This window comes from Protopterus annectens, chromosome 9.part0, assembly GCF_019279795.1.
Source record: "Protopterus annectens isolate FY-2018-M chromosome 9.part0, PAN1.0, whole genome shotgun sequence".
NCBI classification, from domain to species: Eukaryota; Metazoa; Chordata; order Ceratodontiformes; family Protopteridae; genus Protopterus; species Protopterus annectens.
This window is the reverse complement of record NC_056743.1, coordinates 1,956,087,893-1,956,159,981: the sequence shown is the minus strand read 5'-3', so window position 1 is coordinate 1,956,159,981 and position 72,089 is coordinate 1,956,087,893.

The following is a 72,089-nucleotide window of genomic DNA, read 5'->3' as shown; positions in this document are numbered from 1 at the left end:
ACTGTAAGAAAATCTAACTTTAAAGTTTCTCTCAGCTGTTCTTAAAGTGGATCACAGCTAGTCCTCTTTAATTGTCCTGCATTTAGATTTAACCCCTTACACTCAGCATAAATGGTGAAAAAGAAATAAAGTATCATCTTTCTTTTTTGGGTTTTTGTAATGCTGTCAGGTATGTACAGGTGTGTGCAGAATGTTCAAGAATATGACAGACTAGATCATATCATAGGTTCTACCTTATTTATTCCTCATTCTGTAATTTCACAAGTAAAACAAAATGGTTGATAATCTTTTGTCAACAGGCACTGATAATTACATTTGTGTTTTGTAACCTTCCTATGTTTGACTTTATTAACATGGAACTGTTAAGTAAATTGGAACAGTTTGAAAAACTTTGGTTTAGATTTTATAATTCTTGCATTGCATTTAATTTTTCATGTGTTGCTTTAGCTAAAAGAATGACAGCTGCATTCAGGGTCTGAAGAGTCCCTCTTAGTTCATATGACAACAGCAGGTGAGAAAATATTTCAGAATATAGCATGTGCTGCGTTACATATAAAACCCCACATCACTTTGCTGCACGTCACTAACTTTTTCCTATGTAAGTGAGCTTTAAGTATCTTGCCATAGCATGACTGATAGATCTGTCTTGTGCATCCAGAGTGGTTATGCGTCACCAGTGCATTGCATACTTTGTTTCTTGTTTTAACTCATCCATGCTATCTGTAAGTACATTGTCATATTATACTTGACATCTGTGCCTTTCCCTTCTAGGGTGGTTACAATCACACCACTAGAGCTTACTTAACAAACTTCTCTTATCCATACAAGCTAACTATAAGTATATCTCCACAGCATACCTATTTTATCCATCTAAACTGCCTATATAAGCTCATTGCGATAGCTTACCTTGCACATCTACCTGACATTTCAAAGCTAGCGGTCAGCATGTCACTGTTTACATAACATGTCTGTCTTGTCTGAAGTGCATGCTGAATACAATATGATGGCCATTGTGAGCAGCTTTAGCTTGCTGTAAATTTTACTCCATCAGTTCTTTAAACTGCAACTAGTAATAAGTTTGTGAATATAATTGTAGATAATTGTCTTCTAGCCTCACATTCTGAAGTACCTAGTTTCTACTCACATGAGCTCAAACCTCCTGTTCTTCTGTGCTTTTTTGTCCAATACCCTAAATGGACACTGATAACTTCCAGACCAGCTTCTATAATACAGACTATGTGATTTGCAGTTTATCCTATGATGGTTATGGTAGATTGTGTCCATATTCACCCCTACAAAGGAATCATAGGTAGCTTACAACCACATCTAAAACTGAACATTGTAAGAAAGGAAGTACTAGGAATTTTTTTTTAATGGTGAATGTCGGCAATATTCTTACATTTTTGGCATGAAATACCCTTACATTCAACAACTAAGCCAAACTACACATACTTATCTTTCCCGACTTGTAAGCTTCCTTGGACCAATATACATTATTATTAAGGCACATGGCATTAGTTATTTTAGAGAGCTACCCATCAGAAGTGCATTTTCTATATCATTGGATAAAACCGCACCTCATGTAGCTGTGTAACTAATCAAAGGAGAGGAAACTGCAAATTGTTCATAAGTCCATTCGGGAGGGGGACTCAATCTACTCTAGGTAAGTAAGATTTGGGCTAAGTTAGGAAAATACATTTTTATTTGAAGTCTGGTACAATGGCTAATGTATTCCATGTTTGTAGTTTATAAATTCTTACCTGAATGAGTTGGAAAGGCATTTAAAAAGTGAACACACATGAGATCAAGATCAAAGAAAAGAAACTCAAGAAGATCAAAAGGGATTTGCCAGATAAGCAGCACCCCTACCAGGATTTTCACCAGATCTTTGAGGCACTGGAACCAGACCCCAGCCCCACTACTACCACCTCCACCAGAGCTCAACAGCTAATCCATATGCAAGAACCATTCATTGACCTACAAAATACACCCATGGCACCCAAGGACAATACACACATCTGGCTACCCCGTACCAATGGATCACATTATCAATATCAACACTGATTAGAGAAATCACCACAAGGGAACTAGCACCAAAGGGACAACACATGGCAAGGCAAGAGACAACTCAAACACTTGGGGTAGCCCCCTACAGAATCATTCAACCAACAAGGCAGACAGAATTTGGACCTTTAACCCAATCTACCGAAGTGTGGAACCATTCCATTAAACCCGTAAGTGAAATAGAATACAGGGTCCTGTAAGAAGGACTTACATTTGTCCCACACTGACAAAGTAACATCATAGATACCATCATAGATCTCAAACTACTCACCCAAAAACTCAAACATGAGGTCTCTTTCCATGATAATGAACCATAAAAAATTCCACCCAGTCCAAACTTACCAAAACCCAAAGAAAATTGAAAAACAACTTTTGTCCACCCCCACCCCTGCCCAGTTGTAAGAGCATTTGAAGACAAATATGAAGCACATATAAGAAAAATCCTACATAAACCTTTCAAAAAAATTAACCTCAACAAGTTCAGATCTTAACAAAGGCAAATCCAGGAGGATCATAATGGCAGATAAGGGAGCCGGTATACTGGTAATGGTTGCTACCACCTACAGTAGCAAAATTCTGAACAATGAACAACCCATCTTGCAATGACACCACCACTTGGGGAAAATAAAGACAGCCTATGAAGAGAACCTATTGGAAATCACCTATGTAAACAAAGAAGGGCTTATCAACAAAAAGCTGCATGAATTCCTGACCATCGCATATTCTAAACTCCCAAGATTCGTTGGCATTCAAAAAGCCAATAAAAATATTGACACCCCCTATATAGACCAATCATAGCCAGTGGCAGGTCCATCCCCAAGCCCAATTCAGATATCTGTAAGTTTAAATAAAACCATTCAAGGACGGAAACAGGTCATTTATACTTAACTGAATGAATTGTCTCTAAAAGATGAACATCACCACCAACAAAGATGCCATCCACATTACAGTTAACATGGAGGGCCTATACATGGTACTCCCCCATACCTACTGTATCTTGGCAGTAAACAAGGCCTAAAACAGAGAATAGAAAGCATTATCCAGAGGGATGGACATCATAAGCAGTCAGCTGAACCTACTTCAGAGAAACAATTACTTTCAATCTGAAGGAAACTACTTCAGACAAACCACAGGGATAATAAAGAGCACAGTCATGGCCCCTAGCCAGGCTAGCACAGAATTAGGGAAATGGGAAAAACCCACATGAGCTGCTACCTCAGATTCATAGAAGATATATTAATCATTTGGTAGAGTGACCTCAATAACCTGAAATAGTTTTTTTCTACCACATTGACAACTCCATAATTTTTTTTCATATTTACCACACACCATTGCTATGATCCCATTAATTTCCTGGACCTCAAACTCAACAAAAATCCAAGCAACAGCATCCTCTCCATTGACCTCTACCAGAAACCTACCAGAATCAACCTCATACTACTCAACATCCACACAGAGCAAAGAGAAATGTCATTGAATCACAAAGTCTCAGGATTAACAGAGTTTCCAAGAAACTTGAAGCTTTCACAGGAACAACATCAACTTACAAAAAGACTTTCTGGCAAGTGAATACAACACACACCTGCTCTGACACATCCCTGGCCCGATCATCAACAGGGAGAAAGAAAATGACCTTACCTGGAAAACCAAATGGACAACCCACATAGAGAGATCAGAAACCTTGACAAAACAGAGGAACAATAATAACTGGAACTTCAGCATAACAGTCATATACACCATAAACTACTGAGAGACAAAACTGGCAATCGTGGGCAACAGCTATATCATCACTGAGAACAGGATCCTCAGAAAGATACTCCTGCAATAGCCAATATTCCCCATTAGAAAAAGCAAGAGCATTTATAATTCCATCAAAAACTCCTACCACCCCCACAATAGTACTGCTTGAAAAAGTACATTTCTCTGTGTCTCTCCCCCACTGCGCCTACTGTAATTATATGTGCAGACAATCCAGCTTCCATAGCCAAAATACTGGAAAGTCCTATTATATCCACCTGTACAGTAACTGGGAAACAGACACAGCTGTTTATAGGGCTCAGTTCAAAACAATGCCAGACGTTTTACTTTGGGAAAACCATAAATAAACTCAAAAGCAAGGTAGCCCAGCATTACTCAAACATCAGAAACTATTCTCTTAAGAATCCCATTGCCGAGCATGCATAGGAAAACCAAGATATCATACTTTACGTTTCTTATCCAACTGTGTAAATGGGGACAGCCGAATGGTAACAGAAATGACAAAATGGAGAAGACAAAACTAGAATGACAAATCAGGCTCAAGGTAAACTAACCACCTGGAATGAACAATACATTTTCCATCAACTCTATCCTGAACATAAGGAAACTGGACCATCATTTGTTATACTGAGGGTGACACCAGCTTCCCCCATGAAATCATAAGTTCTTCTGTCATGGAGTGACAAACAAGCTGAAGTTTTACCCATGCAACATTTTTGGGGCATCACTTTACTCTCCCAAAACACTTGAATATTGACGATACCCAATAAGTGATATAAGGACAAGCATAACTGATCAAATTGGAAGGATACATTTAACATTTTTAGGCAAACTCCAGTCAGACTCTTAAGGACAAATTAAATTACACTTTTCAGCACTGTCATGTCATTTTTTTTTCTGGAAAGCAATTCAGATCAAGACAGACTCATTTCAGGTAAGTTACAATGTTTTATGGAAATTCTGTATATTCTAACCACAGTATTTTTCTAACAATATACTACACTGAGAATTTTTTTAGGATACAGTGTTTTATGGAACTTGTATATATTCAAATCACATTTTTTTAACACAGTATACTATGCTCAGATATGTTTTAGTCAAACATAATGTATGGCTAGGGCTTAGCCAAGAAGAATTAGAATATGCTTCCACTCTGCACTTTAACATGCACAATCCACCACTTCTTCATAGATCATTTTGGTAGGCACCCAGTCCTGATGATCCCAGGACCCCAGTGCTGGATTCTACATAGAACCTACACTCTAGAATTCTGACCCATATATTCTTTAGAGTAAGATTTACATTCACACGCCTCCTGATCAAACAGTGGGTTTGAGATTAACTTTTAGTTATGTACTTACCATAACTTTGGATGTATGGGATCCATCTCGCCTACATTCATAACTGATGGTTCGGAGCCGATCTGTCGGCTCCGACTCGGCCACTATACACTAGAACGAAGTCTCTCATTGGCTGGGCTACCCCTTATCCCATAATGCACCACCCCTGCTTCCCCAGATCTTGTTTGTTCGCTTTCATACATACATACAGGTACAGAACACATACCAATAACTGTAACCAACTAGAGCCCTTCCAGAGGAGAGCTCAGCAAGACCAATGTTTCCTCCAAATCCAAAAGGTAGGGGGAAGGAGGGTGGGTATGTATGAATGTAGGTGAGATGGATCCCATACATCCAAAGTTATGGTAAGTACATAACTAAAAGATGTAATGGGATCCTATCTCGCCTACATTCATAACTGATGGGACAGCGTCCCTAGCACCTGAAAACCCCGGGTGGCTCACTGGAACACACTCCTGAGAACTGCGGAACCAAATGAAGCTCTGCCTCGGGAAGCCATATCAAGCTTGTAATGAGAAATGAAGGTGTGCGGAGAAGACCAAGTAGCAGCCGCACAAATATCATCTACTGAAACTTTGGAATGAAAAGCTACAGAGGTGGCCATAGCCCTGGTAGAATGAGCTTTGATTGGGAAAGGCAATTCTCTGCCTGACTGGGAATAAATGAAAGAGATGCAATCCTTAATCCATTTGGCAATTGTGGCTTTGGCAACTGGAAGACCTAACTTATTCTCCGCAAAGGACACAAACAGTTGGTCAGATTTTCGAGTCTGAGTGGTCCTATCCAAGTAAAAACGCAGTTGCCTGTGAACATCCAACTGGTGGAAGGTATATTCTGCTCTATTAGAAAAATTTGGAAAGAACACTGGGAGCTCCAATGATTGCTGAATGCATAAAGGGGATGCTACCTTAGGCAAAAAGGATGGATTCAATCTAGGGGAAACTCTGTCTTTGTGAAAGATCAAATAAGGAGGGGAAGAACAGAGAGCCTGAAGCTCTGAAACATGCTTAGCAGAAGTTATTGCCACTAGAAAAGCAGTTTTCCACGACAGGAATTTTATATCACAAGTGGCAGCTGGCTCAAAGGGATGGGCAGTTAAGGAGGCCAGAACCAAATTTAAGTCCCAAGGGGGCACGGGATGAGCCATAGGAGGCCTGAGGAGCCAGGCTCCCTTAAGAAAGGACTTGCAAAGTCTGTTAGCCATTAAAGAAGGCTCTATAGCAACATGAAAATTAGATATAGCCGCCAGTTGAACTTTAAGTGTGGAGACTGAAGAGCCAGAATGAAACAATGAAGCTAGAAATTCCAAGACCTGCGGAACTGGGGCCGTAAGAGGATCAATGCCTCGCTGCTGGGCCCAACAAAAAAAACTTTTCCATTTGCTGGAATACAGCTTAATGTTAGACGGCTTGTGGGAAGAAGACAAGATGTGCATCACTTCCGAAGAAAGAGAAAGATCTCTAACTAAGGATGGAAGTGGAGTAACCAAGCAGCCAGTCACAGCGACTGGAGGGACGGATGAGAGAGTCCTGATGGATTGGATAACAGATCCGGCACTGGGTCCAGAATCCAAGGGCCCTGTACCGTGTACTTCTGAAGAAATGGGAACCAAACCTGATGGGGCCAATGTGGGGCGACCAAAATCATGTGGCACCCGACATGAAGAGCCTTCTGAATCACCCTCGGGAGAAGGGGAATCGGGGGGAAGGCATACAGCAGACCCAGGGGCCAATTGTGGGCTAGAGTGTCCCTGGAAGACTGTCCCTGAGAGGGTGTCAGAGTGAAGAACTCTCTGCACTTCGCATTGTTGGGGCTGGCGAACAAGTCACAACAAGGGAGGCCCCATTCGGCGAAGATCTGTGCAGCCACTCTGTTGTTGAGGGACCACTCATGGGGCAACAGGAGAGTCCTGCTGAGCCTGTCTGCAATCACATTGGCTTTTCCCAGAATGTGCGTGGCTACTAAGAAACGTCGAGAGGCTATGGCCCAGCGCCATACTCTCATGGCCTCCCTGCAAAGGAGGTAGGACCTGGTTCCGCCCTGCTTGTTTATGTGCCAAACTACCGACATGTTGTCAGATAGAATCGCAATAGTACCTTGGGGGAGAGCATGATGAAGTGCTTGTAAAACCAGAAGCACCGCTCTCATTTCCAGGATATTGATGTGAAGGTGTGCTTCGCAATCCTGCCAAGTGCCTTGGACAGACCTGTCCAGATAATGACCCCCCCACCCTATCTGGGAGGCATCCATGGTCACTGTGGCAACAGGGGGCTGAAGGGCGAAAGGACGCCCCCGGTCCAGGTTGGACCGACATAGCCACCAACGGAGGTCCCGACGACAACTGTCCGTAATCAGAACTAGGTGGTTCAGGGGGAGTTCTTGGTATGACCATTGAACCAATAATAGCCATTGCAGCACCTGCATGTGCAGCCTGGCTAATGGTACTAGGAGGATAGTTGCAGCCATCAAACCCAATAACTGAAGAATCTGTCTGGCAGGAACTCGAGATTTGGGTAACAAATTTAGAATCTGTGATTGTAGAACCCGAATTCTTACTGATGGCAAAAATGCCCGCATCCTTTTTGTGTCTAACTCTGCGCCTATAAAGGTGATACACTGAGATGGCCGCAGCACAGATTTTTTCCAATTGAAAGTGATTCCTAGCGAGAGACCCAAGGTTACTGTGGCCGTCAGCGCTCGAATCAGTAGATGCTTGGAGGTGGCAGTGAGGAGCCAGTCGTCGAGATAGGGAAACACCTGGAATCTGAGACTTCTCAAGTGAGCTGTCACCACTGCCAGACACTTGGTAAACACCCTGGGGGCTGTGGTGAGACCAAAGGGCAGTGCACGAAACTGGAAATGACTGGTTCCTAGGCGGAAGCGTAAATTACTCCTGGACTCCTGACGTATCAATATGTGATAGTAAGCATCCTTGAGGTCTATGGAGCACATCCAGACATCCTTCTCCAATAACGGGAGAATGGACTGAAGGGTGACCATCTGGAACTTGGACTTCTTCACAAAACGATTCAAAAGGCTGAGGTCCAAAATGGGCCTTACGTCCCCTGTCTTTTTTGGCACCAAAAATAATCTTGAGTAAGTTCCTGATCCGATCTGGTCGGCGGGGACGGGCTGGATGACCCCTTTGCTTAGCAGCTTTGAAACTTCTATGGCTGCCAGATCCCGTTGACTGGGTGGCATGTCCGGGATTCTCCTTGTAGTAGGAGGGGGTTTGAAAAAGGGGATGAGGTAACCTCCGGTTACAATGCAAAGCATCCACTGATCCTTGGTTATCGATTCCCAAGCCTGTGGGTGTTTTGCAAAATGATCCCTGACCGGCTCTGGAGAAGCACAGCCGGGCCACATCCTAGGGACATTGAGGGTAGGAGGAACCACGAAAGGAGTCACGGTCTCCAGAGTTACAGGGGCCTCTGCCACCTCTAGGGCGGCGTCTTCCTGAATCCCCCCCCCCTGCCTCTGGAGGGGGGATCACTCGGTGGAGTAGAGAAAACCTTTTGGGCTTTTTTGAACCACATTTTCCCTCCTCTCTGGCCCTTGGGATAAGGTCTAGAAGGAGCGGAAAAACAGGCCCCAACGGCAGTCAAGGTCTTTCCCTCCTGCTCGCACCGAGTAAGCGTGTCCTTCACCTTGGGTCCAAACAAGGAAGACCCATCAAAGGGGGCATCGGCGAAGGAAGACTTAAAGGCCTCCGCGAATGGACACAAGCGTAGCCAGGCTTGTCTCCTAAGAGCCACTCCTGTGCCCGCTGCTCTACTCGCCCCCTTGGCTGCATAGGAAATGAGCCTCATGGACGAGTTAACAATGGAAGTTAGGGTAGTCATCTGGGCGCCTACAGTCTGTGCTAACACCTCAGGAAGGTTACCCGCAAGCGACTCTCCTAACTCCTTGAGGAGGTCCCTTTGGAGCCTTGTAAAGTGACAAAGATAGTTCAGCGACCACATGGTAAAGGTCGCTGAAGAAAGGGTACGCTTCCCGTACCTATCCATGCTCCTAGAATCCGAGGAAGGTGATTGGCCTCTCGATGCACTCACCTGCGGCTCCGAAACCAATGGAGCCGAGGGGAGAAGCACCGAGGCCGACCTTTCAGCCATCGGCTCCGAAGTCATTGGAGCTGAGGAAGAAGACGTCGAGCCTTGTTTCTTAGTTGTCGGGTCCGACGGACTGGTCGGAGCTGACGATCTATGCTTCTTAGGAGTCGGGTCCGACGGACTGGTCGGAGCCGACGATCTCTTCTTTTTGGAAGCTGGTGAAGAAGCTAAAGCTTCTTCAAAGGAAGGCTTAATCAGACCCCTTAGAATCAATTTGTTTTTTTCTCTCCTGGAGAACCCTGGAAGAGAAAGCATGACACACACTACAGGTATCTTGTAAATGTTTGGGCCCTAAACAGTACACGCAGACAGCATGGCTGTCCGTAATAGACATATTATAATTACATTTTGCACATTTTTTAAAACCTGACTTTTGTTCCTTGGACATACTGACAAGAAAAATACAGGTAACTTACAATAAGGCCAAAAGGAGTAACTGGTAAATGGGCTAAAGCCCTCTAACTTAAACGGGCTTAGCCCGACACAACAGGTGAAAACAATACAGAGAGAACTACGCGGGCTACTAATTCAGTCACACCACAACAAGAAAAACAAAAGATAAGCATACAATAAGGGCAAGAGCCCTTTAACTTAAACGGGCCTTGCCCGGTACACAAGTAGCGTGAACTAGAAAGACTAAAAATTAAATTTTCATGAAACTAAACACAAACGCTCACAAAGCTGTTAAAACAGCTGTTTGTTGAAATACTGACAGCACCCCTAGTCAAAAATGACCCAAAGATCAAGAAAAAATCACTTAGCTCCAGCCAAGTCGAGACCACGTCCGGCTTGAAAAGCGGCAAATGAGATCTGGAGAAGCAGGGGTGGTGCATTATGGGATAAGGGGTTGCCCAGCCAATGAGAGACTTCGTTCTAGTGTATAGTGGCCGAGTCAGAGCCGACGGATCGGCTCCGAACCATCAGTTATGAATGTAGGCGAGATAGGATCCCATTACATCTACATTTAGAACCCTAAGTTCAGTTCCTCCCTCACTTATAAGGAAATAGGTTGATAATTCCCACTCAGGAACATTGTACTCACATGGTATAAAGTAACCATACAACTCTGCATAGTCGTTAATTTAATGGGATCACTGTACTCTAATTTTAGGGACTTTACAACCTTGAATAACAAGTTTCCTAGTCCTGACTAAAATTGCAATGTGGCTCTGAGCCTATGCATTTTTAATTTTTGGCACACTGCATACGAGAAACCTAGACCTCTCAGTTATTTTTCTTAACATTTCCACACAAGAGGTTAATCCCAAGAATACTTAACAGTTCCACATGCCCAAGCAATTTTTTTCATATTGATTTATTCTTTTATTTTTATTTTTACTTTTACTTTTTATCATTTTTATTATTTTTTATATATTTATAATTCTTTTGGATGTACTGCATACAACAATAAACTTAGACCCAATGCTCAAGTATTTTATACAAAATTATTTTTTTTCCCACCACATGCCAATCTCAGGTAGTGATAACCACTCCACAATTTTGGAATCTATAAATTTACAGTGCAGTTATGAGCATAACATGCCTGTGAAGGCTGTCAGCTTAGCTAGAATTTTGTAGATAATTCCAATAATTCTATGTCATTTGTAAATATTAATATAATCCACAGGCTTGGTTTACAAATGTAAACATAACTATTTGTTATTATTAAACTATATGTTGTACTGAGCTTCAAAAATGTAACCACAGTGCACTCTGCTGGAAGAAAGCTGATAAGTCAAGCATTGTATGACTGTTTGATCTCAAGCTCAGAGACAGGATGTCTAGACTAAGGAATTCTTTCTATTGTCTTAGGACAAGAGTTAATTACTAGATTTTACATGTAAAATGGCTTTTATTGTTGTGGCTTCTTGCAGGTGCAGATTACTAAAAGAAATGTACATTTTACGTCTCTGTTAGCCTGGGAAACTAAATCAGAACTGTTAAGAATGATGTAATCAGAAATGATTCAGCAGTACTGTGTTATCAATTTAAGACTTTCTCAGAGAGAAAGATAAAGCATTTTGGATTTTGTCTGAAGAACATCCACTCACCAGCACTTGCTTGCTCTGTAAGTAAGATATTTATTTAGAACAGTGATTTATCTTAGAGATAGATAGAACTAGCCAGATTAGCCTAGTTGCTTTCTATGTTTATGTCAGCCTATTCTACAGTATTATTTTAAAGCATTTTTCTTTGATTTCTGAACTCTGTAATGTCATTTTGTTGACGTAATTAAGTATTGTTTTGTATTTTTATTATTTATTATTAATCACACAAAATGGAAATGAACTTTCCCAGCAAACTTTAACAAAATCAAAAATAAAGCCAGGAACTCCAAAGGACTAGGATTCGATGTGTAAAAACTTTAAAAACTTTAATGTCAGCTTCCAACAGCAGAAATCCAGCATTCACGGTATGGTTAAGCGCTTTCATCAAGAAAATGACATCATCAGAACCAAACCTAAACCTACAGCTGAACATAATATACTATTCAAACACCCCCCCCCCCCATATTGAACCAATCTGGTTGAAAAATACCTGTTACACTTAGTTAGAAACTCTCTTAAAGGCAAAATAAAAATGACATAAAACAAATGCATACAGACAAACTTTCATATAAATGCAACCCTAAACAATATGCAATACATGTCAAAACTAAGAGCAATTAAATGTTGATCGCTCACATATTGAGCAGTCTCTTTTTTAGTTCACTGACTATTGATATTGTTTCATTTAAACCAGGGAAAACTGTTGCATTGAATTTTAACTACCAAAACATTTTTGTATATAATAGCTTGTTTTTTCCAGTCCCCACAATACATGCCCTTTTTGATTTTTTCTACAATAAAACATTTAAACTTCTCAAAGCCTGCACACAATAAAGAATGTCTAGCCAAGGTACTTTTGTTGTCCTTCTTTTGAATACTGTAGTTGTACTGATATACTCTTTTATTGAATGCATTATTGGTTTTGCCAATGTAATATGACGGGCACTTTGTACAGAAAGCAAAATATAGCACTCTTTCTGTACAACAGTTGAATCTACCCCCCTGAGCATAGGTCTTAATTTTTTCATACAGCCATCCATCATAATTCCTTTCCATGTAACTGCATTGATTACAATTTCCACAAATACTATTTTTTGGAAAAGTCTCATTCATTCGTTCAAATTTATTCTCAAGAATATTTTTGAAGTTCTTGTTCCTTTTGAAGGTAAAACCAGGATTTGTCCCTCTAAGTTTGTTTAAACTTTCATCCTTCTCAATAATATGCCAATGTTTCTTAATAATCTTTTGAATTGCCTGACAATCTAAAGACTATTCCAAGATCATATTCATACTTAATATTCTCATTGTTATTTTCAATGCTCAATCTATTCTCCTGGTGGCCTTTAATAATAATGGGGGCATACCTATCCTGTCTATCTGCCCAAATTTGCTCCATAATTTCATCCAATAAAGAAATGGGGTAGTCACATTCCAAGAACATGTTCTTGAGAAGAGAAAACTCCTCTCTGCATATTTCATCATTTGAAATTAAATGAGACACCCTGATAAACTGACTTTTCACTATCCCCTTTTTGTGATGATATGGGTGACAACTTGAAAAAAAATAGAAAGGAATTACAATATGTGGGTTTCCTGTATACCCTTGTCTCAATACTATCCACATGAATCCTAGATATTTTAATATCCAGATAATTGATTTAATTCCTATCCATGTGATGTGTAAAATCAAGAAATTCAGTACTTGTTTGCATTTGCCTCAAAAATTCAGCAAAATCATCCTCAGTACCCCTCCATAGGCTCAAGAGGTCATCCAAGTACCTAAAATATGCCCCACATAATCTATACATGGGAAGCTTGAAAAGCATTGTTTGTAGTATTCATCACATCATGTGGGCAGGGAGGTGGGCACACATATTGCCTTTTCTTTGTAGAATTGTTGTTTGTAAGATGATATTTATGCACAAATATTGTTTCTAAGCATTAGCTTCCATTCTGTAAGTCTGAGATATGGCAGTCGTTGAGGTATTTACTTGGAAACTTGCACTTTTCATATTATCAATACAAGGGCATTACAACCTAAAACCTTCACCTACTGAATTCCCAAACCTTGACCAAAAGTACCATATGGCCACAGCTGAAATATGGGCTTGGTATCTTAACACTCAAGAACTCTGTCCCTTCCTGCAGGCAACTTCATCTACACAAGCTATGGTCAAGGTTAAAAAGGAGCCTCACACTCCCACAGCCAAGTCCACCAAACTAGTAATGCCCTCTTGGCTTACCCTGTGATACAGACCAAAATTAGACGGTCAGTTTTCATAGAGTTATTAAAAACTCCTTTGCCCACAACTTGTCAACCAGTGCATCCCACACTAGCTCCCTTTGTTTGCATTTCCCATACTCAGTCAGCTTTTCAGGTATTCATTAAGATTTTGAAAGCAAAATTTTTGTGAATATAGAGAGATCGAATGAAGAATTTCAGAAGCATCAGCAGAATATAATTGCACACCATTACCACCCCCACACTCAAATTAATTTCCATGAAACTTCCAATATTCTGATCTATTATCTTATTTGTTCTTGACAAAGACAAGACGGTTTATTTATATGAGATGCTTTTTTCACATCACACATACACCTCTCTCTCTCTAAATGCGTATATATATATATATATATATATATATATATATATATATATATATATATGTGTGTGTGTGTGTGTGTGTATATATATGGGTCTACTTCAGTCGATCAAACTTGCAGAAGTTCAAAGATGATATGGCCAACACCATATATCTGAATTCCTGCAAGCTCGAACGGACTGAATGGGGAGCGCCGTACAGAGCGGAAAGGGAAGATTTCCCATTTCCGCAATGTAGTACAATCTTGGAGTTGGTATATTTAGTAAGGGGGTGTGGGGGTGCAGGGGGGTGTAGCCAAACTGTAGCTAAACACCTTTAAGTTGTTTTTTCTTTTGTCTCTTCATTTTTTGAAGTTTTACACGTTCGGACATATGGTCTTGACCATATCGTCTTCGAACATGTAAGACTTCGATAAACTGAAGTAGACCTATATATATATACTATATATATATATATATATATATATATATATATATATATATATATATATATTTAGTTGATGGGCATGAATTATAATAAAATAAGTAATATAGTTTTTAGGGTGAGACCTCACCTCTGACCAACCTCCTGGGCAGGCCACACCCCCTGGACATGGCCACACCCAGTAGGTGGGTACCAGACAAAGAGCCACACATTTTTTGTGTTATAAAAAGACCTGTTCTAACCTCCAGCCACTGTAGTGCAAAGCACTGTTCATCTGCCTGCAGTAAAGAATCTGTCTCTAAGAGAATTCTTTCTTTAAAACAATTTCCAAAATTATTTAATAGATTATGAATGAAAATTCTGACCACCAGATTTTCTCTAGAATATCAACAAGAAGGAGAATTTGTTAAGACAAGAGGCAAAACACAGGTCCACCAACATAAGGCAAACACAGCCGGATTATTTTAACACAAATAATTGGTGCCGCCTCAATAGCACAATGAAACAAAAAGAGGTCAACACCTAACAAAGGCTGGGTAAACTCATATTTAACCCCATTAGCCTAGTATAACCTTGATGAACTTCTCTCATGAACCCTGAAAAAGAGTAAAGGTCAAAATGCCATAATCAGAAACAATATTTGTGCATAAATATCATCTTATAAACAACAATTCTACAAAGAAAAGATAATATGTGTGCCCACCTCCCTGCCCACATGTGCTGCTATCGATTCTTACAATGGATGATAATTAAATCTAATGAATCTCCAAAAATGTTGGATTTGGAAGGACATGAATAGCAGGAGGCAATAGTTCAATGAGGGGATTTATGTGTTGAAGTTGAAAAAATGAAAAAAACAAAAGACATAATTGACAAGGAGAGGTGGACAGGGTGGTTGCTCAAAGGAGAAACATGAGATTAAATTAAAGGACCAGAGTAAGAAACCATGAATAAATAGAGTAAAATATATATAGGGCAATGTAATACTAATGACTAGAGGGATAAAAAAATGTTTTGAGATTATTATCTCAGCTTGTCTAAGCAAATGGAAGGCAAAGGTGTGTTTCTAGATTATTGCAAGACAGAGTATCAGACACTAAGGAATGGCAGGAGTTGAACAGAACCTTTGAGAAGAGGGAAGTGGTGGGGGTAATCAGGCATTTGAAATGGGGACATTTAGTACAACTAGCTGATGGCCTGATGAACTTTAAGCACCCATCTCCTCTTGATGACCATCTCTCACACACTGTTACATTTACTGAGAGGTTTTATGCTAATTTAAAGGTATGCATTGAGGCATTGATCCCTCCAGATACAAATACAATGCCAAGTTCAGGAATAAAATCCTGTGGTAAAATCTAGTATAAAAAAACTGTACAATAAGAGGAAGAAAATTGTGTTCAAAAATAAATTTAATACCCCTAGTCTCTAAAGATGAACTCAAAAAGATTAAGAAAGAAATCAGAAACAAACTCAAATCCTCTAAACATAAGAATGAAATGAAAATTACCATGTGTTTTTTAAAACAACCACAAAACTTTTTTTAAATTTTGTCAGAAATCTTAGAAGCAATACCCAGCAATGCACTGAGCCAATACTTAACAATAAGACATACGCATCCCCCGAAGCATAGCCAACATAGCAGTGAAAATATTTCGCTCCAGTTTTACTCCATTATCTTCCCCTAACTTTCCTTCATGTAGTACAGGGATCACACTCACTGTTACTTTGCAACAGGTCCTGAGAGCTCTTTTTAAGGCCCAAAACACTAGGTGCATGGGTCCTGACAGTCTGCCTTCTAGTCAGTACCAAGCACTGTCTTATAAACTTGCCACTGAACCTGTTCTTCTCTACCTGTCCAAACCAGAGGTGTGGAAAATTCCTGTAGTCATCCCACTCCACAAAGGATCCACTAGTCACCTTGGTAACTACAGATCTATAAGCCTCACCAGCCATGTCTGTAAAACAACAAAACACATCATTATGGAGCTCACTAACATGTACATTAATGGTCTGCAGCCCTTTGACTTAAATCATCCATCAGCTAGTACTAAATGCTGTTTTCTTTAACTGAAAATTACAATTGAATGCAGTTGCTTATAAAATGCTTTCCTTTAAATTATTTTTCCTTTCTGGTGTGACAGGTTATTGGTGCTTACTTGCAAAGAATATCTAATTATAACTGTATTCACATGCTGTTCCATATATAAAATGTTTTAGGGAAGAGAGGCTTTGTTAATATTAATGCACAACAATTTTATGGAAGTTGAATTATTTATTTTACATTTGATAACTCAGTAAGTAACCTGGCCCATGATCATTTTCACCTGTAACCCAGGCAAAAGATTACAAGGATAGGTTGCTTCTATGGACAACAAGAGACACATAAAAAGAATAATAACAATAGGGTCTATATCACTACGTCGAAACTTCACTTCTCCAAATACCAAAACATCAACACTTAAAGAGCAAAATACAAAAAGTACGTACAGCCACTTCTGTGAATTTTTTCACAGGGAAAAATTTGCTTGGCCGACCAACAGCAAAACAAACTTTCAAACCATAATCAAGTGGGAGGCTGTGCCCCCCACACCACCCTAATTAAATGTACCAACTCCGAGATCACTCTACATTGGAGAAAAGGACAAATTCCCATAAAAGTGAAGCAAATTTTTCCCTGTGAAAAAATTCGCTGAAGTGGCCATTCATACTTTTCGGATTTTGCTCTTTAAGTGTCGACATTTTGGTATTAAGAGAACTGAAGTTTCAATGTGTTGATATAGACCCTAACAATAAATAGTATTCCAACTTTCTAGCATGTCTTTCACATTTACATTCTTCATATTAATAGAATATGGAGATTTACCCACTACTTCTGAAACCAAAGGACTGGATGTCAAAATACTCCAAAAGGGGAACATAACTTGTGGAAACTAAGCAAAAAAGTTTTTTTTCAACTGTAGGTGGTTCTCTGGTTCAAGGAGAGAATTCTGTCCTTTGTTCAGGATGAGTTATTACCACAGACTGTTCTAACAACAGGTTTTAGGGCTGGCCTGTTGTTTGCTTTTTTGTACTTTAAAGTGCAAGTGTTTTGAATAGCCAAACACTATTCTATTAGGCTGCAACTAGTAACATAAACTGTAATGGACAAGACTTAATTACCATATTTGACCTAAAGCTCAATCCTCACAACACCTGGACAGTAACCTTATTGCATAACTTGGTTTACTTCTGCGTTGTTTGGTCAGGAGAACCTTGCCGTTGCTTCTTAGTGTCTGCATTTTTTAACTTTTGCTTGTTTTCTAGTGAGAGAAGAGAATTTTGCCCCCTGTTCAGGACAACTAAATACTATGGACTGTTGTAATAGCAGCTGTTAAGATTAAATAGTTACTTCATCTTGTGCACTTTTAAATTGTGCGTATTTGAAAGCAATGTGCTGTTTTTTCCCCTGAGCTGCAACTTGAAGAACAACAATCTCTACTGGATAGGGAATAGCAGATTTAACCTAAATTACAGTCCTACAGCATCTGGGAAGTGCCGTGCACTACTGAGGACTATTTTTCAACAACAGCAAATGTGCTCACTCATTTTATAACTATCTATTGAGGTTGTGGTCTATCTTACCACCTCAGGCTGAAACACAATGGCCTCCCAAAACACCTGGGAAGAGCTGAGCACTGCTTAACAATCTTGCTTACCGCTAAGTTCTGTGTTGTTTTGTTTACAGCCCCTGTGCAGTTGTAGTACATCTTCATTCTTAATTGCCAGTTCTGATGATTGCCATAGTTTTGTTTAGCTCTGTGTTACTTTTATAGTTCTCATTCTTGGCATCCTTCAGTATGTTTAACTATGATCCATCAAAGTACACTGTTTTGAACCATGGGGGGCCACCACCCCACCACCTAAATTACATACACCAACTCCACAGTCCCACCACAGTGGAGAAAAGGCCAAAAACCCTCCAAAAGTTCACCACTGGCTTGCACTGTTCAACATATTGTGGAAAAATACCCTGCTAGATTAAATTTTCAAACTACAGAGCAGTGAAGCAACAACAAACAATGAAGTGGAGTTAAGCCCACTCATTGTAACAACTCACTGTGGCACTTGGTGGGTGTCTGTTTTTCTTAGTTCTTAGGTATTTGCTTACAGACTTTTGTAGTATTGCTTTTCAGCAGAATTGCTGTGTGTCCTGAGCTGTTCCTTCTAGTGCGAATTTGTGCAAAACTTACTGCTTTTGCAGGTACTTTGGCATCTGAGCTACACATGCTAATTCTTATTGTTGTGGTCTGAATCATTGATTATCTTGTTTCTGCTTTTGAGTTGCTCCATCTAGTGCAAATTTGTGCTACTTATTGCGTTTGCCGGTTCTATGACTTTTGAACCATACAAACTACTTTGCATCAGTTTGATGTAAATCAGCGATTACCTTAATTTTACTTCTAATTTTAAAGTGCTTAGCTGTTTGTCGTCTTCAGTACAGATTTGAGCATAACTGCTTTTTTTTTGTTCTGGCAAAGTAGCATCCATACCAAACAAAATCATCCATGTTACTTTGGTTGTTGTTGTGTCTTTCGGCTTTTCCCAGTTAGGGGTCGCCACAGCGGAACTCCGGTCCGCTAATGATTGGCAGTAGATTTTTACATGCCGAGTTGCCAACCCTGATGCACAACCTTCAGTGAAGGTATGCCCATTCATGCATGTCTCCACACAGAAGATGCTATAGCTGAGAATTGAACAGGACAAAGTCTTACTGTGAGGCGACAACGCTACCGCAGCACCACCACCGATATCCATGTTACTTTGGTGCAAATCATTAATTATTTAAGCAATAACTGATGAACTGGGTGTGGTATATTGAAGATTTACCCACGGTTGGAGTGGTTTAGTCATGAGGGTGAAGCCCAAGTGATTAAATAAAGTTAACTGTGGGTAAATCTTCAATATACCACACCATGGAGTCGGTTATTGCTATTATACAATGACATTATCTAAGATAAAATACTTAAATAATGTCTTTGTATAATGCCTCCGTGGTGCTCTTACATGTTTTTCCAGTATCCTGGACCTTTGTCTGATGTACTGCGCATGCATATGGGACTTGTGTTCCCATGCTTACGCAGTGCATCAGTGCTGCGCAAAGAAAGCAACAGAGAAAGGAAGATGTCTGTTGCTTTTTTTTTTTTTATTCAAAAGAAACCAGAAGACTTTTAACAATAAGGAGAGCCGGGACAGAGAAATAATCTGGTAAGTTTATTTAGTTTTGCAGAACATACCTGATTATCCTCTTATATTTCTCTGTACCATCTCCCTTGTTCATTTGAGGTCTTCCATTTTCTTTTTTGGTTAAAAAAAGAAAGAAAGAAAAGAAAAGTATAAAACAATTACAAAATATACTAATGGAAAAAAGTCCAGGCAACTGGACCTTTTTCCATTGGTATATTCTCGGATTTACAACAGGCACGCTGGTTAGGCTGACCAATCAGCATGCTCGTTTTTGAAAATTAATTGCCAGTCAGTATATAATTTGTTTTTTTTTGCACACAGTGTTCATAGTAGTTCTAATTATAATCAAAGCTACTAGATGATCAAATCAAAGTTACTAGATGATCTGAACTATCCTCTCTCCTTTTTTGCAAGTTTAAGCTAACTCCTAGTTTTTGCCACTGCTGTGGTGTACAGGCTATAATGACCATTCCATATTGCCCTGCAGTACTAATATTGTGTACTTAGACCACTTGTTTCTATGTATAAGATCTCTGTTGCACTAATTTTGTGTTACTTTCCCCTTGGGTACTAGTATTACTGACTTTCACATGAATTTCTTATAATAGTCCTGATTACTTTGATTGTTTCTACCCATAGAATCCTGTTAAGTTTTGTACAAAATTACCCATTGTTCTGAGCTGTTGTGTCACCTTTAGTGCAATTTTGAACAGACTTCTTATTAGTTTTACCATTACTGTAGCATCTGAGCTATGCAAGCCAGAATGTATTGCCCTGTTGTACTCAAACTGTCTGTTTAAAAAACTTACATGCAACTTCCTGTTGCTTAGAAGTTTATGCAGAAGTACCTGAATCATGTACATCTACTGCTTGCAGAGTTACATAAAGGCTTGCCTTGATGCTGATATATCTTGTTTATGTATACTTGCATCTTGCTATATACCTTGTTGCTGTACTGTTCAAGACAACCTTAGTAGTGAGGTATCTTGTAACATTTGGTGTGCACTTGCATATCGGTGCCTATCCTGCTGCCATACTTTACTGCTTTATCCTGCTAATCCGTTATTTAGCTGGCATAATGGTTAAGGTGCTTATCTTACCAGACACAAGGTGCAGTGTTTGATTCTCACATAGAGTAATTGACTAGGCTTAAAATAGCTCACTAGGGCACTTACCCTAGTACTAATTTATGAACCTCTTCCTCCATTGCGAGCTTTCTTGCAGTGTAGGTTTATGGTTTGTCTTTACCCCTTCTGTTGCCAACCTACTAGCACTGGGTACATTGAGAGAACATAGACATGATCTCACGCTCACTGATGACCTCTTACTGTTACCTGACTGAGTACGTATGCGAAGTGCAGGTATTTATATTCAAACAGAAGGAAAACCTCTCATGTTCCTCTAGTACCCACATTGTCTATGTCCACTATACTTCTACCACTACCTCATCAAAACCCGAACATCAAACCCCATATATGCCAAGACTCTAAAACCCCAACATCAAACCCTCCATATGCTAAAGCTGTAAATAAATCTCTTCCACAGTCTCATAGACCTCCTAGACAATGTACTAAAGTGTCTGGATTTCAGCAAGAAAACCAGACATCTCTCACCAAATACACTACTGACTACTAACCAAAACGTGTCACATAAGAAGTATGCAGAAACCTTAAGGCAGTCAGGACATCCTACAAACTATGAAATGTTGTAGTTATAGGAGAACTTGAGAAAGTTCACCAAATGAAATTTAACAAAAAAAAATGAAATGTCACTGTTGAAAATTAAAGAAAAAAGCAGCTTAAAACGTCAGTATATTTAGAAGGGTTAGCATTTTTGCCTCCTACACATTCTACTAAGAAGCTTCAGAAAAAGTGTTCTTAACCAAGCACTTTCTAAAATAATCAAGAATAGTCACAAATAAGTCATATGATACAAAATAGCATAAAAATAATACTTAAAAAGAGCATTCTTAACAACATATTTAAAATAAATATGCTCATTAATTGTCAGAAAATTCAAAACCTTGACCAACATTTGCCACTTGCGCTCCCTGTTTTCTAAATGCCTCTCTCTGTCTCTTTCTCCCTTCCTAATGCTGTCTGCTTTGTCATTAGTCATATAAAACAAAGCTTTAAAATTTATTTATCTAACAATACATCACGTACAGGCATTCATATTTTCCTATGGGAAGTTATCTTGAAATTTTATCTTTCTATGTAGCAAGTGCTTAATTAAGATTGCATTGAATAGAATTTGCATGAGATGAAAGCAGTAGTGATTATTTAAATACATTTAATTTTATAATTCTGTCTTAGTTTCAGCTGCTGTCTTTTTTAAAGGTTATTTTGTCAGCTGTACTACTCACTAGTCTATGCAAAAACAGAGTAACAGCTGTCTGTCATGTGCTAGAATCAGTGATGTCACCAAAGCTGTCAGATTACTTCATCCCAGATATGCATAGCATGCATAGTACCTGGGCATTGCAGATACGTAACTGACCTAAAATTCTCCAACTTGGATGAGATAAAGGGACATGGATGAGCAGCTGATGCATGTAACTGAGGCTGGTAACTAGCACTCAGCAGTATCTTGCCTTCACCATGCATGATGCCACGTTATAAACAAAAAAGTGGTCAAATGTGTGTCAGCTTAGAAAGAGATGGTTAACAGTCATACCTGGTTTACTAGGGATGGGCTGCATCCCTTTTCCTTGGGCCTCTTTATATTGTCAAAACCTTTCTCCACCTCCTTAGTGTTTTTCATTTAAAGTAAACAGTCCTCTGCAACCAACCTGATGGTTTTACATGAGGCCAGTATTAATTTAGCACACCTCAACACTACAGCCTAAACAAAGACTCCTTTCTTACCACTTGAGATTATTGCCTTGTATATACTTATGGAAATGTAACTCTTGTATAGTGACAACACCTCCTCTGTATTGGTTTTCAGTGCCCACCATTTGTTTAGACTGTCTTCTAAGGAAGTGAAGTCTGTGATGGAAGAGAGTCTGTTTTTAATAAAAATCCAGTTTCCTTGTGTGCAAGCTATATCCTGATAGCTACAAGCAACTTCATCTTTCCAAATCATGACCAGCATCATAACTCCTTCTATGGCATTGATACTCCTTGAGTCCTAATTTAACAAACCTGAATTCCAGAGCATTAAACCAAATATGATCATCATGGTTGACTTCAAACATCCCTCAGCAGACTGGACAACTTGTGCCACAAATAAAATGTACAATGCTTCCTGGACTTCATTAATGCCATCCCTCTTAACTAATTAATGCTGTCCCTATGGGGATCTTAATCTATTAGACCTGGCTCTTATGGCTGTGGTACCTGGGTCTATATTAAAATTTCGACAGTTAACAAGGATGAGTGCTCACATGAGCGAAAATGCAAAACATTGAACTCCTCATTGTGGGGGGCTGCAACCCCCACACCCCCCGCTAACTAAATATTCCAACTCCGAGATCGCAATACAGTGAGAAAAGGGCATATATTACAATCTGCACTGTACTGCAATGCCATAAAATGCCTTTTGCTGCCCTGCATTTTTGCTCATGTAAGTGTTCGTCCTTGTTAACTGTCGAGATTTTGATATAGCGTTGAAAGGTAAATTAAAAATGCTGGTTACTGCCACAGCACGCTTGCTTATAAAAAAGATAAGTAAATGGATAAATAACTCAAGCAAGCGTTGACAGAGTGAGAAATAACCTTCTATGTGTAAAAAATCCAAGTAATCCGGTCTTCTGAGACAAATAATTCAGTTTATTACACAGATAAACCACGATAAGCGCTTTCACTAACTAGTAGCTTTTTCAGATCACAAACAGGAAGCACAGGAACCATGTGCTTTAAATATCTGCATGTTAATTAATCAACCAACTTTTAAAGCAGAAGCGCCATAAAACCTAAAAACTAAATATATAAACATAAAATCATCTCAAGATGCAACAGAAATAAACAATGGTGTATGCATATTACTTTTAAAAAATTAAAATAACTTCATTCCATAAGAAACAATAAAAATTGAAGTAAATATAAGAACATGTTGTGAGCAGCATACTATCAAGTACGAAAGTGTATACAGCCTAATACATAACTGCATGTGATAGTCATATTATTAATAATACGAGGCAACTTAGAAACTATACATAGTAGATGCCATCAAAAACATGAGACCATATACAAGTCGAAAGAACTATTATCAACCAAAGTGATATTTGGTATAATAAGGTCAGTGCATAAACAAAGATGTATATCTGCATATGTATAAAAATGTGTATATAAATGTAGTGTCTTAATAAATATATGTATCTAAATATAAAAGAATGAATGAATGTGTACAAAATATAAATAAATAAATGAATAAATAAATAAGTTATTGTCTAAAAATGAAGCTAAAACCATTAACGTTAACAGTATTACAATATAAAATGAATAAGTTACCCAAAAATGTGATATATGTATGTGTATGTATATGTATGGGAACAAATATCAGAGCACATTGAATTCTTAAAAATTTCAGAACTTAGTGTGCCTACGTTTCTTTAGGTGTGGTCTGATAGATGCCCTTTCATTTAAACCACGACCTTTGTCAGCTCTCAGCAAAATAATCCACCTACTTTCTCTATTTTATACATTTATATATTTTATACTGCAATAGTTGCCTTTATTTCATATTAATGTAAACTAGTTAGCAAATGTATGTGTAACTGTTAAATGTATATTACTGAACATCTGTTTAAAAATGTTTGTAATATATTAGAGCTTTTCTCACTAGTCCTCCACTGAAAAGGGTTTTTGATAATTCCCATTGGACAAACCCAGTAAACAAAAGCAAACTAAATAGAATAAAATAAAATATATACTAAAATAAAATGCTCCTTTTGACAAGTATTATCCCAATAAGTGGCCCAACTGGAAAAAGCACAATGCTTCCTCATCAGTAAGGTCTTAGTTATGAGCTCTGTAGACTGCGACATAGTTATCTCTGCCTGACTTACAGTATGATTAATGATCCTGCTCTGCTTGACCTCTTGCATATCTGCAAGACTGGGAATCCATGAATACTCTAGGAAATTAAATCTACTCTTTAATATAAACAGAACCTGTTGGTGGGACAGATATTTTCCCCAAAGGATATCTTACGTTTGGAATAAGCTTTATCTCCACATTAAACAAAGCAGTTATTTTGTTCCTTTTACTTTAGTGAATGAATGGGTAACTGTAAATTCATCCAGGGTCCTGCCCCCTCAGTCCCTTATGGACATAGGCAGTAGGTAAAGTATAGTGACTAGGCTTCATATGATCTTTAGGTTGAGTTACTTATGACACTATGAAATGATAGAAAAGGTAGGATGCATCATGTTTTCCACCCAGTAGACCGATTCTTAAAACCTCTTCCTGGTAGGACATAATCTTGTCATATGATTTTATCATTTTCTGCAACTTAGAACAGTGTAATACTTCCATATGATAGCTGCCCTGTGTTTGTGTGACCCACATCACCTTTGCTGGCTGAAATATATTGCACCAGTATCTGGTGTTGCATTTTCAGCATAATTCTAATATAAGTAACAGATCAAGTTTATTTATTGGTATGTAATATGGAAAAGAATGTTATAATGTTTTTGTTGCTTTGCAATTGCAGCATTGTCATTCCATGCCGCCTGGGTTTCATAAAGTATATGCTCCCAAGTAACTTTATTTGATAATTTCAATGTAGTGAGGAAGTTGTCTAGAGTAGCCTATGCAAAGCAAAGAAAGTAAGATCATTATAGATAACTAATGTCTGAGGTTACGAATGGGCCCATTAACAAGGAACTACAGGATTACTTATGATGTGTGGTTAGAACTGAAATAAAAGACTGCTTCTGTTGTAAGTAATGAATTTCCACTGTGTATAACACATTAAAGATCCAGCTATGTAATTAAACCAGTGCAGCCAATGTGTGCAATTTATAGAAAACTCCAGGATGAAATGAATAATGCACAGCTTTGTCTCTCCTCAGATGGTGCAGCTGAAGTTATCGGAATAGTTTTGCAGACATGCATATTGCCTTGTCAGTTTACTCCATCCTCAAATGAACTTATTCATTGGCAGAGAAAAATGAATGGTTCCCCTGTAGTGGTCCATAGTTACTATAATGAAATGGACCAACTAGCCCATCAAGATGCACAGTACAGAAAAAGAACAAAGCTGTTCGTTAGTGAGTTTGACAGAGGCAATGCTTCTCTTCTTCTCTCCGATCTACAGCTTTCAGACAGCGGAACTTATACTTGTTATGTAAGCAATGATGCCGGAATAATACAGCTAGAAAATTCACTTCGAGTCACGGGTAAGAGTACATTCACATGTTACTTAAATATATTATGTGATGCCATTTTTTAAGTGAAATGTCTGTACTCAAAAATGACAGATCACTTGCAAATAAGAACAGACAAAAATGTGCTCCTTTTTATTGCAGTGGAGAATTCCTGTGAGAAGTATCATTTTGACTCCTTGGGACTAATCAGTGGAATTTGTTGTATTAATTCCTTTGTGCTATCTGTTCATCTTTGTACAGTTTTGTAGTATTGTTTATAGCTCTCTGTATAACTATGATTCTGTTCACCTAGACTGAACTGAAATTGATCCATTACTATTATGATCAGTGCATGACCCTGGAAAAAACAAGCAAACAAATAAACAAAACTGTATAAATAAATATATACAATGTGGCAATAAAAGAAAGAGAAAGAAAACTGTATGAGAGTGTTTGTGTCCACCACTGGTACACTTGATATTTACTAGGATAATAAAGGAAAATGTTACTGTGGCAGGTCTTTGCAATTCTAATGAGCGTGGAACAGCTTTTCACAATGTTGCAAATATATATTCACATGCCATCACCATCATAAAGTTACCACTAGGTGGCAGACAGAAGTTCCTTCTGCTTTGAGATACTCATAATAACATGTTAAAAAGGATTACATGGATTTTATTGCTACTTGAGGCAGATAGTTGTGAGTGTTTAAACTAAGACAATTATTTCTAAAAAATAAAAATAAAGAACAGTTTCAAAGCAGGTGAAGTCTCTTTATAAGTGTAAATAACAAAATAGATAGCAGAAGAGCAAAACAATGAAGGGGTATAACACATAAATGTACAATCCCATGAACCAAATAGCTCCAAGTTCGTAAAACTCAATCCAACGTAGTCAAAAAAGAATTTATTGCAATACAGGTTAGCGCTTTCGCTAAATAGCTTCTTCAGACCTTAAAACAATTGACTCTACAATAATTTAATGGTTTAAATATACAAAAAAGCGGGAAATCCATAAGTGTCTCTTAAAGCTATAGACACTTGCATAAAGCCCAAATCAGATTTGGGCTTTATGCAACTGTCTATAGCTTTAAGGTCTGAAGAAGCTATTTAGCGAAAGCGCTAACCTGTATTGCAATAAATTCTTTTTTACTACAATTTTGACTACGTTGGATTGAGTTTTACGAACTTGGAGCTATTTGGTTCATGGGATTGTACATTTATGTGTTATACCCCTTCATTGTTTTGCTCTTCTGCTATCTATTTTGTTATTTGAACTTGGCTTTATACATTAGAGCATTAACTCCGAGCGGCTTTTTTCCTTATTTGAATATTCATCTTTATAAGTGTGACATCAGATAGAACAGATATTTTTTATTACCTACTAGTGTCACATGAAACAATTTGTCAGTCTATGATTTTCTGCAGTAATTTGTAGGAATATCCTTCCCAGTGTCTGATCAGTGTAGGAATAGATTTATTCTTATGCCCTGATTTCCTTAAGTCTGTCCCTGTATTAGAACCTACTGTTACTTCTCTACTCAGTGGATTCATTAAGACTAGTACATAGGTTCATAAGTACTTAGTAAGATACTGATACATGAAGACGTTTAGAAGCCTAGCCCTGCAGTTCCATGAAATTTTTAGCCCTTGTACTTTAAATGCAAATAACACAGAGCTGGGCAGAACACTTACATGTTAACTCTATCGATAAGGGACAAGACTGCTAAACCAGGTGTGAATTTGTTAAATTTCCATCCTTTCATCCAGATTACATTTGAACTGAGTCATGGAAGTACTGTGCTCTATACTTTGAGAAGTTGATTCCAAAGTAGCGGTATTCTCTGTGATACATACCTATCACTAGAACATGGTTTACTTGTATTTTAAAAGAGATTAAGATCTCCTGAGTGAGTGTTTATGCCTCCACTGGACTTGTGGATGTACAGTAGGTCTCAGAAGATAGGGTCTGTTGTGGTTCTGTACTCAAGGCGGAGATTGTCCCTCAGTAGTCTGTATGATACTGAGAAGAGAGACAAGGCTTTGAGATGGTCAGTTTAGTTTTTATCATTCGGACTGTCGATTTTCTAGGTGAGAAAGCACTGTGGGCATTCAAGTTGTGTTAAGTGTTTGGACGGGTACAAGTGTTTGGACGGGTACATACTGAAGGTAGAATTATTCTCAATGATCAGACTAGTAAGTGCTGAATACAATGGGATGGTCACATCTCTGGACCTGGATGCCGCAACTTAGTAATAATCTGTGCACTGAAAAAGGACTTTTTACAACAGTAGATACATGGTAATCAATTTACAGTTTGTTGTCCGCTTAAGTTCCCATGTCCCTAACTGCCAGATTGATTTTTCCATGGTTTGTTGTTAATATGATAGTTACATGATAAGGATTGCTTGCTGAAAGAGATTAGTATATATTTTTTGGCATTTAACTTTAGCCCATGCTTATGACACTAGCTGGTCATTTGGGGAAAGCCCTTTTAGAGGATTTTGACGTCCTCTGGAGTGTTTTTCATGGCACCAAGATTACTGTTATTTGCAAACTTGGTCAGCCATAAGTCTTTCACATTAACTTTGACTTCTGAGAAGTAAATGCCAAACAGGACTGGCCTAAGGAGTGAACACTGGGATACACCACTAATGTCAGGTCTTTTGAAGGAGGTAGAGCCACCTACCCTAATTTCCTGGCTTTTATTTTTGAGCGAATCTGCTATTCAGTGAGTTACACAGGGATTAACATTTAGCAGGGAAAGTTTATCAACAATACCTGAGGGTGGGATGGTGTCAGATGCCCTTGCGAGACTTAAATATGAGGTGTGTACTGATATTCCCGCATGCTTTGCTTCAGTAACCCTTTCAAAGAAGTCAGTAAGATTAACCAACAAAATCTGCCCTTGACAAAACTGAACTGCCTTGGGTCAAGAATTTATAGGTTACCCATCTTATGTATTAATTACATAATCATCCTCTCCATAGCCTTATAGATGAGACTGGTTAGACTTATGGGTCTTTAATTACCTGGGTCCATTGACACCTCAACTTTGAGGAGTGGGCTTGACTGTCACTGCCCTCCAGTTATCCTGCACAAATCCTGTTTGGGGGCTGATACTGAATAGTCTGTCTAGAGGTTTTGACAGGTCCTGTTTCAGGTTAGCCAGTAGGCATCCTGGAGTGTTATCTGCCTCAAAGAAGCAGTGTTCTTGGCCATGGAAATTGGTTTGAGGACTTGTTCTTGGGAGACTGGGGCTATAGATGTTGGTATGAGATTCAGGAGTGTAGGGGCAGAATGGAGATTTGAAGTTAGAACTATATTTATTTGCTAGTAGATTGGCTATGCCCTCAGAGTATAAGTATGTGAAATTATTTTCTATTAACTCTCTGCAGTGCTGGGCATTGTTTCTTAGGTTTCTAACATAGGTAAAAAAGGCCCTATGCTTGTCTTTTGCCCGGGTGGTGTGTGTGTGTGTGTGTGTGTGTGTGTGTGTGTGTGTGTGTGTGTGTGTGTGTATGTGTGTGTGCGTGCATGCGCACACATAAGCGTGCATGCGAGCACGAGCGTGTGTGTGTGTGTCTGTGTGTGTCTGTGTGTGTAGTTCTAAAAAAATATAATGAGACCCTTAACATTAATTCCTTATAAATACTTGCTGAAGGAATCCATCTTTATTCCTTGTAAATCACAGCCCTCTTATAGGGGTCTAGATAGACAGATGATAAAATCAGCTAGCAAAGGAGACTAGTATTGCTGAAAATGAATTCACCCTCAAGTCTTTGTGAGTACCTTCACCAGGTGGACCCTGTTGTTGCAAAGATCTCGCCAAGATGACACTAACTATATTTTATGTAGCGTATACCATGGACAGAAGTAGGTTAAAAATAAAAAAGACAGCTGGGTGCACAAGTCCCAGGATAAAACAGTGTCCAATCCTAAAGATGGTATAGAATTGTCAAGACACTGAAACATTCCTACAATGAATTTAGGTCAAGCTCAGGAGGAGAATGTCCCCTGTTGTAGAAGGGAGTAGCAGTCCACAAAAATCACAAAAACTGACGGGCAAAAAAAAGAGCCATAAAGAAGATACAGGGAACTATTGAGGATAAGAAAGAAATTATGTATTGTTACTATTATGCAAGAAGCCCAGAATTTCCAGATAGAAGATATTCAAAAAGAATAAGAGAGAAATTAGATGAAAGAAAAATACCTGTACAAGAAAAACTGTCAAAAGCTTCAAATGCAAATTTGTGTTCATTAATACAATATATTCATGAAAAACATTAGACCAAGAAACCTTGGGTCATTTGGAAAAAAGAAGTGACTGAGGAAGTGAGAAGATATAAAGAACAAAACCTACAGATTTTTGAACGATATAAAAAAGAAACATAGACATGAGAAAGAAAGAAAGCTCTGATATGGTGTAATATTTATGTGAAGGAGAAAGCCAAACTAATCAATACAATAAAAGCAGCTCCAAAGCTATTTGAAGAAAAATACAAGCAAAGGCACCCAGATATGGAAAATTTCAAAATACAAAAAATAAGATCACAATGGGGGAACACATAACAGAAGATTAGTAAAGTAGAAATTAAATAGAAGCTGAAGTTATGAAATACCTGCAAAGTGAAGAATTTAGCATAGAAAGTCTAACACAGGTTGCATCACAGCATGATGGAATAACAGGTCCCCAAAGTAAGGAGAAAGGAGGAGCAGGTGACATCTGAAGAAGAAATATGCACATGGGAAAGAAAGAGATTTAATATGGTGCAATATTTATGCAAAGGATAAAGCAAAATTAGGTTTACATGCATTTGGTCGTACAGCCAAATGCTGACCACAAAATGTTCGAACACAGAATGACGACTTGGCATAATTGCGAACGCAATTATGTCAAAATGCCAAACATCCCCCCTTTTTGACCCATGGTAGTGCTTGTTTAGATGGTAGTGTGGTCGAAAATGTTGAATTTTGAATTTTTTACGACCTTCCGACGGTTCGGCACCTGGAGCTTCAACATTTGAATTCAGAGAAGCTCAGTTTCAACATTTGGTCGGTCAACCAAATGCATGTAAACCACAAAATTAATATAAAAAAGAAGCACCGGAGATATTTGAAGAGAAATACAGGCAAAGGCATCCATATATGGAAACTTTTACAGTACAAAAATATAAAAACAAAAGGGGAAGTAGAAAAGAGGATTAGTGATGGAGAATTTAAAGAAATAGAAATTGAATTATCGATTACCTGTGAAGTGAAGGATTTGGTGTAGAAAATCCAACTCTGATAATGTCATGATGAAACAGTGAGTCCCCAAATTAAGGAGAAACAAGTGTCATGGAAAGCAATTGACCAGCTGTCACATGAAGATACTCTAGAGACTTCTATAGCTTCTGTAGGAAACCAGTACAAAGGTTCAGTTGGACTTGCAAGGAAGGAACAGGAAACACTTGACAACTTTGATGTAGTCAATGTTGTGGCGTGATAGGCCGGTGAGTTCCCATATGAAAAAGCAATGGATGATGCAGGATGCAGCTAAAGAGAATATGTCACAGGAAGGAATTTTGGAACTTTCTGTAGAATGTTCACAAGAAAAAGAGAATAAAGACTGTGTCCTCAGTTTAGAAGAAAAAGATCTAAGGGAAGAGCTGCTTGATTTAATAGAGATGGATGGACATATTAAGATTGATGAAAGAAGTAGATTACTGAAAGTCAATAAGACCCAGAATGTCAGAAGTCTGATAAAAACAAATGAGCACAGTAATCAAGACTATTAACAGAAATTCAAGTGATGTAATAGAAGTAAATAGGATACATCACTGTGCAGCAAAATTAATAAACAAAGTCTTACCACAAAAAATATACGGCAATAAGGAAAAGGAAGGGATGAAATCAAAATGCCACTATGGAAGTATCAAATAGAAAAAAAAACTATAAAGCAATTAAGACAAGAAGCGTCACTGTAAGAAGAGTATAGAAGAGGGAACAGATCTACAAAAATACTTAAAAAATAGACATGATAAAAACAATGCACAGTATTAAAACAGACCAGGATCTATCATGCACTATTCCAAATAATAAATTAAAGATATCAGCACAGGCAGAAAAACTTAGGTTCATAGGTTCGAGCCAAGAATTTTACCCATGTTCTCACAAAGTCAGCACCTGTTTCCCCTGTCCAGCAGGGACACAGGTGGGATCTCAGGAGTCTGTTTTCTGTTTCCCATCCAGTCATCCAGGTTCATCTTAAAGAGGGCTAGTGAGGTACTCTGCTTGACATGGAGAGGAGTCTAGTCCACAGAAGGGGGAGTCACTGGGACACAAATCTATCCCACCAACAAGTTCTGTTAATGTCACAAACCAGGTTGAGGCCTTGTGTATGAGCTGTGCAAGTGGAGTTTGACTTATGAATATGCAGCAACTCCATCAAGGCTGAGTCTGAGATAGCCTTGCATGCCAGACACAGCAGTGTCTGAGCAGTCTGTATGAGACTGAGTAGAAGGACAGGGCTTTTAGCCTATCTGTGTAGGATAGTTGTTTGAGACGCTGGATTTTCCTGGTCAGGAACCTCTGTGGTCTCTCCAACTGCTGCATGTGCTTGGCAAGGTACATGCTGAAGGGGACATTGTACTCTATAATGGCTCTGATAAGGGAGGAGTACAGGGATGTTATGACCTCCTTGTTCCTGGATGAAATACCCTTACTTATTAGGCAGGCCATGTGGAAACCTTCCATACAATGGAGGCAATGTGGTGGTCAAAAGTCAGGTTGTTATCAACCTGGGTACCCAAGTCCCTCATGACTGATTGCATGCTTAGTACGTTATTAATGTGATAATTAGTGGGGATGACATTTTCCCCAAAGGGGATAATGATGCATTTCTTGGCATTCAGCTTGAGGCCATGCTTCTGGCACCAGTCATTAGTTTGAGTAAGGCCCTCTTGGAGGATGTTCACATCACCAGGGGAATTTATGAAGATATGCAGATAAATATAAAGGAAAAGTACAAAATAGACAATTCACTGATGATCCAAAAAGTTTTATAGAGAAATGAGAAACAAAGTAAAAGGAATAGAAACACCAACAAAAAAGAAGAAATGGACACATTTTGGGGAAATATCTATAAAGACTCTGTGGAACTTAACAAAGATGCTAAATGGATAACAGAATTAAAAAAAAAAAGTAAAGTTCAAATGCACAGGATGTGAAATGGGATGACGCAATGGCCAGATAAATTGAAACAAAATTAAGAAAAGCTCCTTAATGGAAAATGCCAGGACCAGGTACAGTAACTAACTCCTGGCTAAAAGTATTAACATTATTACACAAAGATTTAGCCCTGAGTCAGAACTACCTTTTTGCACATCCCAGACACCAACCTGTTTAACATCATGAAAATGATACTCCTCCTCAAGAGTGAACCTGAAAGCCATCCTAAAAACTATAGAGCAGTAACTTGCCTTCCAGCAATGTATAAACTATATACTGGAACTGATGCCTACAGAGTTTCTAGGCATTTAGAAGAAAACTCAGTCATGGCAATAGAGCAAGATGGTAACAAAAGAAAGTCATGTGGAAAAAAGGATCATTTGTTGTTAAATAAAGGTGTAATGTAGAACTGTAAAAAGGGCAAGAATTTAAGTACGGCATGGTTAGATAACATTTGATAGTATCCCACATTTATGGATAAAGGAGTACCTACAGATGTATAAGATACACCCTAAACTGATCAATTACATTACAGTGAGCATGAAACAGTGGCAAACCACTTTACAGCTAAGCCATGATAAATGACAAATGATTATCTCAGGGATAGCAATTCAAAGGAGATATTCCAGGGTGTGTCTTTGTCACTGCTGCGCTTTTGTCTTGCCCTTAACCATTAAGCTGTTATGGTTTACAATTTGGCTTCCAGGCAACAGCGAAGTGGACTTCTCATCTTCTTTTTGTGGATGATTTAAAACTGTATAGTTCATCAGATGAGGAACTGCAACTGGAAGTGGTCAACACTTTCTCAGATGATCTAAGAATGTCATTTGGTCTTGATAAATGTGCAAAAGCAACATATAAAGCAGGAAAGCTGCAGCACCAAGAAAATATTGGTCTGGGATGGGAATGAGATATAAAGGAACTTGAGCAGAAAGGAGTGTATAAATCCAAAAAAAGCGCCACTAAAGGCTCCAAATGTTACCAATAAATCCAACAAGAAAGCCCTGGTTGGCGAAGCAATAAAGCCACTGACAGTTTGAAGCCACACAAAACGTACACTTTTATTGTATCACAAAATATATCATTAACGTTGAAATTGCATTTTCGTTTAATAACTTCATCAGATGTGGGTTATTACATTAATCCATGCCATTAAATAGCTTCCAGGTCAAAATCAGATGAATGTAATAAACCAATCACCAACTTTATGTTAATAAAGAGCTGTGTACAGTTTTCTATCACAATGTAAATTACAACTGTATTTGAAGTCCTCATTTAGCGAAGAATAAAACAATATATACATCTTCCCTCTTAAGTTAAAAAAGTACTCTATTTAATTTAATGCCCAATTATTTAAACATCCATTTAAAACTATGAATAAATAAACACAAATAACCATTCATTCTAACATTTAAAAATTCATCATTCCCTATATAAGGTATTAGTGCCATCTTGAGGCTGTTTCATTAAAAACAACAATTTCTTCTGAACTTTTAACTCAAGAAAATATCTGCTGGTAAAGAATACACTCTATAGTAAATATGCTTATGAATTCTTAGATTGTTAGATCCTCATATTTAACCATCCAAATGATATTAAAATGTTTATACCTTTTAAACCATGTTGCTTAATATTCAACACGTTCTCATTAAAATGGTTGTATGTGAAATTATTGTAGAACAGCAAACCTAGACAGTCAATTAAGGTGGAGAGAACTTAAAGGAAAGGGTTGATTTTATAACTTTGCTGCCCATAATTTAAGCAGGGGGGCTATTGAGATGTACTCATTTAGCCCTGGATGTTTATTGGCTTCAAGAGTGATTTGCCACCACAACTCTGTACTCAATTCGCTCTTCCCAGGGTCTCCCCCGTCTATACTTTTTCACTTCCTCTAATACAAAGAATAGAAAACTAGCACCACTGCATTCTAGCTTGTGCATATACAGAGCGTTGGTTTCTTTTTCTGTCCTTAAACCATATATATGTTCATAAACTCTTCGCTTTAACATCCGCTCTGTCTTGCCTACATAGAATGCTTGGCATGACTGACATTTTGCCAAATAAACAAGCCTGCTGGTTTCACAATTACTGAAATCTTTGCTAGTTAAGACTGTGTTCCTACTCTCCAGAAAGATTCTATCTGTAGCATGTGTGTGTGTGTGTGTGTGTGTGTGTGTGTGTGTGTGTGTGTGTGTGTGTGTGTGTGTATATATATATATATATATATATATATATATATATATATATTGTGGGCAGCGTCCACACTTGAATGTTCTGCCATTTTGTATTCGATTATCTTTACTGGTTTCCATAAGATTTTCTTGTAAACTATCCTTAGTTTGTCCTCAGATACTTTTTCTAAATCAGTGAGGGCTAAAGATGTGTTGCACTCCCTCTCCATTACTTCTCTTCCCATTTTTGAGCTGGCATCGAACTCAGTAACCACGGCCCTGTTAAACTTCTCTTTGCTTTCTTTTTCATGTCCGATCTCATTAACTAAATCATTACCCAAAATGGGTTTAAATTTCATTTTCCTTCCTTCAAGTACCTCATTTTTACCTTGTTCAGTTAACCACATAGGGTATTTCCTTGCTTTAAACATCTGTTCCAACTTGTTCATTTCAGCCTTGAAGTCCTCATTGTTAGATGTCATTCTGCTGGGTCTAATGTTTACTATGTGTTTTAATAGTGCATGGGATGTGCACTTTCGAAGTGCAGGTATGAATTTGAATATTTTTTTATATATATACTTTTGACTGAAATTTCGAATTCTCTTTATAGATCTCCACATCCAAGTATTGCAAATATTCCTGGTTTACTTGGTATGTGAATTCTAAAAAATTGGTACTTTTACTTATATATTCTATGAATTTGTCAATGTCATCTTTTGTCCCTACCCAGAAAGCACATATATCGTCCAGGAACCTTTTGTATAGAATGCAGTTGTGACTATATCTTGACTCGGAGACCTTCTTTTCTTCCCATTTTGCCAATACCAAATTAGCACAGGTGGGTGCACAAGTGACACCCATCGCTACGCCTTTCTTCTGATAAAAAAACTCCCCCTTAAAGTGTAAGAAGTTATATTTTAAAACTAAATCAATTAATTGTAATACCACTGTGGATTCATTTAGGCTTAGGCAATTACTTTCAAATATTTCCTCCAAAAGTCTTAAACCTTCATTGTTTTGGATGCAAGAAAATAAATCTAAATCCTGTTTAAGACCTCTCAGGAAGTCCCAGGAATCATGCAATATATTGTCTTTGTTTAACCACAAACACTTAAGTTTTTCATCAACATATTTAGCTAAAGGTAGTGTTTTCGACCCATCTGCAGATACTATCAGTCTTAAGGGTGCGTCTGTACCATTTTTATGTGTTTTGGGAATCCCGAAAATTGTAGGAATTTTTGGTTTATCTAACTTTAAATATCTAAGTGTTTTTTGGACTATTAATCCTTCTAAATAAAGCTCTTCCAACATAATGTCGATCCTTTTATAAGCTATATTAATTTCATTCAGAAGTGTATAAATATCTGGGAAATGATGAAGGATCAACATTAAAACATGAACAAATGTGAAAAAAACTCAGTAAAGAATACTTAGAAGATTAAATTAATACAGAAAACAGCTCTGACATCTAGGAACAAAGTACAAGCTATAAACCAATTTACTCTTCCTGTTCTAACTTGCAGTTTTGGGGTGATAGGCTGACCCATAAGAGTATTGGATCAGTTGGACAGAAAAACAAGAAAAATGCTTCACATGTATCAAATGATATATCAGTGTATGCCAAGATTATATACCCCTCATTCTAAAGGAGGTATGACCCGCCTTGAAACTGATTATATGTACAGATCTGCAACTGTAGGACATATCTGCTGACACTGTCAGATCTAAACATAGTGAACATTTTGAAACACAGAACAAATCTAAGATGACTTCCCTGCTTAGTTTAGCAGAAGCATATCAGTGTCTAGCAGGAATGGAAACCAAACAAGAAGTAAACAAAAATTAGACAACAACTAAATCTGGCAAAAAGTAAAAGAAAGCAGATAAGGAAAAGGATCAGATGAGAAAGCAAGAAATGTGGAAAAAGGTATAAATATAGTTACAAGTGCAGAAAAATCCTGGAACAACCTCATGTTGATCAGGAAGTGAAGCCAGAAAGATTAAGGAGAGGTGAGTTTAAACCAAAAGATGAATAGTTGATATTAGTGGCCCAGGATAATGGACTACATATACATTGGTTTGCAAAGTCCATTGAACATATTTATTTTTTATTTTTATTTGACATTTTGTTTACTGGGATAGTCCAACTGGGTTACTTAACCTGTTTTCAGCAAAGGCCTAGGGAGAAAAGATCCACATTAAAAATTTTGTTACACATATAATACACAGCTGCACATTTTTAACTTTGTTATACCACTAAAATTCAGAAGAAAACAAATAAACTAAATTAAACCAAAGCAGTTCCAAATGATGACTAATACTTCACGTCAAAAGTAAACGCTTTCATCCACACTGGACTTCTTCAGACCACATAATGTGTTTAAAAATACAAACATATTATACTTTGATACCAAGCACATGATCTTAGATGTCATATGACATAATTTTTTCTTTTTAAGGAAAGCAATGAATTCTTTCCTATCATTCAAGCCGGGTGGATGGCAAGCATTTAACTTCACCTGCCAATCTGCCATTCATATTCCTTCCAACTCAACTCATCTTCAGCAACAAATCTGTCCTCAACATTTAAAACTTCATCTAAGACACAAAATTTAAAATTTACATTACATACATTTTCTTTGCAATGCTTGCTTAAAGCATTTCTATCATCTTGTACACTTACAGCATATTTATGCTCATACATCCTTTTACTTAACTCTCTTGTAGTTCATTCTCTATAATGCATTGTGGCTTATGTTTACAATGCTTCTCAGCTACTTCAATATTGTAATGCTGACAGAATCCCCAGTGCAACAGTCTTGCCACACTGTTATGCCTTTCAGTGGGTCCATGTCAGTAGAACGAAAAGACAGTTCTACGAAGACTGGATTGCCGAGACGAGATCGCTGACAACGGAATCCCCGACAATGGTGAGTAATGCGGAATGGGAAGTATTCCCATTGTGGTGCAATCTCGGAGTTAGAGTAATTAAGTAGGGGGTGTGGGGGGTGCAGGGGGTGAAGGCAAGCCCCCCTGTATCCCCTACACCACCTACAACTTAAATATACTAACTCCTCGATCACACTACAGTGAGGAAAATGGCAAATCCCGGGTTGCACACTGTACAGCGATCCCAATACACAAATGTCAGCAATGCGAATCTTCGGTGATATGCTCTCGGTCATATCTTTTTCGGAGATTTGAACTTTTGCAATGTGTTAGGGAGCCACACACACACACACACACACACACACACACACACACACACACACACACACACACACACACACACACACACATATATATATATATATATATATATATATATATATATATATACACACACATATATCTATACATATATATATATATATATATATATATATATATATATATATATATATATATATACACACACACACACACACACACACACACACACACACACACACACACACACACGAGTTCCCTTTCCAAGAATGAAAGTTCACTACAGCTAACCTGGAAAGGGAACCCACACTAACACGAAAGTGCACTTTAACGAAAGTGCACTTTCGCGAACCCGCTAGACTGAACGGTCTAGCAGTCACAGATCTTAGGGTTAGGGCACGGGTCAGGGTAAGGGGATAGCCCTACTAGCTATCCCCTAACCCTGACCCGTGCCCTAACCCTAAGATCTGTGACTATCGCACCACAGTGGAGGACATAGCCCATTTTTCAGTGTCCTCCATTGTGGTGCGGTACGTTCGGTGTAGTGCGCTTAAGCGAAAGTGCACTTTCGTTAAAGTGCACTTTCACTTAAGTGTGGGTTCCCTTTCCACGTTCAAAGTGGTGAACTTTCGTTCTTGGAAAGGGAACCCATATATATATATATATATATATATATATATATATATATATATATATGTATAGATTGCATGTGTGTGTGTGTATATGTGTGTGTGTGTGTGTGTGTGTGTGTGTGTGTGAACATATATCTCTATGTGTATATATATATATATATATATATATATATATATATATATATATATATATAATGTGTAAATATATATATATCGAGGTCTACTTTGAAACATCTAAAACCCATAACATCGAATTTCATAACATTGAGACCAGAACATCTAAAACTTATAACATCGAATTTCATAACATCGAATGCTATAAATCACAGCAAAATAACATCCCTCCACATATAATGACACCAAACTACTAAACACACTTTTTACTACGTTTCTGCAGGGGTGGCAAGCCCCCCTGCACCCCCCATCTGGGGGGCTCCACCCCTATCCCCTCCCATAAATTAAATATACCAACTTCAAGCTCGCATTACAGTGGGAAAAAGTTAATTTCCTAACCCCACTGTATCAAGCCACCCTGCAGAATGTAGTAAAAGGTGTATTTGGTCATTTGGTGTCATTATATGTAGAGGGGAATGTTATTTTCCTGTTACTTTCCTGTGATTTATAGTGCTCAATGTTTTGGACTTTTTGGATTTTAGATGTTCTGGTCTCAATTTTATGGGTTTTAGATGTTTCAAAGGGGACATATATATATATATATATATATATATATATATATATATATTTTTTTTTTTTTTCCTATACAGTGTTACTGTATTCCTATATGTGTAATCTATTGTATAAGATATGTAACAAAGTCAAAATGTGGAGCTGTGGGTTATATGTGTAACAAAGTTTTAAATGTGTAGCTTTTCTCCCCTGGTCTCTGCTGAAAATGGGTTAAGTAACCCATTTGAACTATTCTGGTAAACAAATGTCAAATAAAAATAAAAAGAAGTGTTCATGTCTTCACTGGTAAGATCAGATCACAAAGCAGTCTCCCTTGAAATAAAGGTAAATCTAGTCCCCCATCTAATCTCATAAAGTTTAAGAACTTCTCTAAGGTAAATCACCCCCTATTAAGGGATGGCATAGCTAATTTCTAAGCCCCCCAAATCAGAAAAACTGTGCAGAGACATGCATAAAATCTTTTATAACTGTACAAAACAACTGCATAGAAACTGCAGTACCAGACTCAAATAAACCCAGGTCAAACCACAGAAACAATCCACCCTGGTAGACCCCTGGTATCAATAAGTTGTACAACAAAAAAAGGAAAATCCTGTTGAGAAGTAATAGGGAATGTGCTTAACAGAGCAAAAAGTCCATCAGTTGCCTAAACAAGTGAATCAGTGAACTAGTCAAGTCTCTGAAAGCAGACTGAGGTAAAATATTCTCCAAAGCTAAGGGTAACGCTAAGGCATTTTTCAGTTATGTCTGCAATCTTAGGGGCAACACCAACAATGTGTGGAGTTAGTTGTAGCTGGCATGATCTCTACTCAGCCAGAAGATATAGCATATCTGGTGGCTTACAAATTCAGCTCAAACTTCACCTCCTTAACACCCCCAGTTTTCTACCAAGAAATAACCTCCACCATTCCACCTCCAATTCTCACCAAAGAACAGATTGCCACTGCCCTCACTAAAGCTAAAAACATAGCTTCAGTAGGACCTGAGGATATACCAGATTTCCTCTTAAATAGCTTAAATCAGGACTTATCAGGCCCATTAGGATCTCTGTTTAACCACAGCATCGAGACTGGATTTACCACACTAGAGTGGAGGACAACAACAGTCATCCCTCTGCATAAAGGGGACCATCTATTGACTTGTAAGCACTAAATAAGCTACTAATTACTATAGCACTCAATCTTCCTCATTACCTAGAGGAAAACAGTTTTTGTACTTACTTTTCTAACTGGCTAAGAGAAAAACAGCTCTTGTACTCACTTTCCTCACTTATCTAGAGGAAAATATTTTTTTATTCAGGCATGTCCAAGGGTCAGCTCCCAGTGTTCTCTCCTGTCTATCTGATGAATCTGGGCATCTTGGGGCAATGTAGAAATTGCCTCATGTACACAGACAACCCTCTCCTCCTACCACCCAACACTACAACCTGTGAGAGATACACTTATCTAACCAAACTGGAGGTAAAACTCTCTCCAACCAATACTGAACTTGACAGTCATGAGGAGAAGGTAAACATTTGCACCACACCACACTCATCACATAGTCCCACTATATCTACACCACTAAAATCCAAACATAGTAACACAAAAACATTCTCGGTGGCGCTCAATAATAATCCGTCTAAGCAACAGAGACCTCCAAAGCAGAAATGCAAGCAACCTCCATCCCCCAACACAACCCAAATGACACATAGCCCACAGACTCAGTGTGCCACTCAACCACAGCCAATAAGGCAAAACAACGTACCCAACACACTAGTCATAGGTGCCTCTATAGTCAGGTACACTGATGTATCACTCACCAGGCTAAACAAGGAGAAGGTTACTGTCAGCTGCCTGTCAGGTGACAGGATACGCCACATAACCCACGCACTCAGGTCACTCCACAACAAGTACAAATATGACTCTGTCATTGTCCATGTTGGTGTGAATGACCTGAGATGTACCTTCCTGGACTACATGAAAAGAGACATGGAAGAGCTCTCCGATTTTGTAGCCCAGGCAGATATGACCCTAGCCCTGAGTAGCATTCTGCCATCACCCAGAATGATACTGCAGTACAAGGACAAAATGATTGACTTCAACAATTGGCTAAGCTTCTGGTGTCATTCTAAGGGGATCCAGTATCTCTCTGCTTAGGATGACATGGTCGACAGAGCACGATGCTTTGCCACAGATGGCCTGCACCTGTCACCCCTGGGATTCTGGATACTGGCTAAGGCTCTTGCTTCCCCTATAGTGCCTTTTTTAGGAAGGGTTCAAATAACAAATGCACCACCTTAACAGGAACAGTCAAACAAAAACTGAGGGTAATGCTACTCAATGCTAGAAGTCTAAATCTCAAAATGCACTCACTTGGGGCACTCCTTAAAATGGAGAACATCAATATCTGTGCAGCGACTGAGACCTGGTTCAAGGCTCCAGAGAGCACCCCTGCACTACCAGGCTATAACTCATACCACACTTTTCAGCCATGTAACCTGGACCGAAACACCAAAGGTGGAGGTGTGTCCATATTCAATAAGGATATCCACACATCCAGGCTAGTTGCTCAGCATAATGCATCCAAGGTTATCCAAGTGCAGCTAACTCTGGGCAAAACTGCAATCCAAATTGTAACTTGCTACAGATCCCCCACCATGCCCCAGGATTCCCACTCCTCTTTTCTTGATGTACTGGAAAATATTAGGGTTCAACCAAACACCCTAATAATAGGCGACTTCAATTACCCCACCATTAACTGGGAAAACTACTCATGTACCAACTCCTTAGATCAACGCTTTCTGGAATTCATAAGCAACAATGACCTAAATCCCTACATCACAAGATGGGTTGCCAACTGGCTCACTGACAGAACCCACACTGTAAAAGTTGCAGATTCCAATTCTGACCTCAAAGCAGTGACAAGTGGAGTACCACAGGGTTCCGTCCTGGGACCACTCCTATTTGGTATCTACTTCTCTGAAGTGCAGGCTAACACAGAAGGCTTCTGGCTAACGAAGTTCGCAGATGACTGCAAACTAGGAGCCATAGTCAAGTCCCCAAATGATGTGGACATCCTACAGAAGGCCCTCACTGAGACAGATGCCTGGTGACAGAGCCATGGCCTCAAGCTCAATGCCAAAAAGTGCAGTGTCATCCCCTTTGGTAAAAACTCTGTACCCTTGAACTACCACATAGGCAGCAATCTGCTTAACACCGAATGCATGATTATAGACCTTGGGACCCAGGTGGACAGTAGTCTCTCCTTTGATAGTCACATCGCCACAGTAGTCAGGAAGTCCTTCTATGTAGCACACCTCATCATAAAAGTTTCTCATCCAGGAAAAAAGAGGTCATTGTTCCCCTCTACTCGACACTCATTAGACCCATTATAGAGTACAATGCCCCTTTTGGAATTTACCTCACAAGATATCTGCAGCAGCTGGAAAGGCCACAGAAGTACCTCACAAAGAGGATTTCTGGCCTCAAACAAATGCCCTACACTGACTGCCTCAAAAAACTCCAGCTTTACTCTGTAGCATATTGCCTACTCCGAGGTGATCTCTGCCTAACAAATAAAGCTATGTCAAACCCAGAGCTGTTCATAGGTTCATAGATTCATAGGTAGGTACTAGGCTATTGGCCCTAGGGCCTATATAAGCCTAGCCAAAGGTACCCTGGCTTTCGCCACCCAAGACAATTATTTTCCCATGCCACTGTCGAGCAGAGCCACAGAAGTGATCCCCGGGGTGAATTTCCTATCTCCCATCCATTCATCAAGAATTTTCTTGAACAGTGCTAATGAGGAGCTTTGTTTGATATAGATAGGTAGTTTGTTCCAGAGTATGGGAAGTCTCTGGGACAGGAACCTATCCCTCCAGCATGTTCTGTTTATTGTGGTGACGAGGTTTAGGTCCCTAGAGCGTGTAGCACGTAGAGATTGGGATTTCTTTAAGTGGAGCATGTCTAAAAGCTCTGGGTTTGACATAGCTTTGTGTGTTAGGCAGAGATCACCTCTGAGAAGGCGATATGCAACGGAGTAAAGCTGCAGTTTTTTGAGACGGTCTGCATAGGGCATCTCTTTGAGGCCGGTAATCCTCTTTGTGAGGTATTTCTGTGGCATTTCCAGTTGTTGTAGATGTCTTGTGAGGTACATACCAAAAGGGGCATTGTACTCTATAATGGGTCTAATGAGTGACGAGTAAAGGGGAACAATGACCTCTTTTTTCCTGGATGAGAAACCTTTTGTGATGAGGTATGCCACATACCTAGTTTAGTGAGTATTTATAATTCCACAGTGGGGGATGGTGTCAAAAGCCTTGGCGAGATCTAGATAGGCTGTGTGAACCACCTTACCCTCATCTACGGCTTTGGTGACTGCTTCAAAGAAGTCTATCAGGTTTAGGAGACATGATCTGCCTTTTACAAACCTGAACTGAGTGGGGTCCTGAGTTTGGAGATTACCAATGTCATTGTTTATAAGTTCCATTATGATACGCTCCATAGCCTTGCAGACGAGGCTCGTTAGACTAATGGGGCAGTAATTTCTGGGGTCTGTGGTGGCTCCCCCTTTGTGGAGTGGGATAACTGTCACTGTGCACCATTCAGTGGGCACATAGCCTGAGGTGAGGCTATGATTGAACATGGTACTTAGGTGGGGTGCCAATTCATTCTGTAGTTCATGTAGAACACAGCTGGGATGTCATCAGGTCCCATGGATGCTGTGTTCTTGGCTTTGGATAGTGTGCTTTTTACCTGTGCAGCCGTGATTACAGGAACTTTGCATTCTTCTGGTATAGAGATGGGCCCTTTAGGGGATGACAGAGGGGTAAAGTTAGCACTGAACCTATCTGCCAGGATGTTGGCAATATCCATTGGTTCTGTATATTTAGTGCCATTGTGCTGTAACTCAGAGCAGATCTGAGTGTTGCCATTGAGATTCTTGCCATAGCTATAGAATGCTTTGTGGTTGTCTTTAGAGTCAGTGGCGATTTTGTTTTCATAACTAGCTTTGGAGGAATTTATGAGGGATCTCAGCTTCTTACTGAAGCTGACCAGGGAGTTTCTCCAATCATGGGATTTTACTCTTGTTTGCAACAGTTTCTTTCTTCTGTTGTAGAGTTTGTTTATGGCAGGAGACCACCAGATTGGCTTCCTTTTTTTGGAGTATAGCATCTTGGTTCTGTTAGGAATTGCATGATCCATGCACTCATGTAAGTGCTTATAAAGTGCATTTGTGTAGGATTCAGCAGTCATACCTCTATTGTCCATCAGCATGGGTGTTGTGAAGTCTGCCACTTCTGTCTTAAGAAGCGTGAAGTTGGCTTTGGAGAAATTTTTTACTGTGGTTTCCCTAATGGGGGGTGGGGGAGGGATGTGGATGTCTAGGCTGATTAGCTTATGGTCGGATCTGACCAACGAAGAATTGACCTCTGGTGTGGAGCGCCGGTTGCCCATGTTAGTAATAACCAGGTCTAGGATATTGCTGCCCCTGGTGGGGGTGTGTATAAGTTGATCCATGGCATTGGAATTTATGAATTCCAGAAAACGTTGAGCACAAGAGTTGGTACATGAGTAGTTTTCCCAGTTAATGGTAGGGTAGTTGAAATCGCCCATTATTAGGGTGTTAGGTTGTACCCTAATATTTTCCAGTGTATTAAGAAATGAGGAGTGGGAATCTTGGGGCATGGTGGGGGATCTGTAGCAAGCTACAATTTGGATTGCGGTCTTGCTCAGAGTTAGTTGCACTTGGATAATCTCGGATGCATTATGCTGTGCAACTAGCCTGGAGGTGTGGATATCCTTAATGAATATGGACATGCCTCTGCCTTTAGTGTTTCGGTCCAGGTTAGGTGGCCGAAAGGTGTGGTATGAATTATAGCCTGGTAATGCAGGGGTACTCTCTGGAGCCTTGAACCAGGTCTCTGTCACTGCACAGATGTCGATGTTCTCCATTTTAAGGAGTGCCTTGAGAGAGTGCATTTTGAGGTTTAGACTTCTAGCATTGAGTAGCAATACCCTCAGATTCTTCTTGCCTGTAACTGTTAGGGTGGTGAATTTGTCATTTGAACCTTGCCTAAAAAAGGCACTATAGGGGTGGCTAGAGCCTTAGCCAGTATCCGGAATCCCAGGGGTGACAGGTGCAGGCCATCTGTGGCAAAGCATCGTGGCTTGTCGATCATGTCATCCCAGGCAGACAGATACTGGATCCCCTTAGAATGACACCAGAAGCTTAGCCAATTGTTGAAGTCAATCATTTTGTCCTTGTACTGTGGTATCATTCTGGGTGATGGCAGGATGCTACTCAGGGCTAGGGTCATACCTGCCTGGGCTACAAGATTGGACAGCTCCTCCATGTCCCTTTTCATGTAGTCCAGGAGGTACATCTCAGGTCATTCACACCAACATGGACAATGACAGAGTCATATTTGTACTTGTTGTGGAGTGACCTGAGTGCATGCGTTATGTGGCAGATCCTGGCACCCGACAGGCAGCTGACAGTAACTTTCTCCTTGTTTAGCCTGGTGAGTGGAACATCAGTGTGCCTGACTATAGAGTCACCTATGACTAGAGTGTTGGGTACGTTGTTATGCCTTATGGGCTGTGGTTGAGTGGCACACTGAGTTTGTGGGCTATGTGTCATTTGGGTTGTGTTGGGGGGTGGAGGTTGCTTGTGTTTCTGCTTTGGAGGTCCCTGTTGCTTGGGCAGATTTTTACTGAGATCCTCCGCAAATGTAGGTGTGTGTTTTGTGTTTCTATGTGTGTGTTTTGGTGGTGTAGGTTTTGAGGGACTATGTGCTGAGTGTGGTGTGGTGCAAGTGTTTACCTTCTTCTCTTGACTGTCTAGTCCAGTCTTGGGTGAAGAGAGCTTTGGACATGCTACACTTAAAGAAATCCCAATCCCTCCGAGCTACACAATCTAGGGACCTAAACCTTGTCAACACAATAAACAGGACATGCTGGAGGGATAGATTCCTGTCCCAGAGATTTCCATTACTCTGGAACAGGCTACCCATCTATGTCAAGCAAAGTTCTTCATTAGCACTCTTCAAGAAAAATCTTGATAAGTGGATGGGAAATAGGAAATACACCCCGGGGATCACTTCTGTGTCTCTGCTCAACAGTGGCACAGGAAAATAACTTTCTTGGGTGGCCTAAGCCAGGGAAACTTGTTGGCTAGGCTTACGTAGGCCCTTGGGCTGATAGCCTAGTACCTACCTATGAACCTATGAACCTATGACCCAAGAAATTACAGTCCCATAAGTTTGACTAGTCTTGTATGTATGGCCATGGAAAGAATAATCCTGGACCTGATAAATAATGACATAGGAAACCTCCAAACACTGGAACCAACCCAATTCATCTTTATCTAGAGCAGGTCATACCTACTGAATCAAGTGGATTTCTTTGAGAAAGTCACTAAGGTTATGGATGAAGGTAAAACAGTACATACCACCTACTTCAACTTGGCCAAGGCTTTTGACACAATTCACCATTCAGATATTATAAATGAACTCATAAAACTGGGCATAAATCACTACATCACCACGGGAGGGTGGCCTAATGGTTAAAGTGTTTGCCTTACAAACACAAGGTACAGGGTTTGAATCTCACAGGGGATAATTGGCTAGGCTTAAAATGGCTCGCAAGGGCAGTTAGCCTAGTACTAATCTATGAACCTATGAACCTAGATAGCCAATTCACTCTTGGACAGGACAAATGTGATTAATGTGAGTGACTCCATATCCAGCAAGAGGCCAGTTACTAGTGCTGTGACACAGGGCTCAGTGCTGAGATAACTCCTTTTCAGAATATCCTTTTCTGAAGTCAGGGTTAATGTGGAAGGCCTCTGGATGACAAAGTTAGCTGACGACTGCAAGCTAAGGGCAATTGTTAAATCTCCAGTGATGTAGATATCCTTCAGAAGGGTCTAGATCAGACAAATGATTGTTGGCAGAATTATGACCTAAAACTAAATGCAAAAAAAATGTGTTATCATACCCCTGAAAAATACAACATCAGTAGCACCACCCTAAAAGTAGACTCAGAGATGACAGATCTAGGTACATAGTTAGACAGTAGCCTGAACTTTGACCTCCATGTTTCCACAGTGCCAGTGGTGAGGAGGTCCTTCTACACAGCACAACTTATAAGTAAAGGTATGGCATCCAGATCCAAAGAAATTAAAGTCGCTCTGTACTCAGCCGTCATTAGACCAATAATTGAGTACAAAGCACCATTTGGCATGTACTTGACTAGTAACTTACAGCAGCTGGAGTGACCTCAGAGGTTCCTCACAAAGAAAATACAGGGTGTAAACAGCATAAACTATGCAGATGGACTTAAAGCCCTATCCCTTTACTCTTTCTCCTACTGGCTATTAAGGGGTGACCTATGCCTGACATAAAAGGCACTCACAAATCCAGCCCCAGTGGCGCTGCTACACATCTGTAAGTCAAACAGCATGAGTGTCACATGATCTGGGGATCTAAACCTAGTCAATGACTCAAACAGAACATGTTGGAGTGACAGATATGTGTCTCAGTGGTTTCCCTTTCTTTGGAAAAGGCTTCCTGTTCATGTTAAGCACAGCCCTTCCCTGGTCCTCTTCAAATGCAATTTGAATCAATGGGTAGGGAATCACAGATTCATTTTTTTAATTTCTCCAAATATTTTGGGTTTTTAATTTCCACCAAGAAAACCACAAAGAAACAAAAAACACTGATAAAAAAAAAACAATAAAACAGAGCTGACCACTTACTGCAGAACTCCACTTTAATAAAAGTTTAGCACTTTCATCAGAACTATTTCCAGCTTCTTCAGAACATCAGCTTACAATAATAAACTGTTTAAATAAATACATCACAGTCACATGATACTAAAGAAACTCCCATCTTTAGTGTCATGTATTCAATGTCTTTAGTATTATGTGACTGTGATGTATTTATTTAAACAGTTCATTGTTGCAAGTTGGTGATCTGAAGAAGCTGGAAATTGTTCTGACGAAAGCGCTAAACTTTTATTAAAGTGGAGTTCTGCAGCACGTGGTCTGCTCTGCTTTATTGTTTTTTATTGGGTTTTTAATACCATAACAGGAATGGATGCCATTCCTAAGTCAAAGTATGATTAAAGTTCATGAAATCAGTATTGTTTCAATGTCAGCCAGAAGTGCGCTTCGCAGCACCCACAGTCTGCCCAGTAATGACTCCTGCAATTTGTATGGAGTTACATATCAGTAACATATCTAACTGCAATTGCAGATTCTTTTTTATAAGACCCGTTGTTCCTACTACTATTGGAACTATCTGGGTATCTTACTTCCATGTTGCTCTTGCTTCTACCTGCAAATCCTGGTATTTTATGACTTTCTGTCTCTCTGTATGCAAGACACAGTAGTCACTGGGTATAACGATTTCAATGATCGATGCTACTTTTGTGTTCTTTTCATGGGCCACTGTATCTAGTTTTCTCACATCTATCTTTTGAACTGTTGGCAATGGATGATCCCATGTGATGTAGACTTAATCATTTACTATGATGCTTTGAGGCTGACGTTTCCAGTGTTTCTCAGCAACGTCAATATTATAATGTTTGCACAGTCTCCAGTGCAACAGTCTTGCCACATTACTTTGCCTTTCTGCCATTAGTATGTCACAACCAGCAACAAGGTGTGCGACTGTTTCCAGTTCTGTTTTGTAAAACCTACATTTGTCTGTTTCTCCCACATGTTCAATGGACTTTGTAAACCAACGTGTACGTAGTCCACTATCTTGGGCCGCCAATATTAAGCTTTCATTTTTTGGTTTAAATTCGCCTATCCTTAACCATTCTTGTGTTCAATCCTGATCAGCATGACGCTGTTACAGGAGTTTTATATACTTACAACTATATTTATGCATTTTCCACATTTCTTGCTGTCTCATCTGATCTTTTACTTCATATTCTTTCTTTGGTTTTTGGCACATTCAGCTGCTTCTTTATTTTTATCTACTTCTGGTTTGACTTCCATTCCCACTTGACACTGATATGCTTCTGCTGGACTAAGCAGGGAAGTCATCTTAGATTTATTCTCCTCATGTTTCAAAACTTTCACTATGTTTGGTCTTGTGAACAGATATGTGTGCAGTCCCATGATTGCAGATTTATACATGTAATCAATTTCAAGGAGGCCCATACCTTCCTCAGAATGGGGAATATATAATCTTGGTATGCACTAATTTTTATAAATCATTTGGTGAGCATGAAGCATCCTTCTTGTTTTCCTGTCTAATCTAGCCAGCACCTTTTGGGGCCAGTCAATTACTCCAAAACTGTAAATTAGGACAGGAGGAGCAAATTGGTGTATAGCTTGAACTTTGTCAACGCTGTTTTCAGGATTAATTTAAGTCTTTTAAAATATTCTTTACTGAGTTTTATTCACATCTGTTCATGTTTTGTTGTTGATCCTTAATCAGTTCCCAAATATGTATGCACTTCCTCTTGCTCAAGTTCTTTTATGTCACATTCTTGTCCCAAACTGATACTTTCTTGGTGCTGCAGCTTTCCTGCTTTAAAGGTTGCTTTTGCACATTTATCAAGACCAGAGATTATTCATATATCATCTGAAAAAGTTTTGACTACTTGCATTTGTGCTTTCAGTTCCTCATCTGATGAGCTATACAGTTTTAAATCATTGACAAAGAGAAGATGAGAAGTCTTTACACTTTGTTGCTTTCTGGGAGCCAAATTATAGCCATGACCTAATCTCTTAAGCAGACAGCTTAATGGGTTAAGGGCAAGGCAAAAGAGAAGTGGTGATAAAGTGTCACCTTGGAATATCCCCCTTTGGATTTTTATCCCTGTAATAATAATTTGTCCTTTATCACAGCTTAACTTCAAAGTTGTTTGCTACTCTTTCATGGTCACTGTGATGTAGTTTATCAGTGTAGGGAGTATCATATACATTTTTAAGCATTATTTTATCCATGAATGTGGGATACTGTCAAATGCTTTTTTGTAGTCTATCCATACCATCCTTAGATTCTTCCCCTTTTTACAGTTCTCCACTATGACTTTATTTAACAACAAATGATCCTTTGTTCCATATGACTTTCTTTTATTACCCTTTTGTTCTATTGCCATAATTGAGTTTTCTTCGAAATGAGTATAAACACTGCTGGTATCAATTCCAGTGTATAGCTTATACGTCGTTGGAAGGCAGGTTATTGATCTATAGATTTTAGGGTAGCTTGCAGGTTCACTCTTAAGTAGGAGCATTGTTTTTCCTGTTGTTATCCAGGCTGGTGTCTGTTTAAGGTGTGCATGGGGTATTGCCTATGTCCCTTGTGGACAGGGGCAATCTGCAAGCTTGCAGGTTCACTCTTAAGTAGGAGCATTGTTTTTCCTGTTGTTATCCAGGCTGGTGTCTGTTTAAGGTGTGCATGGGGTATTGCCTATGTCCCTTATGGACAGGGGCAATCTGCAAGATACTCAAAGCATAGGCACAAGCCCATACCATCATTTTACCCATATATTGGGTAAAATCAGGTTTTATTGGCTAGGCTTGTAAGGGCTCTTAAGCTATTATCCAGTAATCACCATTGTAGTCACACAATCACACAGCAGACACATGGAGGCTGTAAGAACTGAGAGTCAAACTCTTCAAATACAGGAATAAGCTCATTAGCAACTTGTAGTCTTAATCCTAGGCCCTAAACTGTCTGACCATGATGACAATCAGACATACAGGTAGACTGATACACAGACAGATGGATAAATATAGAAAGGCAGACAAATGACAGAAGGCAGAGACAGAAGTTTAAAATTAAATCTTGAATTCCATGTAGAAAATGCCAGACAGTTTGCTTTTTCCATTGACTCATATCCATTTTATTAATCACTGAATCTGTAGTTTTCCACGTGTATTTCACATATATTAGCTGTTTGATTATTTAATGCAGTGCGTTTCTGTCAGATGTTTTGTTTTAGTATAATGAAGCTGACACACCAAACGAATGACAAGAATATAAAACATACATTTGCTATACTTGTGATATTTTGTAGAATGCATATTTAGTTAAAATTCTTACCATTTGTTCACAGCTCCAATCACATATTTGGAAATGGACTTTACAAGTAATACTGAAACTGTAATAATTCAGTGCAGTGCAACAGGTTCCCCTAAACCTGATCTAAGCTGGGTGGATGAAAATGGAAAACAGCAAAATTCTAATTCTTCCACAATCGTCAGTAATGAACTATATTCTCTAACACAAAAATTAAATGTGACAGACCTCAGCCAAAAATACACGTGCACTGCTCGTCAAGACACATTAAATCTGATGTGGAATGTGACATGGAAAATGCAAGGTAATGAAAGTCAGACTTATGCATCTCATTGAAATCATTATTATCTGTCTATGTATGAAAACAAATACTAAACTAATTATTAGGCTAATAATATCTAACGCAATGGGTACATTCCTTATAACATTGTTGGTAAACCTCTAAACAGCTTACATGTTGGTATGTTTGAAATAAAACAACATGTAGTGTCTTCTGTGTATTGTCATCCAACAATTATATAAAAATGGAATGTAATTTACTAGGCTGCATGAATTCATTCATTTCTAAGCATGCATTTTTCTTCACTTTTATAAGGCAACCATTTGGAGTTTGTGTAGTTCAACTAATTAACTGAAAACACAGTCCAACAGAAGTTTCAGGCTAGTTATCTGATTTTCTGCATAACGCTGTGAGAGGTTTCACTAAGAGTAATTGATGGAAGCTTCTCCAAATGTGAACCAATTTATGTTTTTTGCAAGGGGCCAATTTTCCCTAAGTCTTCCATACCCTGGAGAAAAACACTTATAGAGTACATGCACAACCTGTCTGTCTAGTATACTGGTGAAGGATAATATTAAACTTATTACCTTTGCGCTTTGATTCGAATGGCCTGATGATTCTCAGTTCCAAAAATATCCTTCTGCAGATCATCAGCATTGTTGTCCAGATGGGTCTTATTAATAATGGTTAATATTTATAGAAATTGGGATTTTAATAATTGATAACGTTATACATTCTGTTCATAATTTAGTAAACAATGTAAAATGTTGTGCTTGTTTTTTCAAACACAGTGAACCTTTATAAATACCAAATGCTCAGAATATTTCTCTTACTATTTTACAATCTATATTTTAATGTTTTATTTGTTCTGTCAATATTCAGTTTATGCAATTACTCCTGTTATTTTTCTCTAAATGGTATGTCCTTGTGGTTGCTGTATGGCCCAGGTGGGTGAGAAGTGTCTTGTCTCATGTACCTAAATAATAAAACACAAACTATAAACAGGTAAAGTGAGTTTAACAACAGCACATTACAAGTTAGATGCTGACCAGGTGTAAAGAAACCATTATAAAAGGCATCTGCATCTTATGATTTTAGTAGTCTTAATAGTTTGCAAAATACCAATTTGGGTTGCAGTAAATTTACACCTGGAAGTGTATAGTGTGGTTAGTACAGATTGTCTTGTATGTGTCACTTTTCTTAAAGAGAAACTCAGCATCAATCTTTGCTGCATGCATTCTACTTTGCATGAATGCCTCATTATTTCCAGTGATAAAACACATACTGTGCTGTAAGCACTAGATATCCTTACCTATCCATCTTTCAATGTCAGTAATAAAGTGCTCTTAACATGCTAAGTACAGAATACATTTAGCTGATCATTTTGTTTAGGCTTAAAACTCAGGTTGGGAGGGTGGCCTAATGGTTAAGGTGTTTGCCTTACAAACACAAGGTACAGGGTTTAAAATGGCTCACAAGGGCAGTTAGCCTAGTACCAATCTATGAACCTATGAACCTATGAACTATGAATCTTGATACTATTTCAGAGTACTTCATTTTTACAGCTATACCACTAATGAGACATAGCAATCAGTCAAAAAACATTAAAAATAATTTACTGTACTTAATTTGATAATTTTGACTTATCATCTTCTTTAATGAAAGAAAGAAATCAAATGCAGCCACATGAAAATTGTCTTCCTAAATTCCCCTTAGATAGAAGTAAACTTCAAATCACCTTTCTCCCTACTTCACTAAGTCACAATTGTCAAAAAGATATACTATTGGATTATCATCTCCTTATCTGTTCAACACCATGTTTCCCATAATCCACCCTGCCCTTCTCCTACCCCCACATCAGTTTTTCTAATCACAAGGCACATGGTTTCCTTAAACCTGTGGAACCCATTTTCTTCTAATTGGAAACAGTCAAATGGATCTCCCCTCCCTCAGTTACCGGTACGTGTGGCCTCTTTCTATTACTCCAATAATCCCTTTTACGCAACCTATACTGCTGCATTGACCTAAACCCTCTAGGGTCCCCTGTTGCTTTCTGTATATTCATTCTACTATTTTAGCACACCTAGCTGACAAACCTATCATTTTCACACAGTCTACCTCACATGATATTACTGTGACTCTTCTGTTTTACAGTGCCAGTGTATCACTTAATCTCCCTCCAACCTTTAATTACTTTAGGTGTGGGATCCCACACCTGCCTTATTCACAGCTGTTGATCTCCAGCTGACCCCACACCCTTGATAGTTCTGATCGTATAACTCAATGCTTCCCATCTGTTGTCATCTAGCCAGTCTTTCACTCTCACTCCCAGGTTTTCTGTAGTCTCTTAAATCTCTCCAGTACTCTCTTTTCACCCCAGATTGTTATAAGTCTTGCTCTGTACATTTGACAAACCTTTATATTAGTGATCTGCTTTAAGTATCACTTTATCCCCTCATATCCTGCTAACCCAACTGTTGTGTCCTATTATTCTGCCCCCAGATTTTTATTATGCTCAAATATTACAAATGTGGATCCCCTTCAACTAACATAAAACTCACTTTGCAGGCCCTCAAAAGAATTCCATGCATCCCTTCTTCCATTTCAACTCCTCAAATCGGTTTTGCCCAGTATCAACCATTTAACTCTACACATCAACCTCCCTTTTGGCCTTTTCTTCATTAAGTTCCCTATGAACTCTTGTCTGCAAAAACTGGATCTTCAGTCCTGTTATTCACTCAGCCAAGTCCAAGATTTCTGACGTACTACATCCAACATTCCCCTGTCATACTTCTACTGGGCCAGCTTTATTTACCATGGGATACTGTGATATGCCTTATAATAACAGACTACCCTCTGCTGCCTTTTGTGATGTTATGATGGCTGTCCCAAATCTGTTTCTCCTCCCTGTCTACCATACCTCATTTACAGCTCCTGCAACTTCTCTTTCCCATCCCAGGGAATGGGGATGTAATTTCCTGCTTTATCACCTTCATTTTGACCACATCATATAAACCTAAAAATTTGCAAGCCCTTCTACTAGATTTTTTTTAACATCCTACCAGCCTGATCATTAAAGTGTTTCAGGTCTCATTCACAGTCTATGTCAATGATGGGTATTCCTTCAAGCCCATGTACATAGCCCCTGCACCTTGGATATATGAATGCTTCTAGATGGTTCTACCCCCTCCCCCAGAATGAAACTGTAACCTCAACCATACACCAGTTAATGTGAATTCCTCTAATATATCCAGCAAATTACTATCCAAATCCTACAACAGTAAAAACTATGATCAGTAGGTATATGATGCTTACTGTTTTGGGCATCTCTTCCTACTCCATTTCCTTCAGCCAACACTTCCGTAACTAGCAAGAGCAAAAAAAAAAAAAAAAAAAACTAGTAAAAAACAAACAAAGGTGTGTCTGTTCTGTGCTAATATCAAGTGACATGGATGTACCACCATTTCCATTACTGTCAGAGCAAGGCTTAACAGACCACTATTTCCTTCTGAAAACCCTATGGCAAACCTAGATTTTTAATATTGTTAAGCACTATACCTGCTTTTCTTTCCCCCTTCCTTGCTTCACCTTTCTACAACATCCAATAACAAATGCTTATGGTCCTAAATCTTCCATATCTGGCTATAAACTTAATCTCAGAGGTTGAAAGCAATAATGTGGCATTTTGTAAGTACATTAGATATTTGGAAGGGTAAAATGTGACTATAATATGTTATCTATGGACAGTGAAGTGACTACCCAAACACAAGTTATAGAAGATGTGCAAGGAGAAGAGTTTGATGGTGTGAGGTATTGCCAGCTATGCCAAGAGAAGTAGGGCAGTGGATGTGTAGCATATGCCAGCATAGCTAACTGGAGTTTTGTAAATAATTATATGTTATTTGCATATTAAACTGATTTTATAGGTGCTTGTGTTGAAATCTATTTGTAAATCTGGTGTGTTAAAAAGTAGCAACAGTAGATCCTGCTGGACAGAAAACAAATATACCTGCGTGTCAGACTGTATTGTAACTGTTGAAATGAATATATTCTAACAGAGGATACTGGATGTGAAGAGGTTATTCTTGGTCCATCTTACTTTGAAAAGTAGTCTAAAATTAAATTACCTGTTTTAGGCCATGTATCTTGCAGTTCTGATTACAACTAGAGACAAAATGTCTGTGAACCAAGACTAGGAATCTTACTGTATTGTACTTAGGGGAGAACTAATTGCTAAGTTACATTTAGTCGAATTTAGTCTAAAGTTTGCTGTTTGTTTGTTTAATTGAACTGTGGAGGCTGCCCACTAAAGTGTGCTAGCCTGTGTAACTAATTTATCACTGTCTCTGCATTTTCTGTGTATTTCTGCAAAAAAAACAAAAACAAAAAATAATCCTTGTTTTCCCGCCTTTTTCGACTAGTTTAGACCAGTATACAGGCATTGCTGTATTCTGGGCTGTGGTGTAGTTCCTGTGTTGTCCATTACCTTACTTGGATAAAAGGAAGTTTCTTTGCTCACCAGTGGGAGTGGGGAGCCTTGAGCAGCCTACCTATCCTTGGGGGAAGTGACCTCAGCACAAGAAGCTGTTAGTAACTGGTTGCTTGGGACCATTCCTAGCTCTTTTGTAGTTCACTGCTTAAAATCCACCTCTGGGCGTTTTTTTCTGGCTATACTGCTCAGACAAGCTCCACGTGGGTTTACAGAGTGGTCCTAGCAGCAAGGAACTCGAAAAAGCGACTACCTTCTTGATTTAAGTATCTTTGCTTTTTTTTTTTCACTGAAAATAGCTTCTGCTGCTTACTTTAAACTAGCTTGAACTGTTTTTTTACTGATTACTGCATTTATTTTAAAAATTGCACTTAAAGTTACATTTAGTCGAAAGTTTGCTGTTTGTTTGTTTAATTGAACTGTGGAGGCTGCCAACTAAAGTGTGCTAGCCTGTGTAACTAATTTATCACTGTCTCTGCATTTTCTGTGTATTTCTGCAAAAAAAAACAAAAAAACAAAAAAATAATCCTTGTTTTCCCGCCTTTTTCGACTAGTTTAGATCAGTATACAGGCATTGCTGTATTCTGGGCTGTGGTGTAGTTCCTGTGTTGTCCATTACCTTACTTGGATAAAAGGAAGTTTCTTTGCTCACCAGTGGGAGTGGGGAGCCTTGAGCAGCCTACCTATCCTTGGGGGAAGTGACCTCAGCACAAGAAGCTGTTAGTAATTGGTTGTTTGGGACCATTTCTAGCTCTTTTGTAGTTCACTGCTTAAAATCTGCCTCTGGGCGTTTTTTTTCTGGCTATACTGCTCAGACAAGCTCCACGTGGGTTTACAGAGTGGTCCTAGCAGCAAGGAACTCGAAAAAGCGACTACCTTCTGGATTTAAGTATCTTTGCTTTTTTTTCCACTGAAAATAGCTTCTGCTGCTTACTTTAAACTAGCCTGAACTGTTTTTTTACTGATTACTGCATTTATTTTAAAAATTGCACTTAAAGTTACATTTAGTCGAATTTAGTCAAAAGTTTGCTGTTTGTTTGTTTAATTGAACTGTGGAGGCTGCCCACTAAAGTGTGCTAGCCTGTGTAACTAATTTATCACTGTCTCTGCATTTTCTGTGTATTTCTGCAAAAAAAAAAAAAATAAATAATCCTTGTTTTCCGCCTTTTCGACTAGTTTAGACCAGTATACAGGCATTGCTGTATTCTGGGCTGTGGTGTAGTTCCTGTGTTGTCCATTACCTTACTTGGATAAAAGGAAGTTTCTTTGCTCACCAGTGGGAGTGGGGAGCCTTGAGCAGCCTACCTATCCTTGGGGGAAGTGACCTCAGCACAAGAAGCTGTTAGTAACTGGTTGTTTGGGACCATTCCTAGCTCTTTTGTAGTTCACTGCTTAAAATCCACCTCTGGGCGTTTTTTTCTGGCTATATTGCTCAGACAAGCTCCACGTGGGTTTACAGAGTGGTCCTAGCAGCAAGGAACTCGAAAAAGCGACTACCTTCTGGATTTAAGTATCTTTGCTTTTTTTTCACTGAAAATAGCTTCTGCTGCTTACTTTAAACTAGCCTGAACTGTTTTTTTTACTGATTACTGCATTTATTTTAAAAATTGCACTTAAAGTTACATTTAGTCGAAAGTTTGCTGTTTGTTTGTTTAATTGAACTGTGGAGGCTGCCCACTAAAGTGTGCTAGCCTGTGTAACTAATTTATCACTGTCTCTGCATTTTCTGTGTATTTCTGCAAAAAAAACAAAAAAACAAAAATAATCCTTGTTTTCCCGCCTTTTTCGACTAGTTTAGACCAGTATACAGGCATTGCTGTATTCTGGGCTGTGGTGTAGTTCCTGTGTTGTCCATTACCTTACTTGGATAAAAGGAAGTTTCTTTGCTCACCAGTGGGAGTGGGGAGCCTTGAGCAGCCTACCTATCCTTGGGGGAAGTGACCTCAGCACAAGAAGCTGTTAGTAATTGGTTGTTTGGGACCATTCCTAGCTCTTTTGTAGTTCACTGCTTAAAATCCGCCTTTGCACGGCTTTTGTGATGCGCATAGCGCAGCGCCGGTTAAACAAGGTTAATATTGGTTAAACAAGGTTAAACTTTTTCTGGCTCCGCCAAGTCTGCTCTTCAATTTTTCCCTTAGAACTGTTCTACTTGCAATCTAAACAGGCCTATACTCTATCTGAAAAGCTCAGCACTTGCTCCTAAAGCATTTTGTATACAGGTAAAGCACTCTTAAACAAATGAAAAGTACTTCATTCACCTAAATTCTGTTGAGTACCCATTTCCCTATAGGTCCTTTCTGACATCAGTTACACAGCAATCTTTTTTCACTATTTCTAGCATGTCGAAGGGTCAGTTGCTAGCGTCCTCTCCTGTTCAGCTGGTGAATCTGGGAATCTTGAGGCAATGTTACAATTGCCTCATGTACACAGACAACCCTCTCCTCCTCCCAACAAATACAAACATATGCGAGAGATGCAACTATATAGCCAAACTGGAGGCTGAGCTCTCTCAATTCAGTACTGGCAAGACCATTCAGGAGGAGTAGGTAACCACACACACCACAAACCCAGTCTCACATAGAACTATCACAACTGGAAACCAAACACATAAACACACAAAAACATACTCGGAGGTACTGATTAAAAATCTACCAAAACAACAGAGGCCTCCAAAGCAGACACCCAAGAAACCACCACCTCAAGACATAGCAAATGCAACACATAGTTCACAAAGTCAGTGTGCTAAACAGTCACAGCCCTTAAGGCCAAACAACATGCCAGACACACTTGTAATAGGTGACTCCATAGTCAGGCACACTGACGTCCCGCTCACCAGACTGAACAAGGAGAGGGTCACAGTAAGCTGCCTGTCGGGAGCTAGAATCCGCCACATAACACAAGCACTCAGGTCACTCCACAGCAAGTACAAATATGACTCAGTCATTGTACATGCAGGTGTGAACGACCTGAGACGCACCTCCCTGCACTACATGAAGAGAGACATAGAGGAGCTCTCTGATTATGTAGCCCAGGCCGGTATGACCCTGACCCTGAGCAGCATCTTACCCTCACCAAGAATGATGCCACAGTACAAAGACAAAATGATCAGTTTTAACAATTGGCTTAATTACTGGTGTCATTCTAAGGGGATCCAGTGTCTGTCTGCTTGAGATGACATGCTTGACAAGCCACGCTGCTTCAAGGGATGGTTTGCACCTGTCACCCCTGGGCTTCCGGATATTGGCCAAAGCTCTTGCCACCCCATAGTGCCTTTTTAGGCAAGGCTCAAATGACAAACCTACCTCCCTAGAAAACACAAGTGGAAAAAACTAAGGGTAATGCTGCTCAATGCCAGAAGTCTAAACCTCAAGATGCATGCCCTCAAGCCCTCCTCAGTATGGAGAACATTGATGTCTGTGCAGTGACTGAAACCTGGTTCAAGGCTCCTGAGAGCACCCCAGCACTATCAGGTTTTACCTCATATCATGCTTTCCGGCCCCAAAACTTGGACAGAACCACAAAAGGAGGGGAGTATCCATTTTCATCAAAGATACCCACACCTCCAGGTTAGTGGCAACGCACGAAGCATCGGAGACTATCCAGGTGCAACTAACCATAGGCAAAACTGCCTTACAGTTTGTAGCATGCTACAGACCACCCTCTCAAACTCAGGAACCCCACACAGCCTTCCTGAAGACACTGGAGAGTATGAATGTCTCTCCAAATACCATCATTTTGGGAGACTTCAACTACTCAAACATAGACTGGGAACATTACTCAAGCCCCAACACTCTAGCCCAAAGGTTCTTAGAATTCATAAACTCAAATGCAATGGAACAACTAGTCACCATTCCCACAAGAGGAGACAATATACTAGACCTGATCATCACAAACATGGGGACAAAATGCTCCACACCGGAAGTACATCCCTCTTTGGTAAGATCAGACCATAAATTAATCTCACTGGAAATCCACATCCCGCCCCACCCCTGCACAAAAGACCACAGTGAAGAACTTCTCAAAAGCAAACTTCACACTTCTTAAGACTGAAGTGGTATCTTTCAAGGCCCCTGGGCCAGTGGAAACCACAACCCACACTGCTGAATCCTTTGCAAATGCCTTTTATGGGCACCTTCAAGAATGCATGGATCATGCAATCCCAAATAAAACCAAGACCCATTCCCCAAAGGCAGGCGACCGGTCTGGTGGACCCCAGCCATAAACAAACTTTACAACAGAAGGAGGAAGCTACTACATGACAGAGCAAAATCCCTAAAAGGTAAGGCATCTCTGATCAGTACTAGCAAAAAACTACGATCACTCATAAAATCATCCAAGGCCAACTTTGAGAGAAAAATCGCAAATGACAGAAAAGACAATCACAAGGCCTTCTTTAGCTATGTTAGAAACCTGGGTGGAAACTCCCAGATATGCTCAGAGTTAGTCCAAAATGACACAAAATACACTGAACCCACTGACATTGCCAACATTCTGGCAGACAGGTTCAGTGCAAATTTCTCCTCCCCCTCCCCCCCAAAAGGAGAAATAACTATCCCAGCAGAGTGCAGCCTCCCTAACTTCTCAGATGCCCAGGTGAGAGCCTCCCTCTCTAAAGCTAAAAACACAGCATCAATGGGACCGGATGGTGTCCCGGGCTGTGTGTTACATGAACTCCAAGAGGAACTAAACCCACACATAAGGCTGCTGTTTAATCTTAGCCTTACCACAGGATTCGTACCCAAAGAGTGGCGTACGGCAACAGTGGTCCCACTTCACAAAGGCGGTGCTTCTACGGACCCTGGAAATTACCGCCCCATAAGCCTGACGAGCCTGGTCTGCAAAGCTATGGAGAGGATCATTATGGAACTCATAAACAAAGACATTGGGGACCTACAGACATTGGATCCTACCCAATTTGGCTTTGTCAAGGGCAGATCCTGCCTTCTGAACTTGGTCGACTTTTTGAAACAGTCACTAAGGCCATTGATGAGGGTAAGGCAGTTCACACAGCCTACCTTGACCTTGCAAAAGCCTTTGACACAATACCCCACTCGGGCATCATAGACAAACTCACCAGCTTAAATGTAAACCCATATGTCACAAGATGGGTTGCAAACTGGCTCAAGGACAGAACCCACAGGGTCAGAGTTGCTGGAGCTATGTCAGACTCTAAGCCAGTTACAAGCGGTGTCCCACAGGGCTCAGTCCTGGGACCCCTCTTGTTCGGCATTTATTTTTCCGAGGTACAGGCACACATAGGAGGATTGTGGCTGACAAAGTTCGCAGATGACTGCAAACTGGGCGCCATAATTGACACTCCAGCGGACACAAACATCCTTCAGAGAGGCCTCATAGAAACGGATAATTGGTGCCAGAGCCATGGCCTTAAGCTAAACGCCAAAAAATGTATAGTCATACCCTTTGGGAAAAACAAGGTACCGACAAATTACCACATAGGCGGTAATCCATTAAGTATGGAAGAGGTAATCAGGGACCTATGGACCCAGGTTGACAGTAACCTCTCATTTGACACTCACATAGCCAAAGTGGTTAGGAAGACCTTCTATATTGCCCACCTTATCATGAAGGGTTTCACATCTAGATCAAGAGAGGTCATTGTGCTCTGTACTCTTCTCTTATCAGGCCAATGATTGAGTACAATGCCCCATTTGGGATGTATCTCACCCGACACCTGCAGCAGTTGGAAAGACCCCAAAAGTTCCTCACCAAGAGGATAAAGGGTCTTAAACATATGTCATATGCTGCCCGACTGAAAAAACTCCAGCTCTATTCAGTCGCATATCGCCTACTCAGAGGTGATCTGTGCCTGACGTACAAGGCCATGTCCAATCCTGAATTAATGGACATGCTCCACCTCAGAAAATCCAAATCCATCAGAGGCACGAGAACAAGTGACTTAAACCTCAACACAGAAATAAATAGAACGTGCTGGAGGGACAGATTCATAACCCAGAGGCTCCCTACACTCTGGAACAGAATCCCAGTCCATGTTAGGCAGAGCCCCTCACTGACTCTATTCAAGAGAAATCTCGACGAGTGGATGGGAGATCGTAGGTTTACCCCGGGGGTCATCTCTTTGTCACTACTAGACAGAGGCACAGTAAACTAAACCCTAAAAGGGCATAGTATTCTCATCCTAAGGGGTGGTGTAGGCCACATACACTCTGGCTAGGCTTATAAATGCCCTAGGGCAGATAGCCTAGTATGAACCTATGAACCTATGAACCTACCCTGGAGGGGTGGATGTTTTTGAAGTGGTTGTATAGCTTCCAGATGCTATAACACATCTTAGCATAGCTCTATGTGTGTGTGTCTTATGACAAATATGTGCTAGATTCTGGTCCATTTTTTAGTAAAGGGGGTACAGTATGAACCAGAAGTCAGATGACCAGATATATGCAATGTCATTCTGTAATCCAGCATTGACATTATGTTTTAATACCACATGAGAAGAAGTCTAATGGCAGTTTGTTTGTGAAACCTGGCAAGAAGGAAGACCACTCACCATATCATCCTGCCTAGCTCTAGTAAGTGAACTAGAGGATAGTAATTCTGTAGATCAGTCAGGAAAATATAGTGAGATTAATTAAGTATATATTTTTTGTATCTGTGTGAATCTTTCCATCTGTGTTATGTTTGATATTTCCTGTGATTGAAACTCTGGTGTTTATTTTAAATAGATATTTAGTTCTCTTAAGGGAAATTGTGCTTGGTACAGAGAGCTGCATGTGGAAATACTGTGTGTATCTATTTTTCTTCCAAGTGAATGCCCCTCACCGGTGTCAGAAGAGAAGATTGAGGCTCCTTGACTACTGGCCCAGAGGAGGGCATCACAAAGAGTTTCTGCATATTTTACAGTATAAGAAGTATGTCATAGTGCTACTTAGATGTCTGAGACATCAAATGACAGACAGTGTAAAAGCTACCACAAGTGAAATTAAAACCCAAACTCCATGAGACTAGATAACGTAAATAATGCCTTCTTAAAGAGTATCAAGGGAAAGTCTAACTGAACCCCTGTCAGTTGGATTAAGCAAATCTTAGTATATGGACTTGTACTTTCCATATAGGGGACAAGTTGTAGTGGTAAGTGTATTAAGGATGGGGTAGGGGAGCACATGTTAGATCCAAACAGTTTTTAAGCACATCAGCTTGATCAGCATACTATGTAAAATCAGATGGTGCAGTGGTGCAGCGGTAGCATTGTCACCCCACAGCAAGAGGTTCTCTGGTTCAATTGATGGCTGGATTGCCTTCTGTGCAGAGTCTGCATGTCCTCCCTGTGTTTGTGTGGATTTTCTCTGGGTACTCTTGTTTCCTCCCACATTACAAAAACATGCATCTGTAGCGTTTCTTCCAGGGCCTCCACTGAAAATTGGCTCATTCCAAGTTGGACTTTCCCGGTAAACAAATGTTAAATAAATAATAAGATTTATATCTTACCTAAAGTGACATTTTTGTGTCTACTTCTTTTAGGTATAGAACACAGGATTTGTTAAGGGGAAAGCTTACCTTCCTAAACTTGTGGCATTCTTTGAACAAGTAACAGTAGTTGATAAAGGACGGATAGCATTTACTGGTTGTGTATACTGCTTTTCTTGACCTTTCACATTATTGACACTTCCGTAGAAGGGAGTAATGGCATGGTAAAAGCATCAAATGTCAATCAGTATGTAATCCATTGAGTGTAAAACTGGTTAAGCAACTAGACCTGACAATTCAGGGTGTAGTGGGTTATCCCTGTCCTAACAGGGCTAACCAGAGGTATCCATCAGGTTACTGTACTAGGTTATGTCATTTTGGAGTGTTCTCAGATATAAAGGGAGAAGTGGGCTTCAAATACCCAAATATAATGATGATTGTAAACTGGATATCATAATTACTTCAATAAAAGCTGGAAAAGCTCTGAAAATGGTTTACAGAAATACATTCCTAATGAAGTAGTAATGATATCATCTTTCATGTCACTACGTATAAAAATGCAAAATAAGTGCTCAGGTAATCACAGCAACACAGTCATTTATGATCTGGGACAGCAGTAGGCAATAGTTTACAATTCACACAGTAGGATTTTACCAGTCAGAAAAGCATATTCCACAACCCATCGGATATTAAAGGACATCATTCTAGAGATAAATCCTTGTACCACATTATTATTTCACTGATCTTATCCATTATTGAACACAGTGCTGCAGCAAGCCATCTAAAGGAACTGGAAAGTGATTTTTATTTATTTGTGTTTACATTTTGTTGATTGGGTTAGCCCTGTTGGAACATGCCCAATATAAGAAAAGGCACACAGAAATAGACAATTATACATTTAAAAAAAAGATTACAGGTCAGTAAAACAGAGCAATGTCTGTGAGCATTGACAAAAGATACTATAATGTAGACATTAAAAGAGAAAATAGAGATAACTGGAAGGAGTATTTTTGAGGGAAGACTGGAGAAAGGCTTGAGAACAAAGCTGAAGTTTTTACATGTGAGGAGAGAAAAGGGAAATAGAAATGAGTGTGCCATAGTAGCTAGCAGAGGTAGGGAGAAAGTGAGATTGAGCCTATATAATGCAATCTAATTGGTCTAAGGTTCTTCCCAGAGCACCAGATCTTTAGAATTTGAAAAAAATGCCCTTTTGAGGAAAATGTCTTTCTTTTTGCTGTTTTGTTTACCATGGTGCCTGATAGTGTGTTTTTTTTTACAAGGCATGCCTCATACAGACTTGAAAAGCCTTTCTGGTGGCACATATCAGATTGTGTACAGAAAGTGCATTAGAAGTACTTGTTTTGCTTAAGAGAGCTCTAACTCTCAAATCATTTACAAATTTGTATGGGTTTTTTTGAGACAGAGAGAAAACACAAAGAAATAGGGAGGTCTTGTTGTGAGTACATTTGGTACAGAAAAAAACCCCCAAAGAAATAGGGAGGTGTTGTCATGAGTGTGTTTGATACAGAAACAAAAGGAAGACACTGCAAGCTTCCAAATAATCATTTACATCTTCTGGACATTCCCTGTCCCTGTACAATTGCATAAAAAAGGCACTGCTACAAGAAGGTCGAGTGAGTGAAGATTCTCTAAATCTCTAAAAGGGTGTCAGAGACACTTAGGTGGTCCTTCAGATCTTGGTGGCAGCTTCTAATACTCTTCCCAGCCTCCTTCTGATGCTTTTAAAGGTCGACCCAAAAGAGTTCTGAACATGTCTTCCTGACCTGGGTACTTGACCTTGGCTATGCCTGAAGCTGCATTCATAAATACACCTATTCTAAGATAACAGTTTAGTCCAGTAAAAAAAAAAAAAAAAAATCCAGGCTTTCTAGATGTATCCTGAGCCTAGGCTAGATAGATCCCCAGATTGTGACAAATCACTTAGAAAGCTTCTTGAGGTAGAACTGGATCTCTGCTTTTGCAGCCACATGTATTAAAACAATGTGCACCCTTGACGTCAACTCTTCCCATCCCCGGCTATCACAATCAAAGCAGAGTATTTAGAACTTTAAGAAGCCGGAAGAAGAGTTTTTGTCATAGCGGTACTCAGCCATGCAGAACCCTTTAGTATTTTCATCTTTCCAGCATGGCCTAATATAACAGGGGGAGGCTCTCCTTCCAAAGAGTTTTCCTCCTCACCAAAGGAAAAGGAAGAGAAAACCATATTCTGTACCACACTGTGATCTTCATCTTTACCGTGTGATTCAGATAACCAATGGTTTATATCATCTTGGGCTCCTACAGGGGCTGTAGCTTACAAGAAACTTCCAAAGTTAATAAGACATTTTAAGTGGGAAAAATACAGTATGTTCTGTAGTAAGAAAAGGCACTCAGACCTTTTGGAATTAGAAGAACCTAAGTTCACAGTTCTACCCCTGTCTGTGAGAAAGTTCAAGGTGTGTTTTGGTAGCATTCCTATAACCAGATTCCCAATACCCTGCCCCTGTATGGACCAACCATTTCTACTGGGTACAATAGACTTGACAATTCCTTTACAAAAAAAATGCACACCTTGCACCTAAAAGCTTCAGATTTTTTTCCAAACCCTATTTCCCTTCCCGATACTAGACAAATTATTCTCTTAGACAAATTAAGGAAAAAAGACTATACATTGGCCATACTGGCCTTCATGGCAATTCATTGCCAGATGCACATAGCCAAATACTAAGCCAAGATTATCAAGGGGTATGACTAAAGACATTAAGGATGATTCCTCTTAGTCACATTTTTTCAGCTTTCCTATGTTTCTTAGAAAATGGAAAAACATATGGTAAAGTAGGGATGTGATGTATTCGGTACAGCTTCCTGTTCAAATGCTGTTTGATCAATCTTTATGAAGTTCTCATAGTTAAGAATCTAGATGCTCTAGTAGAACATAAAACAGTAACAGCTAAATGTTCCTATGGATAAGAATATCATGGTTGGCACCTAACCCAAGGTTTTGCGAGGAACCGTAGGGATAGGGTTTCATATTTATTCTAGGCTATTCCTGGCCCCCCCCCAAAAAAAAAAATAAATAAAAAATAAAAAAGATAAGCCTTAGAAGGTGATATTAGAACACTTGAGGCATATTCTGTTTTTTTCAAATACCAAAGTTTTGAATGTTTACCTTGCAGCGCCTCCTACCATTCCTTTTTCCTAAGGCCTTGCTGTGGTATTAGACCTGAATAACTCCATGTTTTATTTGCAAGGCACATCAAAAACTCTTAAAGTTCGGCTTGGGGGACTGCCATTTCTAGTTTACCTCCTTGACTTTTACATTCTGTAATATACCTAGAGTATTTAACAAAAGCCTGATACCTGCAATATTTTACCTGACGTTATATATACATCTTTTTTAAACACTTTTAAAGAAAAGAAACCATATTAACATGTTTCTGTTTACATACATTATACACCACATGTGTTTCCTTTCTTTATATCTATCACCAGCACATTGCATAAATTGCCCAGTTACTGCCCTCCATAAACTTCACTCCTCCACCTGAGATTATTCTGCATGCATTGTTCCATTTCTTTCTATGGAATTTGTTTCTTCCATTTTCTAATGATGTCACTCTCTTCCAGATCTTTTACAATATTCAGTACTTCAACTACAGTTGATTTAGACTTGGATTTCCATCCATCCATCCATCCTCAACCCCTTCTACCTTTTTGCACATGGCGTCGGGGTGTCACTTCAACAGTGGCAATCATGTCGAGACAAGGTGACTTGGATTTCCATTTTCTAGTAATTGCTTTTTTGGTAGCCAACAGAATTAAACTTAACAAGGCCTTACTGTGTCCAAGCAATTCAGTTCCTGTGTCCCAGCTCAAAAATAAATAAATAAATAAATAAATAAATACATAAATACATAAACAAATAAATAAATAAATAATTTCCTTAGCTACAGCTATTTGCATACCCACTATTTCTGAAAGAGAGCCCTGTGGGGCATTTTTAAAATCTGTTAACTCATTACACACCAAAAACATATATTCCCAGTTACGTCTTTCTTCTCCAGTACATCTCCCACATTTACTATCTGCTTGAGAACAAATTCTTTGAATTCTGCTTGAGGTATAAAACTACCTATCCAAACACTTCCAAACAAAAATCTTAAAACTTCTTGACTTTGTTGTATACTTGGGAGTCATACATATGTCCTCCCATTGTTCCTTTGTAAATTGCTTTTCCAGTCTCTCTTCCCAATGCTTTTTATCCTCCTCTGATTGATTCATATTGTTATTGTACAATGTTTTATTTGCCCTACTAATTACCCCTGTTCTAAATTTAACTAAAAACCCTACCAGAGCAGGTCTTCCATGTTGGATTCACCTATTCCTTCCTGTTTGCCTATACTCTGATATTAATCTCTGACAGAGAAGGCAGCCTTTAGCCTGCAGTCGAAATGTCTTTCAAGCCTCATTACACTCTTATTCCATTTCCCTCTCTAGTAATTTGCTTTCATTCCCTTGGATCCTTTCCAGTTTCACCAGTAAATTCCGGCGTCCTGCTGCCTATTTTCTGTACCCCTACTTACATTCATCCCTATTGGCAAAGTCCCCTTTCTCCAGTCTCATTTTGGCTTAGTTGTTAGAATACTTTCTGCTGCCTTATGAATATAGTATTCTGTATGGTTGTTATTATTCTCCTTAACAATATGCATCCAGAATCCCAATCTCTCCTTATTTCTTGAACTTTAGTGTATGGAAAATATATAGGACTGCTGCAGTTAAAAAAGCTTATAATTTGGTTAACAGGAAATTGAAGAGCTTGTTATGGAAAGCTTAATATAAGTATGAAGAATATCTTTTGTCTAATATCTCAACAAAGACATTTTATTCTTATGCTCAAATATTTAAAGGTGAAAAAAATGGAATGGACTTTATTATTGTGAATAAAAAAGTATTACATGAAGGAGTAGAATTGGCTGAGGTGTTTAATAAACATTTTCTTGTGAGTGATTCCATAGGTAGGGTCAGTTGTTGTATTAGGGATACCTTAGGGTTGGGGGTTGGTATAATGGTGAAGATGTTTACCTCATAAACTCAAGGTACAGAATTTGATTTTCACATTTGAAAGGGAAATTGGCTAGGCTTAAAATGGCCTAAAGGGCAGCTAGGCCAGTAATTACCTATGATCATATGATCCTAAGAAGATATAATATTTATGAACACCCATTTTTTTAGTTTGGAGACTGTAAGAAAATCTTTTGGCCACATAAGACAGGACAGTTCTCTGGGTCCCGTTGGGTTACTTATGTTAAATATATTTCTACAATTATTGCATCCTTCTTTAATACAATGTAATTTCATGTTTATGTCCCTTTAAGTTGAAAGTGTGCAGATGTTACACCTATTGGCAAGGCTGTTTCAGTGAATAATATCTCCAATTATCGGCCAATTAGTCTACCTCCCTTGGTGGGTAAGAGCTATGATAAATGTTTACTATCCATCTTGACTACTGATTTAAAGGCTTGTCATTGGATCAGCATGGTTTTACCTATAACAGATCAACATTTGCTAATGTGACAAGTTTTTATGACTCTGTTACTCTGGCTCTGGATCAGGGTTTATCTGTTGTTGTGGTATATATAGGTCTTTCTAAGGCTTTCACATAGTGTAAATATTCTTGCAATGCTTGAAAAGCTAATGAAATCCATACATTATACACTGGGTCTCAAACTGGTCGAGTGGAAGGAAGCAGCAAGTCTGAAGTAAGAATTATCTAATTGGGCTGACGTGCTTGGAGAGGCCACGTATGGCTCAGTACTGGACCCAATGTTATTTAATATAGTTTTTTTCACAGATACAAAAGCATTCTTCTAGCTGGATGGCACAACATGCTGAAATCAAATTTGGGCAAGTTATAGCACAATGAAGGACTATAGCATAATTTAATCTGCATTTCAGTAAAGTAGCTTTTTAGTTAAATTATAATGGGATAAATATTAAAGATATATGTAGATTCCTTTTCTTTGGCAAATCTAGGCTGGATGTCAAGGTGAAATTAGAAAGCACAGTTTTATTAAATTGGTCAGAATATAAGGATTTGTAATCATTTTAAATTCATATCACATGTCCAAGTAATTAAAATCAAAACGCTCAGCATTGCAGCATTATTTTTTTAAAACTTAGTTTCAAGGAATATAGAATCATTTAAAAATATTTATTGAATAGAATATGTTTTGTTCACATACAAAGGAGATTTATTAACTTTACAAGGATTACACAGGAAATTTGCAAGGAGAATTTCTGGGTTGAAAAATCTTCCATATCAAACTAGATTGGAAGTTTTAGGTCTTTTTTGCATATGTTAATGATTTTTGGTGGGAAAGGTGTTTCTAGCTTACTGAGCATTAAGGAATGAAGAGCTCTGATTATTACTAAATAGTGAGCTTACAGATTCTATTACTAGGGGCTGTAACTATTCATTTAAAATTGGAAGCTGTAGAACTCTTACTAGAGCAAAGTCAATATTCACATTCTATGGTATGTATATGGAATAAAATTCCTCTATTAATTAGACAGCCTGAATCATTATATCTATTTAAAAGCATACTGACAACTGAGTTGATGCTAAGATTTATGCATTTATATTGGAGTCTGCATTTTGACTGTCAGTTTGCTCCAACGCATTTTTTTCAGACTATTACAACTATTTATCATCACTCCTTTCCACTTTGAATTATAACCTTTTGCTTATGTTATGTATGTGAACCTTAACTAATCATCTCTGAAGTATCCCTTCAAGTCAAGTATTCCTAAACTACCTTGTTCTATTAAAAGGGTACCTGTTATTTAATCAACCATCCTAAATGTTGAGTATTGGAAGATCAAACGGGGAAGTTCAAAAAATAGAAACGTCGAAGCCGTGGAAATTCAAATTCTTTCCCAGGAAAGAATTTGGTTGGCTGTTTCCGCGGCTTCGACATTTTCTGTACTGTGGTGTGAAAGTTACAGATCGGGTTAAGGTAAGTGTGTGAGTGTGACGGATATTCGGGTTAGGGTGCAGGTAAGGTAAGTGTGCGAAAGTGACAGACATTAGGCTTAGGGTGCGGGTAAGGTAAGTGTGCGATAGTGACGGACCTTAGGGTAAGGGCTTGGGTTAAGGTTAGTGCATAGATAGTATGTAAGGTGTAGTGTAGGTTTATTAGGTTTTTGGTTTGCTTGTGCTGTGTGTGTGTTTTTCAGAACAGCAAATTTTTTCCCTGGGAAAAAATTTGCTGTTCTGAGGTTTCGTTGTCATATTTCGAACTTCCAAATTCGAACATATGGTGTTTGAAATTTTGGAAGTTCGATTATATGACATAGACCCTATTAAAAGGATCAACTTATCCCACTTAACACTTGCCCTCTTTCCATCACAGATAATTTCCTTCAACTCTTTATTAAATATGTGTGCACAACTTCTACTCTAGTTAACAAAAATACGCCTGACTTGTGTATAAAATTAAAGGGACTATAAACATCTTTACTGCTTGTATCTTACTATCCATATGCATAAAAAAGAGGTTCCAGTTTCTCAGTTTTTCTATCATCATTTTAGTCTCTTCCCACATATCCATAGCTACCATAACAGAAATATTTTTGATCCAAACGTCTGCATACTTCATCTTACCATGCCCCATAAATACGGGCATTGCTGAACTAATTTCAATGTCAGTACATAATTTGCAGCTGTAGCCTTTGCTTTGTCTTCATTAGTTTTACATCCCCAGAAGATATGAAACTGTCTCAAAATGTTCTGTATCACTGAGCTGTCCTTTTTCTATATTTATCCGGTAAAAAATAATATCATCTGCAACCAAAGGCAGCTTTTCTTGACTACCATACTAATTATATCCTTGAATTTCTGATGTCTTATAGGTTCATAGGTAGGTACTAGGCTATCGGCCCTGGGGCCTATACAAGCCCAGCCAAAAAGATGCCCCGACTTTTGCCACCCAAGAAAATTATTTTCCTGTGCCACTGTTGAGCAGAGCCACAGAGGT